Source organism: Eucyclogobius newberryi, unplaced genomic scaffold (genome assembly GCF_026437365.1).
Source record: "Eucyclogobius newberryi isolate DKJ021-1_F unplaced genomic scaffold, fEucNew1.0.hap1 SCAF_7, whole genome shotgun sequence".
In the NCBI taxonomy this organism is placed as follows: Eukaryota; Metazoa; Chordata; class Actinopteri; order Gobiiformes; family Gobiidae; genus Eucyclogobius; species Eucyclogobius newberryi.
In genome coordinates this window covers 8835022-8906434 of record NW_027316389.1, presented here as the reverse complement: position 1 = coordinate 8906434, position 71413 = coordinate 8835022, and the positions used below count along the sequence as shown (strand labels likewise).

The 71413-nt window shown below is 43.7% G+C and overlaps 3 protein-coding genes across 6 annotated transcripts in view; 1 reads left to right on the top strand and 2 right to left on the bottom strand.

The window, feature by feature from the left end:
- The window catches only part of znf423 (zinc finger protein 423), a 126422-nt gene extending 122225 nt beyond the window's left edge, over nucleotides 1-4197 (bottom strand). For all 3 annotated transcript variants that reach the window (XM_072434407.1, XM_072434409.1, XM_072434408.1), the window contains exon 1: nucleotides 4144-4197. In XM_072434407.1, coding sequence (XP_072290508.1) covers nucleotides 4144-4183 — 40 coding nt within the window. In that variant the 5' untranslated portion in view covers nucleotides 4184-4197. The remainder of the gene's footprint in view (nucleotides 1-4143) is intronic.
- Nucleotides 4198-14550: 10353 nt separating this feature from the next.
- Nucleotides 14551-30161, bottom strand: LOC140349326 (nuclear receptor coactivator 5). Its single transcript, XM_072435620.1, has 9 exons — nucleotides 30054-30161; nucleotides 29793-29879; nucleotides 29641-29711; nucleotides 29268-29424; nucleotides 19225-19424; nucleotides 16932-17207; nucleotides 16741-16860; nucleotides 14751-14930; nucleotides 14551-14663 (listed from the first exon to the last, which is right to left on the bottom strand). Exons 1-9 carry the CDS (start codon nucleotides 30104-30106, stop codon nucleotides 14623-14625), a joined length of 1185 nt encoding a protein of 394 aa, XP_072291721.1. The 5' UTR covers nucleotides 30107-30161; the 3' UTR covers nucleotides 14551-14622.
- A 619-nt stretch (nucleotides 30162-30780) lies between these two features.
- cnot1 (CCR4-NOT transcription complex, subunit 1) lies at nucleotides 30781-48266 on the top strand. Of its 2 annotated transcripts, none has more exons than XM_072435945.1 (49): nucleotides 30781-30925; nucleotides 32028-32318; nucleotides 32392-32499; nucleotides 32676-32768; nucleotides 32882-32950; nucleotides 33026-33080; nucleotides 33668-33871; nucleotides 33958-34126; nucleotides 34213-34339; nucleotides 34435-34545; nucleotides 36584-36754; nucleotides 36835-36962; nucleotides 37034-37274; nucleotides 37930-38049; nucleotides 38124-38246; nucleotides 38330-38481; nucleotides 38568-38718; nucleotides 38783-38996; nucleotides 39092-39217; nucleotides 39512-39636; nucleotides 39706-39992; nucleotides 40058-40136; nucleotides 40251-40496; nucleotides 40572-40712; nucleotides 40790-40969; nucleotides 41047-41163; nucleotides 41238-41348; nucleotides 41437-41514; nucleotides 41584-41761; nucleotides 41842-41996; nucleotides 42074-42370; nucleotides 42446-42586; nucleotides 42703-42807; nucleotides 42884-43003; nucleotides 43682-43876; nucleotides 43958-44100; nucleotides 44173-44281; nucleotides 44359-44528; nucleotides 44594-44825; nucleotides 44906-45154; nucleotides 45221-45384; nucleotides 45453-45570; nucleotides 45639-45740; nucleotides 45827-46000; nucleotides 46075-46224; nucleotides 46659-46839; nucleotides 46961-47093; nucleotides 47161-47295; nucleotides 47372-48266. In XM_072435945.1, the coding sequence occupies exons 2-49, from the start codon at nucleotides 32217-32219 to the stop codon at nucleotides 47448-47450; spliced, it is 7158 nt and encodes a 2385-aa protein (XP_072292046.1). In that variant the 5' UTR covers nucleotides 30781-30925; nucleotides 32028-32216; the 3' UTR covers nucleotides 47451-48266. The 2 variants fall into 2 exon arrangements, with proteins under 2 accessions (XP_072292046.1, XP_072292045.1); XM_072435944.1 differs by having other exon boundaries at nucleotides 32670-32768.
- The last annotated feature ends 23147 nt before the right edge of the window (nucleotides 48267-71413 follow it).

Genomic DNA, 71413 nt, shown 5'->3' with positions numbered 1-71413 from the left:
CATAAATGTCTCAAATCAGGTCGTTGTGTTATTCTGTTCTGGCAAGCAGCCTTCAGAGCATAACATCGAGCAGCTCTATAAATCTGGAAATCATTAGCTTCTTTGTGCCATTACTAAACAATGAACAAGAATTCAAATCCACCACCTGCTGAACAGTCAATTGCACTTGCGGCAACACGCTCTCAAGGCCATTTAATGGTTCAGCAAGTCTTAATGCAAAGCCAAACGCCGTCGTCGTGGCACCTCACGTACAGCAGAACATATAACCAAAACTTGCCTGAACAGAATGGGCTCAGTTATTATTTATAATAGCACAAATGTATAGAGCGCTTTGAATGGCTGCCACTTTTGAATCCACCTGCTAAGACACAAATTGTTTCCTTGATTTAATCCAAGGCACGAGTGTGTTTTACAAAAGTTAAGTTGCCTGATGAACGACTCCATACAGGGTGAGGTAAAAATGAAAAAAAAAACGTGTTCTAACGTGAACAACACATGAGCAGACTGAAAGAAAAATAGAATTGCAAGTGGTGGTGGAGTGGTTAAGGCACGGCACACATATGCCAGGCACCGCAGTGTCGTCAGTTCGAATCCCGACTCCCGACAATTTACAGCATGTCTTCCATTCTCTCTCATCACGCCTACCTTTCCTGTCTAATAAAGCCTTCGGGCCACAAAATTCTAAAAAAAAATAATAAAAAATGAAACCCCAGAAGCGCACACTGGTGCCGGCGACAAGGGCGACAGATTATGGCTCAAAGCTTGTTCTTTGCCTGAACAGGAAAATCATAATTAGATTCACCAACCCACATATTGGTGTGGAACATAATGGCATTTCCTGTCACAATTAATCTTTACCCACATTTGGCGAGTTGGAGGTTGTTAATTTTGAGTCCTGAGCAGTTAATTGACAATAACTTTAACACCAGGCAAGGAATAATTACTATCCCAAAGTCTCGTATTATATTTAAAGCATGCATACTTACATGAAGAATGGTGGGGCAGAGGTTGGTTCATAATATAAGATTGATAACGAGACACACAGGCCCTTGACTCCACTTAATGAGCGTACACAACTCAATTGATCTGCTTTTAGACCGACTTTGTTCTTATTGTGTAACCTGGCTATATTATGACTATTCTATCAGTCTGCAAGAATTCTCACCACAGAGTCATGACGAACAGAAACGCACACGGCAATGAAGAAAAAAAACTCCCTCACACCGCTAACCTTCTTATGGTCATATGGCTCATTTATGCTCCACTGTACACAAACTGTGTTTAAAACCAAACCAAAAAATAACTAAAAGCCAACATCTCCCGGTGTCCTGCTGCTGTACACTCCGCACTGCTCTGCTCCGTCTCCCTGTCACATGCGCTCAAGTCCCGTTTAATGTCCTGCAAATGAAGCGGATTTATTAATGTGTAATTAAGTAGTAATCATCACTACATAATGCATGAGAGACTCGAGGGGCTGAGAGCTGAGCGAGGCAGAGGAGAAAGATAGCGTATAGCCGGGCGGTTGGAGCAGACAGCCGAGTAGATTTCTGCCGCCGTGCCTCGCTAAAGACACACATTAAAAAGGGATTAATCCGCTGAAATAATATTTTGATAAGAAGAGGAGCTGACGCGCTCTGGTTAGGTCCTGCGGCTCAGCTCTCCCCTCTCTTCCCCCTCCGTGCAGCTAGTTTCATGGCCCATCACAGCACTATTAGTCTGTGTTCAATTAACAGACTGCAATTAGTCAAGTCCCCCCCACTGTTAACAAGGCCCAATCAGTGCAAACGCCAAACTGGTCAGGAAAATCCATACCGTAAGAAGAACTTTGCAGAGGGGCCTAACCTCAAAGGAGGAACGACTTAATACAGCAATTTCACACTGGCTTTGATAAGCCTTAAAAGTAGATGAACGAACATGCTCAAATCTGATAGTTTTACAGTATATTTTCACCAAGGGGTGGGCAATATTGACAGAAATGAATATCTCTGTTTGTGTTTGCATTATCTCAATAACAATATACAGACATTTTTTTAATAATACATCAGAAATCTGCCCAATTGTGCCTGTAAATGTCTTAGTTGAGATTCATGTATTGTACAAAACGTGAATGGATCATAAAATGAACCATGGAAGGGCAGAAATGTCACTTTATACCCCTCTGTTTGAGAGATTATACTAGACATTTATGTCTCTTTTTGAAATCAATTCAAATATATTGTATTATAGGCAATATACTCAATATTCTAATAGCGCACGTCACCAAAGCAAAGATTGAAGAGAAAACAAAAACTATGCAGCGGTTCATTTCAATCACTAAACAAAAAGCCTGGATGTGAACCGCTTTGGCTCGCCCTGACCATTTCTAGTTCCTTCTACATTCAATAACTAAAAGTGAAATCATATGCCAGAACATACCTTTCTGCTCAAATAGCACTTTCCAAACACACTGACAAGAACATTGCCAAAAACAAACTACACTTTCCTTCACGATTCCAGATGCTCTCCTCTCTAGCATGGCCACTTTTGTCATTTCAGTTCGGGCGTCCATGCTGGGACGTTGGGGCTTTTTTGTTATTGTTTGAGCATGCCTGAGTGGTCTTAAGTCCGTAAGCCTGGCAGCCCTGATGGTCAGAGTTGGTTGAGCAGGTGAAAGACGGAGGGACGTGAAAAACAGGAGATAATCCCCTGGCGCTGCTCACCTCTCTGCCTCCCGCTGCCCACTCACCTGCCGCGTGCCACTGCGCCGCCCGCCGCCCGCCACCCCCCCCCCCCCCAATCCAGGCCTCGCCAAGCTGTCTGCGGAGCAAGGTGTGTCAGGGAGATAGTGCCCAGATGCATGAGTACACAAACATAAAACACATGGTGGCACACAACAAGGGATACCTTCACAAACACACACACAAACAAGACGCAGTGGCCGCTCGCATCAGCTTTGCCTCGCTCGGCTTCACTTGGCTGCCTGGCTCAAGCTAAGCCCTGGTTATCCCGGCTGCAGAGAGCAGAAAGGCAAATGCAGTGCTCGTGATGCATACAAACAGAAGGCATGGGTGCATTATGGGTACACAGACTTGTGGCGACGGCGCGACAGATTCACTCCGCTCGCACTGAAATGACCACTGTGTGAAAATGAAACACAACATATCACAGAATATGGCGGTAATATGGTCCTAAGTTTATTTGTTTTCGGTCAACTTTCCCTCTTCAATGTTACTTTTCTGAGAATTGATCGTGTCAGACTGTGTTTCATTCACAGAAAGAGAGAGCATTTTAACACAACCTTTGGGGCAGATGTGGAATGGTTGACTTGCAATTCATTAAATTGTCAAAACTAACTTAAATCAAACATGAATCAACCAATTACTTGATCAAGACGTAGTACAGGCTTTCCCAAATGAAACCTCCTTCTATCTTTCTTTCTTTTTACAGCTAATGACAGTTCAAAACACTTTCTAATTGTTACAACTTTAAATCAAAAAGCTATCAAAAGGTGCTCTCAACTCTGGAATGAGATGCCTGGTGTAACGTGGGGGTGGTTGGGGTGTTGTTGGGGGTACACGATTAGCCCGTCCCGTTGCCCATCTGGGTCCCATAAAGGAAACATGGAGGCCAGAGACACCACATGCCCTCATGCATTGATGCCCGTTCACCCATGTGCTCCAATGAATACTAGTTTAAAGCAATGAGGCAACAGTCCTGGGCCAGACTTTAGAATGCAAAAATTGTCTCTGCAATGTATTCAAAAAGGCAAGATCAAGACGAAATCCCTTTGAATTTAAACTAACTAATGTTCTTGTCCTGCCTGACTGTGGCAACACAGAGAGAGGGACTACTGCAGGGGTCAAAGTCACATCAACTTGCCTAATACTGTGGTGAACTTGGACTTTTAGCAAATCAAAAGCGCCATAAAACTAATAAACTATGTGAATTAACGTCAAGTTCATCCCGAGACGACCATCACCTCTCATCTGCAGACAATGTGGACGCTCATTGAACAATTACCCACGCGTGCTGGTCAATGAGACACTGTCCAAAGTGACGCTAAACGAGCAGACACGCGAATGCATCAGAAAATGACAAATGTGCACGTTTTGTTCTTTTGTTTTTGTGCAATTTTTGTGTCAGGCTCGCGGGGAAGTTTCTTACCTTTAACCGCGCGTGGCTTGGCTTGTTTTCGCCTCGACATCGCTGCAGCGGCTTCTTCTTCTGCTGCTTCTGCTTCTGCTGCTGCTTCTTCTTGTCCGGTAGTTCTTGCTCCGCTCCGCGTTTTGAGCTCAGCATACAGCAGCCCTCCAGGTGCTCTGTCCCCGTCCTCTGTCCCCGTCCTGTCCCCGTCCTGTCCCCGTCCTCGCCTCGGCTGCTCCTCTCCGCCTGTTGCAATGCGGCAGCTCGCGTCTGGAGAAGCGGGGAATACGGCGGCGTTTAGTCCCCCCCCCCCCCCCCCGCGGCACCGGAGGGATGAGGCGCCCGGCTTTTCCGCTACTGGCCCCCGGAGCACAACCTGTGGAGCCGGGGAGCAACTTTCCGCGTGCAGTCGTCGACAACGGGGTCTTTTTCCTCCGGCTCGGCTGTCTCTCGCTGTCTCTCGCGCGGTTGTGGCGAGGGGAGCACCGGGGAGCACCGGGGTCCCGCGCGCGCGGTCCTAGCACGAAGCAGCCCTGCGCCGCGGTCAGGTGATGGTGATGATGCCCGGCGTCGGCGGCGGGATGTGGCGGAAACTGTGGCGAGACTGTGGCGTTTTAAGTCAAATAAGACGCGTCTTCTCGGCAGTCCTCGCGTCTTCGTCGCGGACTTTTAAGTGCGACAAATAACTATTTCTCGCTTGTTTTTATTGTGTTGTTTTCCCCTCCAAGACCCGCGGCGGCGACTCCAAAGAACCGAGGAGTCTTCCCGTGTTCCGCTCCGCGTCTCTACACTAGAGGAGTCCGGATGGCGCCGCGCTGCTGCCTCGCATGTCCGCCCGAAGGGGACACCGCTCAAGCTTGTCTTTTTGTTAATATTGCCCCCGCGCCTTAGTCGGTGCAAGGTGTGAATGTGAAGCGGATATTTCAGCACTATCACCCTCCGCTAGCCTCTGTCTCCCTGCTTTTTCTTTGTCCTGACTCTGGCTACCGGTCTCCCTCCTCCTCTGCCTGCCTCTGCTGGCGGGGCTGCGGCGCAGACACACATAATAAAGCCAAGGCAGGCACTGCTTGGCTGGAAATGTAGCCGCGTCCCAGCAGGGGGATGTGAGAGAAGGGTCCCGGCGGGGGAGCGCTCTGATCCCGCAGGGAGCAGCTCGGCGCAGCCCGGGTTGGCTGAGGCAGAGAGGCAGGAGTGAGGCGGGATGCGCGAGCGGAGAGAGAGCGGGGCCAGGGGCACGGCAAGGCAACAGCGCCCATGCGCGGCGGACACGCGCAACTGCAGGAGCAAACACACAGGGAGGAGAGGGGAAAATGTGGAGCTGGATCAAGACTGAAAGTGGAGTTTATTATGATGTGTAAAGTTTGAGAGACTAGAGCAGCCTCTGGGCTACAGAATACAAGATGCAATGGTATTTGGAAATGTTTTAGCACAATTTTACATTTTACATACGTGAACAATTTAGGTGATTAAAAAAGATCATTCCGACCGTACAACTTTAGAATTGTCTATAGCCTTATTCTAGGCTGGAGAGTTACAGGATCCATGTTTCAGTGTTTTAGGTTTTATTGGTTCTCGTTCCTATTTGCTTCACCTGCCCTGGCTAAAGGTTGTTGACGGTACACCTGACCTACACACATACTGTCATAAAATCAATGGTACAAACACACGTTTTACACTCTGTAACACTGTGTACATTTCTGTTACTGTGCAATCAAAGCTTCTTTTATGCAGACAAAAGCAATGATGTTATGGACAACGTGGAGCAGACAAAGAGAGGGAAAAATGAAAATCAGTGGGTGCTTTGTTCTTGGCTCCCTGCTCCAGCCGAGCACTTTCTGACCACAGCTGAGCTTTTCCATACACCCCCCCCCCCACACACACACACACACACACACACACACACAGTCTCCATGTCTCTCTGGTTGTCATGGATAACTGGGTAACGTGCTCCCTGCATGGAGCAGCAGGACTGCTGCTCCCTAACCCAGAAGACTTTAAGACTGACCCCTTGCTGTGGCCGACGGGGGTGGGGGGGTTCATGTGCCCCTGACTCACTGTCCAACCTCCCAGTCCCCCACAAGTGTGTGTGTGCGTGCTCATGCTACACTCCCCAGTGTGACTGCCGTGAACATAGAGGGGCAGAAGCCCCTTCTCAGCGGTTGATCCCCCCTGTACCCCTGTCCCCCACCTCATTTCTGAGGGTAAATACAAAGAGTGAAAAAAAGCCCACATTACAAGCTCCTTAAGGGTCAAGGACAGGCCCCAGTCTGAATAGCTTCTAAGAGCTGTATTGTTGAATCACATAGCTTGCGATTACACCCTGTGTCTTCTTGGCATGGATTTGGGTTTTTTAGACACAACAAGCGAACATCAAGAACTTACCAATATGACATGAGGTAGAAATTGATATTGACAGGAATATGAACATCGACAGAGTTAACCATGTACTAGAACAATTGCTGGTCTAAAATGAGGATTGTATATTCATGGAAACACTCACTGAACCTGATGGCCTTTTGAAAGTATTACCTTTAGATGTATGATCGTATTAGGCATACTGTGGGGTGGCTCATATTTGATTTGGTTTCTTTGTTTTCTTTTAAATACCATGAATGGCTCTGCAACATGACTAAGATATAGGCTACAACTGTTGACTGGAAATATCACAGTAGGTGTGGCCAAAATATAGGCCCATACTTTCTCCCTTATTAAAATACATTATGTGGAGCACAAATAAAGCATCCGCTACAGCCAAGAGCGGACTGCAGGCTCTTCGTGTGAAACATGCAGTACTGAACTCTCAATCATTCTCAGGTTTTTGTCTCCATAGAATCAAAGTTAGGTTTCACTGAGGCAGAGTGCTGGAGCGATCTGTCGTTCAAGCCCTCACAAAGCGCCTCTGAACAACTGCCCGTTGTGCTAGCAGCTCGCTGGTGGGCCACAAGCGGACCAGGTTCATGTTATATTTATGTGGCCTAAAGCACACTCTCTCCATCTCTGTCCATCCCTCCTTGCCTCCTCATCCCTCACTCCTTCTTTCTTCTGCTGCATTGAACTGTAGCCTGCATCCGCCAGGTTTCCCCTCTCCAGAAAACAATGTTCCAAATCATTTCTTTTGCCCCAGATATTGTCTATTTCAGTGTGGACCTGAGACCCACAACTGATACTGCAAAGACTGGTTTTCTAATTATTCATCTGTTTGGTGAGATAGGACTTGCGGTAAATATTTATCATAGTTTCACATGAATCAAGTGGAAGTTTTGGGAAGAAAAATTGAAATCAAGTTATGAATATTATGAATACAGGAAGCAGCTCTGAGTTCTAAAATGACAAGATTCCACCCAAAAAGCAGAGACAATTTACAGCATGAAGAGACATATTTTTCTTACAGTTTAAACATTTATTTTATGAAATAATAGTGTTGTTGTCAAGTATTTTTAGTTACCAAATAAAAACTTTTACAGCATGGTTGCTAGTTAACGGTCATAGAATTACTTCACATCTGCTGCTCATTTCTAACCCATAGACTGTATATAACCAGAAAATACAATATCACATTTGATTAAAATGGTGAAATTTGGGGGGAAATGTATAATCTGTACATTTAAGATTATGCCAATGATGTTCTATGCCAGGGATGTCAAACCTTCTCCGCATAAACAGACCTGAGGGCCACAGATGACATGATAATGACAGACAACAGGAACTTTCGGCCTGTAAAATAAAAAAAATGTTATATAGGTTATGGTAGCAGATTCTTACAGTAAAGCAGTAAAGTAAAGCAGTACTTTTGGCTATTTGGACCAATTTAGCAGAAAGCCTGAGGGCCAAAAACAGTCGGGACGCCCCACTACATTTGAGTGAATTGTGTTATCTCTGATCCTATAGAGATCATCATATAACTGGATAGTTCAAGTAGCCACATTGTCCCAAAACAAAGCATACACTTGTGAACATTAATGTGACAGTAAGTTGTATCTTCGCTGAAAGAACCAACTGAACCTCACTGACCTAATTAAAGCATGCCAAAAAGACTTCAAAATGTAGGAATCTTTCATTGTTATTGTACCCTTGCGTGTTTGGTTTTGAAAGCTTACAGGTGTTTCTTTGTTGGTCTGGATTCTTGTCCATATGTTTTCTAAAACATTTTATTCATTGAAGCAAAACCAAATTGACTTTCTTTCATTTTTCTTTCCTTTTCTGCATTCTCAGCTCTTAATGCATAACGGTTTGTGTCTAACAATGCCATGTTTCCCTCAGTGATTGGTCCCAACAGTGATCCCGGCCCCCTCTTCCTAATTTCCCTCCACCTATAAAGAAAAGAGCTCAGTTAAAGAACATCATTAGTGCCAGACGATTTTTGTTTCCTTACTCTCTGAAGAGGGAGGAAATGTTATCTGTGACGGACAAACTTAACCCAATTAAGATCTGGTGGGGTGTAGGGGCTTGGCTTGGGACACAGCTGGGACTGCCAGCTCAGCAAGTAGGCAAAGAGCCAGAGAGTCAGACAAGCAGCCGGGCAAGAGGCCAGACGCACACTCAGTCAGGCAGCTAGTCAAGGAACAACAAACTACCTTTTACTGTTGTCTACCTGCAGTGGGCTATGTGTTCTGTAAGAGACAACACACTACATCATTCTGCCAAAGGTTATCTTTTGGGGCTTGGTTTGTTATGATAATTGTATTCATATGAAAGTGCACAAAATATACATAGTTAATAGCTATTCTAGAAGTTGTAAAGGGGGAAAAAGGCTTCATAGAGTAAATCAAATACTATGTTGTCTTCTTATAGGGCAAGGGTGGGCAATTATGTTCCTCCGAGGGCCATATTCAAATCCAGGCAAGTAGTGGAGGGCCGGCCCGCCACCATTGGTGTGAAAGAAATACAGTAAAAATAACAAAATATCAAATAAAATACCACTTTTCTGTCAAATATAGGCTATTGAATCTATTATTTAATTCATTCCATGTCATCTCCATTAAGGATACAAGTGCAGACAGATGTTACAGACAGTTAAATGGAAACTAAAATCTTTCTAGGGGCCGGATTGAAACATGCCGAGGGCCACATTTTACCCCTGGGGCCACAAATGCCCAGGTCTGTTCTGGGGTAAAGTGACATTCTTAGAGCTTGGTTCTAATTGTTCTCTTTGCCAAACAGAACATCTGTATCAAATAAAAGACTTACCACAGAATAGTATAAATATCTGAGTTCCCGGCCTAAATTCGCTTATTGGCCACTGTCCAGGATGTACCCCGCCTAAGGCCCGAAGTCACTGGGATAGGCTCCAATCACCCGCGAACCTGAAAGGGAACAAGCGGTAGAAAATGGATGGATGGATGGACAATGACTCTTGGATGAGAGTCGAAACATCTAGTTTTTTCTAAACTGAGTCCAGATGAAACAACTGAACCTTTTTCTACAATGGAAGACTCCTGGACGAATGAGGGATTACACCGATGTATCAAATAAAGGACAAGCAACCCTTTCCATGTGCTGCAATGGACTGACTGAGCCTTCCTCGCATCAGCACCACTGCATAACTGTATAACCTGCTCTTGCACATGACGCACAGGACACGTCTCCCCTGACGCCACACCTCACGCACGCGCCCCATGCTCCGTACACAAGTGCCAGATACACACTTCGACAACCAAACATGTTCATAATTAGAGCCTTGTTATGGGAAGGTGTCATCACAACAATTAACACCCTAATGTGTGCACGTGAGGCCGGGTGACTCGCGCGCACATTCATTTGGAGCGCGGTCCGCGTGCCGCCGCACACACAGATGCGCACGCGCTCACCCAGCGAGGATTCCGTGTCACAATGAAACAGTTTCCCATTTGATGAAGTTCCTGTGAATTCTGACACAACGGCAGCAGGAATAGTCAGAGTGAGAGATTCTGATTGATATCCAGCAGGGGTTTGTGGACCTGGAGGTACAAAGTTGGATAACAACAGGGAACACGGGGATATGCAAAGACAGAAAGGGGCCTGGGCCTGAGCTGAAGCCTCTGAAATATGAGCATCCTGTCTATTCTTATTGAGTTATTATTATTATTATTAAGAAGACAAAAAAGAGATGATATGGGGGCAAGAGCGCTGAAGGCCTGAGAGATGCGGTGCAGAGGCTGATAATCAGATGAAGTTGATGTTGCAAGAGGAGGAATACTAGTAATGAGTTGGTTCATAACCGTTATGTTGTGAAATATTGGAAGCTAATTATATAGGCTATTTATTTCAATTGGTATGGGAATTAGACCCTGCCTACATTTTTGTTGAATATAGACCTAGGCGTGGTATCTATAGATTGAGAAGCACTGAACCAAGCTGAGGCTCATGTGTGGGTGAAAAGGCTTTCTTCTTGAAGTTTATCACACACAACGCTCAATCAGTGGTCTTGAAGCTGGTGTAATGAGGTGAAGGCGTTTGTTCATTACTCCCCGAGCTGAAGGGCTCCTCACAGTGGTCCGTCCACAGTTGGAAAGGCACAAACAAGACTCTTACTCATGCACTTACAATAACCAAATTGGAACAAAAGCGGATATGTTCATATTCTATTTAATACAGCTCAAATAGTGCAACGTTTGACACAATTTACACCTTCTATTATTCAAAGATAGATTTGAAAACTGTCTGAAGTAAAAGTTTACATTTCTGAGGTATAAACCCTAAATTGGGCATTAAGTGTGTTCCTCAAGGTTCAGTTTCAGGGCCACTTATTTTTTGCTGTGGGTTCCTGTCCAGGCTTTACTGCAGATGACGAGTCATTTACACTGCAGACCTCAGACACGACACGGACAGCTGTGTCCTGCTGAAGTTCTCTGACGACTCTGCCATCATCGGACTCATCATGGATGACGATGACGTGGAGTACAGAGGACTGGCGCAGGACTTTGTGGACTGGTGTCAGCGGAACCACCTCCTCATCAACACGGGGAAGACCAAGGAGATGGTGGTGGATTTCCGCAGACGCCACCCCACTGCCCCCTCACCAGTGAACATCCAGGGACGGGACATTGAGAGAGTGGACTCATACAAGTACCTGGGTGTTCATCTGAACCACAAACTGGACTGGACTCATAACACAGACGCACTGTACAGGAAGAGCCAGAGTCGGCTCTACCTCCTGAGGAGACTCAGGTCTTTTGGAGTGACAGGGCCACTCCTGAAGACCTTCTACGACTCTGTGGTGGCATCAGCTCCTGTAGGTGTGGCCTGCTGGAGCAGCAGCATCACAGAGAGGGAGAGGAAGAAGCTGGACTCAGGTCTTTTGGAGTGACAGGGCCACTCCTGAAGACCTTCTACGACTCTGTGGTGGCATCAGCTCCTGTAGGTGTGGCCTGCTGGAGCAGCAGCATCACAGAGAGGGAGAGGAAGAAGCTGGACAAAGCTCCGTCCTGGGCTGTGCTCTGGACTCGGTGCAGGAGGTGGGGGACAGGAGGGTCCTGGCTAGATTCACATCTATGCTTGACCATGAGTGTCGCCCCCTGCAGGACACTCTGTCCGCTCTGGACAGCAGCTTCAGTGACAGACTGATCCACCCTCGCTGTGTGAAGGAAAGGTTTCGCAGGTCTTTCCTTCTGCTGCTGTCAGACTTTATAACAAACACTGTTAGTCCTGAACACTCGCAATACTGACCTAACCTAATACTGATGTGCAATTCTGTCATATGTGCAATTGCTGTTGGAATTCATGTGCAATTACTGTGAAATTCATCTGCAATCCATGTGCCGTCGTGACACATATTCATGTGCAATTACTGTCGTGATCACATGCAATGGTATTTATGTATTTATGTATTTATTTATTTATTTATTTATTTGTCTATGGGAGTTTTTATTTATAGGAGATCTTCTACTGAAAGTGTTTTTCAGACTTCCTATAAGTGATCTGTTCTTCTGTATCTGCCTCTGTATCTTCCTGCGTTGCACCAATGAAATTTTCCCATGTGGGACAATAAAGGAATATCTTATCTTATCTTATTTGGAGGAAGTTAAGAATCTTTGGGTAAAGTCTGTACTTGCAACATGGAAGGAGCTGATCCAAACATACAAAGTAAACAGAGATGTTAAAATCTTAATCTGGTTGATTTATGACCAAGGTTTTGTACCAAACAGCACTGACCTGAGATTCAAGGTCTGGATTACAAAAGATATACAAGTATTTCACCAGATTGTAAAAGATAATCACATGAAAAGCTTTGCTATGTTGGCTTGGAGAAACAGGACTTTAATAGATATTTACAAATGAGGAGCATAACCTAACCCTGACCAGTATAATCTGCTAACCGAAAATGTTATTGAGCCTTATAAATCTGAACTTTCAAAGGGATAATATCTAAATAATATCAATGCATTAATAATCAAGACAGTTACTCCACTAAATACATCAAAAACAAATGGAAGAGAGAAGGTAAGATGCTTTGATGGATGAAGAGTGGGAAAATGTATGTACATGTCTGTGGAGGACCACACATCATCATTTTTCTTGGAAAAAAGATTTTAATCATTTTTCATAACACCGTGTCAAAGTGCCCATTATTCAATGCCAACTGCTGGAACTGTGGAAGCCAGAAGGTAAAAAACTATGTTTATGGACGGTCCTGTTGCTCCTGCAGCAGGAACAAAGAACATCACAAAGAAATACAAACACAAACCACAAACCAACGATCAAAGACTGGACTGGCAGAGTAACAGACATTGACAAATTGATGGACTTTTGGACCAAATGGGACTCTTATTCCCATTTAAATGTTTAGTGCTACTTGTGTTTTTTGTTTTTATTATTATTTTGGTTTTTGCTCTTTCTTTCGTGTTCAGTATTGTTCCCAAAATGTGTCTAGAGAGCAGCATGTCATGCCTTTAAGAAAATAGTATATGTTATATAAGCAATTACCACCCACAATTGCTGAAGCAATTATGTATCATTTGAAGGAACCCAGGTTCAGAAAGTCAGATGCTTTCAAATGTAATCTTGCTCAGTGTCCTGATAGTAAATACAAGCCTGTTTAGTTAGTTATTATAATTATAGTCCTGTTATAAGTGGTTGAACATTCACAGACAAGCTTGAATGGCTTTCCCATTGAAAATCACAGAGCTGTGCTACTCTGTGGTGGAGTGGATAGCACACGTGCCGCCACGGTCATGAGTATGAATCTGGCTCTGACAATTTCCTGCATGTCCCTCCCACTCTCATCCCCATTTGACACTTCAGTGCCCTTTCACTTATGAAAATCAACCCTAACTATACTTTTTTGTATAAAAACTAAAAATAACATTGTTAAAAAATAAATGTTGATGCTTGTTTTTTGTCAATACAGTATTTTTATTTTATTCTTCTGCAACTTATAGTAGCCCAGTCAAATGGCCACATAGTAGGCCTAATATGCACATAAAAATAATACATTCAAGACAAAAAAAATTCCCTTCAGTCAGCTGGCTCAACACTGCCACCATGTGGTCACAAGCAGCAACGCAATCTTATCATGGAAAATATATGCCAAAGGTGCAAGTCTACATCATACCAGCCATGTGACTATTTTCATATTCCAGAAACACAAAGCTATGGATGATATTTAATCATTACAATCAAGAACAAGTAAGAAATATTCAAATAAAATGTCTTAGAAATATAGTGTCCCCTTTCAGACATCAGTTATGTAGCGTACTGATAATTACTATATTGACTTACCGTTCAATGAGATGGAAAAATTTGATGTGCTGCTAATGTTTATTATTTATAGAAAGGGTGTTTATGTGTAAACCTTCATTCGCGTGGTCAGAGGTAGAGGAATGTTAATCTGAAGGCACTTTAGGGCAGAGCTCATCTAGCTCAGAGCATACATTGTAATTTTTTAAGATGGTGCCATCATCTTAAAAATGACATCTGGATTAGATTTGAAAAAGATGACCTTCGAAAGCATTTCTAAACTTAGAAAATCATTTATTGTGATGATCCTGCTTTAGTGTTTGCGCGTCTGAAGGTCGGTGGGTTGACTCCGCCCTCTCCTGGTAGAGCGCTGATCCAGATTAGTGATGCGGTCGCAGCTGCCTCAGGTGAATACTGCCGTTGTGTCCTCGGGCAAGACACTTGACTTGACTCACCCCGTGTTAGCGCACATCTGGTGTGAATGGGTGACTGGTTCCTTGATGTAAAGTGTTTCGAGGGCCTTGATGGTAGAAATGCGCTGTATAAATGTGACCATTTACCATAAAGTTTCATATTATCGTTCATTCCTAAACAACTACAGTAAAGACAATGAGACATCTGTTCAGTGAATTCATTTTATTTAAAATGATGAAAAAACAAATGGGTCGTAACATTTTCCCCACTAAATCCACAATTTCTACATCACTAATCACTACCTGTATGAAAGCAACTATAGCTACAAGAAAGTATTAAAAAAAAAAAAATGAAAGCAACTAGAGAGGTTTCATTTGACTTACTTAAAATACAAATACGTTCATTATAAAGTGGAGTTTGTTATTTTTTCTTTTACAGAAGCGGGCCCCATGGTCGAGGTAAAAGCGGTCCACCTGAATCACGAAAACAGGCAATTGTTATTTGATTGGTAATCTACAGTACGTTCTTCTAAATTCACCAAAAGCTCTGTGGAGAATAACCTGGCCGAGGAAGAAGAGCTGGTCGAGATCCTGGCATGGGGGGAGGGCCTAATCTGCGTGGGGGTCCTCGGGGGTATCGGGGTGTGTCTAGCAGAGGGGCACGGGTCCCAGAGCTATGGATAGGCAGGGATCCAAATGAAGATTTGGACATCAGTGGAGGAGGGTTGCAGAGGACTGAACCTGAGGGGGAAAAAAAAGAATCAGACCCTTTTCTTAGTGTATTGTAGTCTCTATCAAAGTTAATACTACAAGCCTTTACAGCAGGGGCTCTCAACACAGGGTGGCACCCAAAAGGGGATTGCCGGACCTCGTTCCAGAAGCCCGTATGGGCGCCGCCATTCTACAGAATCCTTCTTCCGGTTATATTGGCTAACACAGGGCTGCCGAGCTTGAGAGAAAAGTTCTACATGGACTAAAAAGCCGTTTTCAGGCCGCCCAGAGAAACGGTGCATTATTGACTTGTTGGTCACATGAACATTGGATATTTTATACAAATCAATCTACTTAATTGCATATTTTAGCAGCAAGACTTTTCCCTCATTCTATATTTAAACCAACTGAGTTACCACTGGACCGGAAGTGCGATCACAACGAAATTGGCGATGGACGTAGTGAAGAAGCATTGCAGGCAGCGCCAAACTGACTAAAAACTTATAATCATTGCAATTATTTTTGTCGGTAGAAGTCAGTCATCTTTTAGGTGTTCACAAAGCGCAATATTTGGTGAAAGTTAAGATTGTTAGCTTATAAACTGACCCGTACCTTCTCCCTCTGTCCATATTCACCAATTTAATCAAATCGCCAACTTTACCCAAATTCACCCTCACGATATGAACCATTATGTTAAAAACAGTGTGTCCCATTACACCGGAGCAGACTTAAAAGCGCACAAGAGTCTGGACGCCTCCCAGTTTTCCACTGCCTGCTGTGTCACTGGGACTCAGTCCGACTGTTGCAGTGGAGGGACGAGATGCCTCCAAATGGCAAAGGTAAGACGTTTGGAATCAAAGTAATTTCATGTACAATTGATCAGTATAATTATACTACTATAGTTCCATAGTTCAGAGTGATGAAAAGTTACCACTACAGTCATTGCAATTCATAATATTTTCAGTGTGCTAAAGTGCTTAACTGGGACTCATCCACAGGTATACGATAAAAAGCTACATTAGGTTTACAGCCAACCGTACCACATGATATCACCATTTTACAAGTAAAATCAATGAAATTTAGCTTGACAAGGGACAGGTTTTCGGAAGGATTTCTATTCCTGTACCGCGCACAGGAAGTACTACTGCCGTCCGTCATGGCAGAGTGGAAGCTCCTCTGACCACACGAGCAAACGGTCAATACTCAAAATAATGATAGTCATTTATTGTGATGGACTTCTGGACAATACGGGGAGGCGTATTACAGAGTTTAAAATACCTGCTCTCTACTGCATTAAAGCTTAATTGATAGAGATGAAAAAGTGAGTTATTCATAAATCATTATGTTCTGACATAAGGGCACTGTGGACATTATATTACAGTAGAATGTTTTTAAGGGATAGGCAAGTGTCAGGATACACATCTACCAAATATTAATTCATGAAATAATCATTGTAAACCATTCCATAGAATGCCATTTAAACAGTTTTTGATAGAAAACAATCTTAAAGCATACAAATATTAATTTAACATTTTCATTTTGGGGACGTGGGTTATGCATTGATTGAAATATGAGCAGGAGGAGCGTGACCTGCTTTCCATGACTGGTATTGTCCTGAAGGACAGAGTCCTATTAGGAGAAGATCAGACCAGTCTTTCTGCTATTTTATATTCTATTTTATGATGGGAAACCTCAAAAAGAGTTGGCCTGTAAAGTGGAGCTCTCCAGTTCACAGACACCAGGGAAAACCGTCCCCTCTGTGTGTGCATGTGTCCTGAAGCCAGACAGATTCTGACTCAGACCAGTTGAGAACCAGTTTGTTATAGGATTTAATAGTAACCTGGTAAATAGCGAGAAGGGTGGCCCAGTTTAGGATGACAGTGGATTGGAGTGGGCAGCAAAGGAGGCGGTTTACCCAAACCAGCCGGTGGAGCAGCGACTACCTCACCGTCAACTTTACCTAAAGACAGAAGAAAAGATCAAATAAGAAAAATAAAAAGAGTTTTAACAGCTTGTAGCATCATGTCTTACCCGCCTGCTCCTGCCTGGACAGGACATACTCTGAGAGGGTGTCTAGCTCGTCTGGGAAGAGATGGACCCCTTCTGCCAAAAACACGAGGAGGTGCCGCACATCAGAGGGAACATAGTGGTGCATACGCTTTTCTCTGTCCAAATAATCGTCTAGCATTTGGGAGGTCTGTGCGGCGCCGTCTGCAGGGTCCTTCAAGTGGCGCTTCTCCGCAACATCTTGATTGTATTGTGCTACAACAAATTCCAAAGCCTGATCTTGGGGCATGTTGCGATGGACTGTAAGGGGAAATGGGAGAGTTATTTGATTGTGGGTTATAGTCTCAGATCTTGGTGTGTAATAAATAAGTGATATTTATGAGTAATGCTTAAATGTTTTATCTGGCACTGCCTTTTGGCATTTAGGGTCGCCAGTGTGATTCAGAGGAAGTTTTATTTTTTAACTGGGGGTGGGATACAAACTAAGATGCTTAACCAACTGCCCATACCTCCTTTAATTAGCATGTTAAAAAAGTGCCATTGGAAAAGTATGGTCCATATGCACTGGAACAAATTCAGCAAAGATATACTTTGTTCTATAAAACAAAAACTTAACACTTTATACCTAAAACAGGACATTACAACACGCAAGCTTGCATAAAATGAAGAGGAATCGGATTATAGATTTTAATCCATTATTACATGCATTTCCAATGAAGTCATGTGACACTGAATCATTGTCTTTTGGTTTAGCCCATTTTCTGAGCAGGAGCAGGTTTGAAACAAACATACAAAGTTCTGCTTCAAGTTTGAAGGCACAATTGATAATATTGATTATGAATGTTAAAATAGAAATTATATTAAAAGAAAGAAACCCTCTTATTCAAATTTAGCCAAGTCTAAAGTGTCTTTTTTGTGGCTTTGCCGTTTTAAGTTGTTTTATTTTGTATAAGGGTACTTGACGTTTGGGGGTGTAAAATGATTGCAAACAGGTTTTAACAATTAGAATTGTAATTTTTTAAAAATGTGTATCTTAAAAGAACAAAAAACCTCCAGCCCTGGGCTGCGCCTGGAATTCTGTCCATAAAAACCATGGCCAGAGCAGGCGACAAAGGACAGACCTGGTGGAGTTAATTATGAACTGAAAACAGGTCTGACTAAAGAGGCGTATGCGTCACACGCAAAATTTCCTTATATTTGCACATGATGCAAATGAACATGGTGTTCGTTATGGACAAAGTGTAACTAACACAAACGTCCAATAGAAGAAAACCACTCAGGTTCAGATTGGGAAGGCCATTCTTGCCTATCACCCCTCTCCAATTGTCACTGGCGTTGCCCACGTGGGTGTTGAAGTCCCCCAGTAGAACGGAGTCCCCGGACGGTGCACTGTCCAGCAGCCCTCCCAGGGACTCCAAGAGCACCAGGTACTCTGCACTACTGTTTGAACCGTAGGTCAACAGAACATCGAGACTCATCCCTGACTGGAAGGCACAGGGATGCAACCCTCTGGTTCACTGGGGTAAACTCCAACACGTGGCAGCCCGTCGCCTCACCCCGGGGTCCACGTTGCCACAGCTGCCGTGTGTGCGGACCAGGTCATCGAGGCGTCCACCGTTGACTGCCACGTAGTCCACTGAACACCCGTCCCCCCTCTGTGGGTAATGAGGGCCACACAGACACCAACCCGATGGCAAAGGGGCCTCTGCTACGCCGATACTGGGCAACGTCACAATCCTTAAGATTTCCCCAACAATAGGGAAGTAATGAATAAAGTGGAGCAAATTGTGTAATTTGATTAAAGAATGTTTTCCTAAATACATTTATAAGTCTCTGACACAAGTAACTCCAGAAATTCAAGAAACTTTTTAAGAAAAGTGTTTTGTGCTTTTTGTTTAAAATTCTAAGAAATAAAAAAAAAAAAAATTGGAAAAATGGACGTCAAGTACCCGTATAGGTTTTAATGTGTGAAGTTATGTCAAATTGCTGCAAAGCAATTTCTCAAAGGGGGCAAAAAAAGTGAATTCAATTTTGTGATTATGCATTTTCTTACATTATTGAAATATGTTGCATAAATGTTTAATGATGAAATTCTATTTTAGTCTGATGCATGTTCAGTTGCCTCAACCACACCTCGAGTAAAACTGGGAGAAGGTAGAGCTTCACCAGCCCATTACTGTACAGATTCATATTATTATTACTTTTATTTGATTTGTTTATGCCAAAGCTGGTCTTTTTGGTGAAGAAAAATGTACATTTTAGTTTAAAAAAAAAAAGAATAAGAATAATAATTGCAGACCCTTGATGGGGCACTTACTTTTGAGAGATTGTGCAAATATGATAACAGTGCAGGAGCACAGTGCTATGTTTCTCTGCTCCACCAGAATACAAAAGGGAGAGCCATCAGCTCGGATGTCCTGTAAGGCACGGGTCAGACCCGACTCCGCATGAAGGTAGAGCATTTCCACGTACAGGCCACGCTCCTGCAAGCTCTGACCTAGTGATATGGAGTATTCCCTTTGAGAGGAAGAGAAACATTTCGTTAACATCTTTTTAAATGGAACAGTTGAGAGAATGAACGCTTGTGTTTTGTTTGATGCCATGTATTAGTATTTTTTGCTCTTGTTTGTCTTCATGAGGCTACAGGGGAGGTTCATGACGACTTGAAATACCACTGGAGTTCTAGTCTTCCTTTTTTATCTTTTGGAACAGAATAGTTCCGTTTTTCATCAATAATGGCAATTATCAATTAATTTCTAATGAAAATAAGATGTGTGTGATAGTAGAATGCATTGGGATGAATACTGAAAAACAACAATATTTTACAGGTAAAGGCTCTTTTTTTCCTTTAAAAGAGGGTTAGGTTTGCACTTGTGTGGCATTAACTCGTTCAGTGTGAGGCAGTATTGATGCAGGTTGAACAGGTGAGTTTCACCCGAGGGAATAAGATACTTTAAAGTGTGAGAACACATGGCAATGCAAATAGTACAGTAAATCCAGGTAACTTTTAAGGCCGAGTGATGGGAATAAGTCTACTCAGCATCAAATAAGCAGTCACTGAGACAGGCCTCAAGGTGAACCTGGAACTGCCCATTTCCTGGAGGAAATGTTGGAACCATTATTGAGTTCAGTAGACGTCTACATTTTTTTTTAACAGTGGCTTCAGAAAGAGGTGCCATTATTCATCCCCAATGACGTGATGGTTATCAGTTATAAGGAGTTAAAGACATAAGGTTAATATGGCATGTTTTGGAGTCAATCCCTGAACCACAAGCCGTTGAATGCTTGTGAATTATTGATTTGAAAAAAAAAAAAAATTCCACCTCAACCAATTCACCTTATTCCACACGCCCACTTATTGTTAGTCGAGCGGGAATTCTATTGACTTTAGTGGAAAAGAGGGGAAATTCTCAGTTAAATATGATATAAAGTAAGTTGATGTGTAAAATGTTTAATGTACATGTGCATCATTAAGTCAACGATGCATAGTTCCTCTATGCATGGCCTGAAAACAGTTTTGTAGTTTGTTATATTCTGTAAAGCTGACAGCTCTATGTCAAACTGACAGCTCTATGTAAAACAATGCAAGCGGAAGGAGGGATATAATTCATTGTGGAGCCTGTGGCAGCTTCTGGAATAAGGTGGATATATCGACTCAATAATTCCTATTGATAAAGAAGAGAGTGGTCCCTCATCATTTACATTTCTACCCTACAGTCAAATGCTTTGTGCATGGATCCTGACAAATAAATGAAACAATCTAGACTAAAATGACATTAAACTCTCACTGTGTGGCTCATTTATTTATATATATATTTTTTATTTTTTTTTAAACCCATGGATATTGCAACAAAAAAAAAATAGGTTTGAATTTGAATAAAAGCAGAGAGTGAAAGTTATAATCCATACATAAAAACTAGTTTCCATTTATTTCCTCCATTATTTCTTCCTTGGTAAGTCCCTCTGCTGCCAGTAGATAGAGCGCTGTCAACTCCTGAAGGATTGGCTCAAATCGGCAAAAACTCCTCTATTATTCCTTAATGTGCTTTCAGTAGATACATAATCTTTGATTCTAAAACCTAAGATGCTAAAGCAAAGGAACTCAAGACAAGAGCATGTTTAAAAGGTCAATACCAATACAAATAATGCACATGTGTCCATTGATTATTCTGTCATATTCCCCAGCCCTGCCGACTCCCATGCTCATCTCACCAAAATCCAAAACTCTGGAACATTACATTTAAAATGCAGTGGGGGGCTGTCAGGGCCAGAAAGGACTTCTCTGCTAGCCTAAACATAATCAGAATATAATTTTTAAATATATATTATTTCCCACAAATATATATTACATTATTCCCCAGAGTAAGACTTATACTCTTCATGTCATGGTTTTCCTCTTGTTGCACTGCTTCTGCCCCAGGTTCAGATTTGGAGGGCTGGTCTTTATGTTAGATCTTTCTCCAATCATATTCAGCCATCATGTGTTGCCAGGATCTAAAATCTGCCCTCAGGCCTTCAGACTCAACAGGTCCTATGGGCGGGTCTATGCAAAACCTCAGAATGAGGAAACTGAATTTGATAAACAAATTAATCTGTATACTACTGAGCTGTAGAGCAAAGTCTGTCACAGGCGGCTTTGTTCACCCCTTTCAAAGTTCCAACTATGAGCACCATCAATGGCTCACAGGCTCCGAGAAGCACTGCAAACTGTACTGCTGGAAATGCCTTTAGCAAGTGATCCATTTGGTCCACGAGACTCTAAAAGTACGGCTGGGCACTTACAAGCAATGGTGCTTTGGAAAACTTCTGGGGTCGAGAGGATCTACAGCTCAACAAACATGCGCGCAGGGCAACGGCGCGGGCAACGGAGCGGGCAACAACGCGGGGGCACCGCAACGGAGCGAGAAACAGAGCGGGCAACGGCGCGCAGCGCAAGGAAGCTGCACAATGAAAAGGTAAAGAAAAATAGGGACATATTGAACTTAGCTGAACTGTACTGTATTGTACTCTTCTCCTGCAATTCAAGGCGACGCAACGCCTGGTTAAACTGTCTAAATGTAGTATCTGGCGCCATGGCATCATAATAATGGTAATATGATGGTAATAAGAGGTGGATTGATTCAGATGGGATTGTGTGGGACCTCACTGAAGGCCCAGGCCCCAAACCCACGGCCCGCCACTGTTGAAATGGCACCGGAAGAGGTGGTTTAGTCACGCACTGGACTTGGAAGTACGGTATTTTCCGCACTATAAAGGCGGACGTAAAAGTCTTTAACGTCCTCAAAAGCCGTCCGTGCGCTTAATATATGGTTTATTTCTGGTTGTGCTTACTGACCGCGAAGATATTTTGTGTGGTACACGGTGTATAAAGAAGATTTGGGACACGAGACGCCGATGCGCAACTAGATTTACAGTATTCCGGAACCGGAAGTCCTAACAACATGTGTGCAAACCATTCTGGGAACAGTAGTCTACTGCTACACGCGGCACACTTTGTCAAAACGTAAACAACATTTTCAGTCAGGCACAACGCAGACACCTACAGGTAAATAAAGGACCCCAAGAAACTTGGCCCAAGATGGCTCCTGCCAAGAGACCATTGGATCTGTTATATTATCGCGTGAAATGCGCTTACGGGCTAAACTATCAGTCAACTGTGGAAATCAAAAGGCCGGAATCATCACTGAACTGCCGCGTGGGTCCGAGATGCGGGATCACATGACCAAAGAGGTTTTAGCACGGCGCACTATCGGCGTTTTGGCTGCTTTTACCATTATGCGCCCCAGCAGACATTAAACCGGGACACATGGGACGAAGTCTGTGCAAAACCAGGACAAATGCACCTGGACACGGGACGTAAACAATCGGGGCTGTCCCAGGTAAATCAGGACGTCTGGTCATAGCTATGCGGGATGTACACGGCAGCATTTGAAGGATTTGACGATGAGGAATGAACTGAAAAAGTGAGTTTATTGTGTTGTATTGTACGTGTTGCAACTGAACGAGGCTGGTAGTTGTTGTGAATACGCTAACGTGTCTGTTAGCGGTAGCAGAGTGTGTTTTGATGTTGAACAATGTTGATCTGAATGAGTTGAACGCGTTTAACAAAGCTCAACTGACTCCGACTTATCCGTCTGTTTTGTTTATCTTATGCGCTTTATCGTCCGGTGCGCTTTATGTATGGACCAGTACACATGGGACACAGAGGGCTGATGGTGCGCTTAATAATCCGGTGCGCAAAATACGGTATACCCTTAAATAAGCCGGTGGTCTCAGCAGAAACCTCAATATAGAAACGTTTGATTGTAAACATAGTAATCTTTTTAATGCTCAAAAAAGGAACAATATTGCGGTGTATTAGAGCTCGATTGATACAGATATTATGTAGAGATTCTGATTGTCGATAAGTTCTGTCAGTATTTTGAGGCCACTGGGATTCTAAAGAGGAATTTGGCTTTTTTTGTGAGTGCGATTGATTATGTGCCTAAGTTATTATTCTTTTAATGCATGAATATTGTGCAAAATCACCTTGCAAGCTTTTAACCTTCCATTAGCACTTCCACAGTATGTTTTTTTTTCATTTGTGCATTTAGTAGATGTAATAATTTAAAAATGTGGAGAGAGATTTTCAGAGAGCCAATGACAGCACCCACAGCTCTGACATATTTGACACGTCGCTGTGCTACTCCAGGAAGTGTTCATGTCGCTGCTCAGTCTGTATAAGCAAGATATGTAAGGTATGTATGTAATTAATCAACAAAAGAAAGGCCCCCGCCATCTTTTTTTGCTGATACCACAGCCATTTACATTGTACTTAGAGATGTGGACTGCTCACGGTGTGGGGAAAGATTTTGCCACAAGAAATAAGTGCATTTGATAGAGTTCGTGTGATGCAATGTTGAACAGTGCAGTATAGCAAAATATGGGGCCTTAAATAACAGACTTGCAAATTTGTATTACTTTTTGATGTCGTCACTAGAGATGCACCGATCAATTGGCCGCCGATTTAAAAAGCCGGTTTTATGCTGAATCGGCCAGAATCGGTGACCGGCCGGTCCATGTCGTAATTGCCGGTTTTCGCCCGATCCAAACTGACCCGCTGCGTAGCAGCTCAACGCGCCCAGAGCAAAATAGCTCAAAACTACAAGAGTCTTTCAGAGCGCGGCGGCCAAAGTGTCCAGTTTACATTCAAGTCTATGTAAACGCGATTCCTGCTTTTTCGCCGAGGAGCGCGGCGCGGAGGGTGCGTTTTGCCGTGTTCCGCTCTAGACGCTTTGACAGGCGCATAAGCTTCAAGGCGTTAAAATTGTTCGTCGCAGAAAAGTTCAGATTTGTTCAACTTTGGTGGAACACAAGAAGGACCGAGCCTGGAGGAGGATCAGAGGAGACTGGACTGTGGGGTAAGTTATTATAACTTTGAGACGATTAAAATCTACGTGTTGATAGTTGATGCGGTCAAAATAATTTGCGCTGGTTTGTGTTTGACGAGTTCATGTGTTTATTCAGAGTTATCTGCAGAAGAGTAGGGACACATGAAGGGGCCAGAAGAAGCAGCAGCAGGGCTGTCAGAAGAGTTAGTTGTTGTTGTTGTTGTTGTTCTGCTCAACTAGCAGAGAGCTAAGCTACGAGCTAATGCTAACAAGAGATCTCATCCACCTGAAATGAGACCTTTAAAAATACTTTGATGCATTTGAGATCACATTACGTAGATATAAAACTTAAATTACTGACTCGAACAGCGAAATGAGTGACTACAATCTAATGTCAGGCCTATTTAATTGTCCCACAGCCCAAATGTTTACACAATCATCTGTGCTCTAGAATCTATAGTGCTCTAGAATCTATAGTGCACAGCTGTTTGTGCTTCTAGTGAGTGTGTGAAGTTATCAAAGAGCTGATGAAACTGGAAAATGATATTGGCAACATAAATGTGCCTCATTTAATATACTGTATTATAATAGTAAAAGTTTGAATAATATTGCTGTAAATGTACTGGGCTCAAATATAACTGCTGTACAATGTTCTTTAAGATCGGGATTTGCCTTCAGACCTCCCTGTTGCCCCTGCTTCTGTTGCCCCTGCTGCCCCTGCCCCCGTTGCCCCTGCCCCCGTTGCCCCTGCCCCCGTTGCCCCTGCCCCCGTTGCCCCTGCCCCCGTTGCCCCTGCCCCCGTTGCCCCTGCCCCCGTTGCCCCTGCCCCCATTGCCCCTGCCCCCGTTGCCCTGCTCCCGTTGCCCCTGCTGCTCCTGCCCCTGTTGCTCCTGCCCCTGTTGCTCCTGCCCCTGTTGGTCCTGCCCCTGCTGCTCCTGCCCCTGCTGCTCCTGCCCCTGCTGCTCCTGCCCCTGTTGCCCCTGCCCCCGTTGCTCCTGCCCCCGTTGCTCCTGCCCCCGTTGCTCCTGCTCCTGTTGCCCCTGCTGCTCCTGCCCCTGTTGCTCCTGCCCCTGTTGCTCCTGCCCCTGTTGCTCCTGCCCCTGTTGCTCCTGCCCCTGTTGCTCCTGCCCCTGTTGCTCCTGCCCCTGCTCCCGTTGCTCCTGCCCCTGTTGCTCCTGCAGGGGATGCTGGCCCTTCTGCTGCACCCACAGGTGTGTAAAAGCATTTGGTTGGATTAAAATTTGTTTTTAGCCTGTGTCATCTAAATTGCAAAGTGTTTTTTTTTTTTGTAGAACCACGAGGAAGAGGACCTGGAGCCAGAGTCCTCCAGCTTTGAGAGGGAGGTGCTGGAGCCAGAGTCTTCCAGCTTTGAGAGGGAGGTGCTGGCAGCGCTCTGGGACTGACCCTCCTCATGTTCCACCTGTTCCTCTCCAGCAGAGGGTTCCAGCTCATTCAAAAGAATGTGTAAAATTACAAATGTATAAATTACTATATGAAAATAGTTCATTTGATTTCAATCTGGAACCATTGGAGCTGCATCTTCTGCAGGAGAAATGGACTCCTTTTTCCTCTGTGTCCCCCACTCTTCTCTAGGCCATATTAGTTAGTAGTATATAGTTCTGTATTTATATATATTGTTATTTATTTTTCTATTTTTCCACAAAATAAATTACATTGTATATTATAAACCGTGTGTCCTGTATATATGCAACTTTTTCATAAAATACTGGGTAGTTTGTGGGAAAAATCAGTGGCTAGATAGAAAATCGGTATCGGAAAAATCGGTTTTGGCAGGTCAGACCTCCTTAAAAACCGGAAATCGGTATCGGCCAAGAATTTTGGAATCGGTGCATCTCTAGTCGTCACTAATTGAAATGAATCAATCGGATTAGTTGTAGACATTTAAGATTGTGTTTGAATTGCCATAACTAAATATTTTCCATTCCATTTGCATAACTTTTAAATACAAACACTTAAGTAGGCATATTACATTTTATTCTATGGCAAAGTGTCAAGATGTACAACAAAAATTTGGAAATTGTGCTCTACGTCAACAATAGATGGCCATTTTCTATTCATGGTATAATAAATGAGCCCGTATTACAATTGTCAGGTTAGTCATTTTACTTCTGTACAGCACATCGGGGCAGAAAAAGCCCTTTCATGAAGAATAGAAAGGAGCTTGAGTGACATCGTTGAAAAAGGTTTAAATCCAAACTGGATCTATGCATATTCATTTGTTGACTAATAATTGTGTGCCGTGCAAGATTGTCCACAACTAGTGGGCGGTGCGCCGAAGGGGTCTATCGGCTTTTGTAAATGAAAACAAAAGGTCTCCATCAAGGGAGGACACAAAATCCAACATGGAGGTAGAATATATTTTTATCTGTTTGAGCAGCTTTGTCACCACTCCAGATTCTCGCATTTATCTATTTTTTCTTACCGATTTTTGGCCCGTAGACTTTATTAGACAGGAGAGTGTGAAATGTTGGATATGAGAGACGGGAGGACATACAGTTACAGCTGCACTTAGAGCCTGGCATACGTGTGCTGTGCCTTGACCACTCCACCACCAGGCAGCACACTCTTTCACATTCTCACAAAAAAACTCAACTTTTCAGGCAAACGCCACAGACACGAGCCAATAGTACGCCTTGGATTTTGACATCGATCAGCAAGCAGCAGTACACAGGTGATCAATACCAACACAGAAGCCTGATCACCATCTTGTCACCCTTTCACTCTGATGATATGAAGACATTCTGCAGCCGCTGTGAACATTTTTTCAATGTAATGTACAAACAACAAAGCCGTAATCTTCAGTCTCCACATGGCTGGTCATATTCAGAAAGGTCTCCTTATTGACACTTTTGTAGAAACAGTCTTACAACATGAAACATCCACACACGAGCAAACAATTATTCTGTTGGATTTTTCTTTCATATTTCCTGATGCGCTATTGGCTGAGAGCAAGGAGAAACTGAGTTTGATGTAGGCGAGGGCGGTGAATGCCAATAAACACTCAAAGAAATTTCAGGGGTGAAGATTTATGAATTATTGTCATTATTAATAGTAGTGAGCCTAGTATTAAGATCAGTAATAATCTTTCATTTTCATGTAGACTGTTGCTACAGGTCTGTGAGTTTGTAGGGCTTTTATTCAAAACGCATCCACAGTATGATTTTGTTTCAGAGTTTTGAAACACAGGGTCCATTTCCTGCTCACACAAACTCACTGCCCTTTAGTTTAGAGACAGAGCAGGACCAGAGCACATGGAGCGCACTGACCACTGACGCCCGGCGCACGCAAACTGGACCCAGATCCACTATTTGGACCCGTTTTGCTGCGTCGTGTTTGTAAAAGCTGCTCCTTGTGCAGGGAACAACCTTCAGCCTCAGAGGAGACAAAGGAGGCAGAGGGCACTAGTGATGAGCGGGTGGTCTTTTTTCCCGTTGGGTCAAGAAATGGAGAGGCGAGTTATCAAATACTGACTGCAATATTGCATGTCTGTGATCCACGTGCATCTTTGCATTTAGACCCGTCTAAATACAGTTCCTCATTAGACTAATTTCTCAGAAAATAACAGTCGGATTGTGGTAATATAACACGCTACATTTTGAAGGTTAACATACAAAGATCGCATCTGTACCCTCTGTCCTTGATTTCTCTGTGTGAGCCGATTTACCTGCACCTGGCTCTGCTCCTGGGCTTGCACTGATGTGAGTGAGCCAGAGAGTGAAAAAGGGAGTGTGAGAAAGACCAATAAAAGGCACGAACTACAAGTTTCCTTTTAAATGATTACCGGGATTAGTCGTGCTGATGACTTTGCAGATCCTCTGTGTTAACAGCTTAGAGCTTCTAGGGGGGTTCTTGGCCCAACCTTCTAGGGGTGTAACAGTACACAAAAATTATACTCTGTTTGGTTTTGGAATTGGGAAGGATCAATACAGTATATTTCGGTATATAAGGAATTGGAAAAGGCCGTGGCTGGAGAGCCGCAGCGCGGTCAAATGGCTGCGCAGTTTCAGGGACCGCGGCATTTCCCTTATAGCCCGTTATAGCCTCATGGCTAACCCTAACCTTAACACGGCGCGGTCTAAAACGGCGCTAAAACACGGTCAAATAACGGCGCAGTTTCAGGAGCCACGGCGCGCGGCCGGCACAAAAATAACATGGCTTTTTCGGCCGCGCGCCGCGGCACTGCAGACACTCCCATTGGAAAAATACCGCAAGTTTCTAAAAGGTATTAAGATCCATTATACACATTCATTAATTTTCTACCGCTTGTTCCCTTTCGTGGTCGCAGGTGACTGGAGCCTAGGCGGGGCACACCCTGGACAGGGGCCAACTCGTCACAGGGCCAATTATACACAACAGATACAGAATTATCAAAAATCAAGCCAAGACTGAATAATTATGGACTAAACCAACTTAGAGGGAAAAAATATTTTTAAAAAAACAGTGGCGTGAATGGGAAGGGGCGTGTCCTGGCGCTGTGGTTGCCATGAAGCCCGGACTCAGATTTCTAAATATAGAATTTCATGTTGAGTGTTTAACAGCCAGTTTAGTTTAACAGTCAATTATCGACCCGTAATCCTACCAATCATAACAATGTAGCATCGTAAATCGTTAAAGAGGGCTGTAAATGTTAACAGTAATTAAAGCTCCACAATATGGCTTATTAAGTGTCCCTGATGGAACGTGTGAGCATTTGTTCCGCCACAAGTACATTTAATGCGCACGCGCACGCGCACGCACACGCGCGCACACGCGCGCACACGCGCGCACACGCACACGCACACGCACGCACACGCACGCACGCACACGCACACACACAGTGTTGCTGTGAATTTATCAATATGAACATGTGCGAGTAACTGTAGGGCTAGATATATACTCTTTTTGCAGTATAACCTTTAAAAATGTGAATTGAAATCTTCATACATTAATTCAACAAACATTGAATATGAACGCTGATAAAGTCACTCACGGGCTTTCGTTGGTGACAGACAGGACCACACAATCTGCTGGTTTCTTCTCTTGTACCTGTCGATAGAATTTCTGGTACAAAGCTTTACGCCGGTCTGATGAGGCGCCGTCCACGTTACCAGAAGGTACGACAATTGTTGCTGCTGGGTACGCCCATAAAGTAAATAGATTAGAGATAGGTAAAACAAACATTAAAATTAAAAATCAAAATAAAATAAAAAATATAATATATAGAAATATAATATAGAAAATATATATACACTATAATATATATACACACACTATAATACACACATACACACACAATATACTACATAATATATTACAAAATATTTATAATGTATTAAATATAAATTTATATTTTAAAGACTTGCCTTTTTCTTGACTTGAAAACCCTTTGAAATTTACAGTTGCGTAAATTTGTGACTTCTCAAGTTCTTCATATCTTGAAAAGATAAAAGCAAAGTAAGAGATACATCCACTTTAGTTGTGGAGTTAGATGATTATATTTTGGCAGTATTCTCACTTGTCCAGTGCATGTCTGTTATCATCGCCACGGTCCTCTTTGCTGTTATATGGAGCTGTTCGTCTGAGGGATCGACTTGCGTGGAAACTATACACAAAATAAAATCAGCACGTTCAATGTGGAAGACAAAGGAGTGGAACTTTGACTGCCTGTGTCGCCTGCATAAGCATCTTTAGTTCAACCTTTATGTCAGTGGTTCTCATTCAAGCATAGCTTAGCTAACATCGCTGCTATTTGTTCAGATGATAATGTTGCACTTACCTGCCTGGTAATCGCCGAGGAAGCGGGTGCGACCATGTTTTAGACATTTTCATAAAGGAAACAATATCCCTAGCAGTGGCAGAAAAACGTTTTAGTCTGATTTAAAACTGAATTATTGTTGCATGTCAATAGCACTCGTGCACAAGAAAATGAGCGTTTTCTCCTTCTTCCTGGTTTCCGGCAGATCAGTTTTATTGCTGCCCTCTAGTGGTGAGACGTTTCAAACACACAGAAACCATTACATGTTTTATTTGATTGGTATTTCTGCTTCTGCTCCCCAGGGAGGCACAAGCAAGCATTTAAAATAACATCGACCCAGCCCACGTGAGACGATCAAAAAGTATTAATAAAAAATAAAAACGAGCGTAAAATATGATCTTCTTCTCGCAGTTCCGTATTTGCGTTTCCCGGCAGCGCCTCTGACTGGACGTCATCAAAGTCACAAGTGGAGTCTGCGGCGGAGCTTCAACTCAACTCTTTTCATTTGTTCATAGGACGAAGCTTCTGGTGAAAGGCTTCCGTAGTTTCAGCTTGTTATGGCAACATGATGATTGTGCTTCATGTAGCCCTCCGCATCGGTCTGGGTTATGTGAAGAAACACGGTCCAATGACAGTTATCGGCCTTATAATAACGTCCAGTAAAAATAGTAAGGCCTATGTTAAATAAAACCCGTTTTGCCGTGGGGTGCGCGTGATTTCAGCTCCAGCACGCGTGCACACGGTCGTGAACGCGCACCGGGGACGCGCTGGAGCCAGTCGCCATTTTATTTTGAAAATCATTTTGAGCCCTAGCACAGCCGTCGTTCATTTTATGAAGTTGGTTCATTGAAACAAGAAGAAATGACTGTTTAACTAACTTCATCATATGCACGGTGAGACTTTCAACACGTTGGCTAGTTCATATCTGGCGTTGTAACGTTTTTACATTCCATGACGCCATCACCGTGTAGATTTGAAACCAAAGCAGCCGCGTTAGCCCGCAAATCGCGACTCTGGCTAATTGCTGAAAAGCAGCTGTCATTCTGGCCACATCAAGAATAAGTAACTTTAATATTTGGATTCTACGTGGGGCGCGGTGTGGGTAATGTTCTCTATGGGGTCTTATGATTTCAATATCCTGCTGCTGGAACGGAGTGGATTAGCTGCCTGCTTTGACGCGAACGGTTCCATAAACTAGTCGGTGTTCATAGAAAAGAGCTAACGCTAACGAGCTTCATGCTAACACATCGCGCTGGTAGCTTTAGCAAACCTCGGTGTGGTTAGCTTATTGCGTTGGGCCGCCACATGAGCGTAGTTTGCGTGCGGAATAACTACAAATACCACCTAAACACATTTTCTATAAGTATTATATCAAGAACCAGTTAAACGTTTTGTTTTGTATGCTACATCAGTTTGATAGTATATCATGTGGCTAAGCTATATTAGCTTTAGCCCTCGCAACAATTGAGCTTTTTTCATGATGATCGATTCTTGCTTAAAGCAATATGTTTAGGAGGACCAAAACATCGTGTATGTTTATTAAAATATTACACTTGCAAAACCAATAAACGGTGTTGTGTGCTTATGGTGTCAATTGATACTGTCCTGGGCCACAGATGCACCATTTTGGAACTGACAATAAGTGTGGTGTTTAATGTTTGAATAATAAATACAATTGGTCATATCTTTTAAGATGCTAGTTTATATGTAAAGCTATAAGCACAGGAATGTGTATTAAATTAATAGTATTTTGATTCCGGAATGTCAGCAAGGCATCATATGCCCAAATATTTTATTATTGCTGAATGGTTACCACTAGTATAATATTGTGATTCATGTTTGGCTTGTGTCAATAATTGGCCTTCAAAGCTCACTTTTAGGCCCTTACAGATACTCAAGTTGCATAATGCCTTGTTCCAGATGTAGCTGTATTAGTGCTATTATTATGTATTGAATCATTATATAATAAATTGATATTCTGCTCATTCCATCCAGATGCAGAACCTGGTATTAAACTGAAGAACTTGAAGAACTGGCCAACTGATCGAAGAGACCATTTGGAAGCCACATATTTTTCAAACCTTTGGGGGGGGGGAGCAGAATTAACCTATCACTGAAGTGACCAAAGGGGAATAATGGTGATTTTGCGCCGTGCTCGGCCGCCTGCTTCCGCCCCAACCAGCAATGAATCTTGATTCGCTCTCGCTGGCTTTGTCTCAAATCAGCTACCTGGTGGACAATTTAACAAAGAAAAACTACAAAGCCAGCCAGCAGGAAATACAGCACGTCAGTGAAATATGTCTGTCTATCTTGGGTTATTAATGTTGATATTCTTGACACTAACTTAATACATTTTTAGATTGTGAATCGTCACGGCCCCGAGGCAGACAGGCATCTCTTACGCTGTCTCTTCTCACATGTGGATTTCAGTGGCGATGGTAAAAGCAGTGGCAAGGACTTTCACCAGGTAATGACTACGTCTAATACAGTGGGTTTACTATACATTTTTTTTTTGTACTCCCAACAAGTGTACCAGAACAAAATTCGCATAATTTCAAAACCACATTTACTGGCACTGTTCTTCACCTGCTTCTATTTTTTCTCCCTCGTCTTTCTTTGATTTTGAATTTGCCCAAGACACAGTTTCTGATCCAGGAGTGCGTGTCACTGATCTCAAAGCCGAACTTTATCTCAACCTTGTGTTACGCCATTGATAATCCCCTACACTACCAGAAGGTCAGTAGTAGTATCACAATTTTGTGGTTCTGTTGGAATAGATTTTCCTTCTGTTTACTGTGTATTTTTAATTCAATTTTGTCAATTCCCTACCTTTTGAATTCCCCCCGCAGAGTTTGAAGCCATCGGCCCATTTATTTACTCAACTGAGTAAAGTTCTCAAACTCAGCAAGGTTCAAGAGGTACTGTTGTTAAAAACTATACTAACTAAATTCATTTATGTAATGAATTATGGTTATAATTTTTCTTTTTCTCAGGTTATTTTTGGGCTTGCTTTACTTAGCTCCAGTAACACAGATCTTCGAGGTTTTGGTAAGTTTTATTTACCTTTTTTATTTTGAACACTTGAATAGGTGTATATCTTGCAAGCATAAGCATTATTCAACATGTTACATTTCAAAATAATAAACTGCATAGTTTGCGAATTAGATCGTATGTATGTGTAGCACCTTTCTTGAGCAATAGATACATTTTTTAATATACTTTATATGTAATGGCGAGGAATGGTACAATGGATTCTGATTCCTTTGCTGGCTGATAACTGAAAATAACAATATTTTTAAATCCATTGCAAGACCAGAATTTGAAGTAAAGTTGCAGTGAAGTTCACATATTTAACTTTTCCCTTTTTGTTAACATGATCACATTAATTTAATTGTGTTGCCTGTTATATTGTGTTGTATGTTATCGCAGATGACTACTGCTTTAGCTTCTTTGCCCTTCTGCTTCCATTAGATGTAGAAAATACGGTAAATCTAGAAGAAGAAGAAATAAATCGGCAAATTTCACAACCTATGAATCACACACATACAATATATCACACATGACAAGGCATATGCTTCATGGGGGAGAAAAAAAGGGGATCACCTTTCTAATATTCTATTTATCTCCATTCTTAGCTGCACAATTCATCAAGCAGAAACTTCCCGACCTTCTACGATCATACGTTGACTCAGATCTAGGAGGAAACCAGGAAGGTGGCTTCCAAGACATTGCTATAGAGGTCCTGCACCTACTGCTCTCCCATCTGCTGTTTGGCCAGAAGGGAGCCAGTGGAGTAGGGCAAGAGCAAATTGACGCCTTCCTCAAAACTCTTTGCCGAGGTATACTTGCAGGTTGCAGTTACTCTACGTTTAATAAAAAGGCCTGGAAAAGCCTTTTATTTATTTGATATTGATTGTCGTTTTAGATTTTCCCCAGGAGCGCTGTCCTGTGGTGCTCGCACCACTGTTATACCCTGAAAAACGGGACATTCTCATGGACAGAATCTTGCCAGACTCGGGGGAGTTAGCCAAGACCATGATGGAAAGTTCGCTTGCAGAATTTATGCAAGAAGTGGGCTATGTCTTTTGTGCCAGGTGGGTTATTTGAGAAATCATCTTTTTATGTCTGCCTGTTTTAATGTCTAAAAAACTGCAATATCCTGCTTTGCGTTGTCTTCCAGTGTGGATGATTGCAGAAACATAATCCTCCAGTATGGGGTAAGAGAAGTGACTGCAAGTCAGGTGGCCAGGGTTTTGGGCATGATGGCCCGTACCCATTCTGGTCTTACTGATGGAATTCCATTACAGGTGAGTTACTGGCTTTTTAATTTTATTTACTGTACATGTATTTTCCCAAAAAAAAAAAAAATGTTAAATGAGGTTAAATGTACACTTTTTTGCAGTCAATCTCTGCTCCAGGAGGCGGTATCTGGAGTGATGGGAAAGACAAGAGCGATAGCTCTCAGTCCAACACATGGAATGTTGAGGTTCTCATTGACGTTGTCAAAGAAGTGGTATGTGGTTTTAAATTTGTGCCACTTCAGGTTATGCACTTGTGAAACAAAAGCCTAATGTCCCTGATTGCATTTGCACATTTGTTATGCCAGTGCCATTAAAACTAATAACATGTTTTCATTTGGTCTTTAGCTGAAGCACGATAAAGCCATAGCTTGGCTTATTTGGCAATCTCATTTGGCTCATCAAATCCTTATTTCCATTTCGTTCAGTTGGCAGAGTTGTCGCGGTAACAAGCACCCAAACCTGTTCAGGATCTGGCTAACTGTCAAGATTACTTCAATTTTGGCTCCAAGAATGTCTGAAAACACTCAAGTTTCATAATGTGCACTCTCACACTGGTGTTAAATTGTCCGTCTGAAAATACTTTTAAACAGAAATGTACACCACAGCCTAAAAATGCGACTTTAGAACTTATTGGGCTTTTCACTAACATTACTAGTATAAAACAGGTTGATTTTGTGACGTTTTGAATGATATTGGCTGAATATCTTAAAGGAGTATTTTATTTGCGCTACTCAAATGTCTTAGCTGGAGCTATAAAGAGGTTAAAACACGACAGGTGCAGAGAAGTGAAGTAAATGCCGTGTTCTCGCTGAGGTTGAAGGATGGCAGTGGGACAAACCGTGCTGCAGATCACCGTGTGAGCGCCACTGTGCCTTTTGCTCACGCGCCCGTGGCGCTCGCACGGTTATCTAATACCTGGCAGTATCTTTTGAGCATGGCGGTGACCAGCCGCAGCATGGCGGCCCGCCATGTCAAAACCCCTCAGCGAGAACACTGAAATGCAGAAATGGAAATTGTTTACTCTAGCTTCAGCCATGTCTCAGCACCACAAATTATTAAGTCTTTTTGTGAATCACCAAGATCATGAAGAAACATTAACACAGAATGCGTTCTGATGATCAATAAAGAGAAAAGTTGGTGAGAAGGAAACTCGATCATAGTAAGTAAAGCAAGTAAACAGCCTATTGTACATTAAAGTAGGCTGTAATATAAGAAGTTACTCAAAATTAATGGAAAAATGATAGTGAAATATAGCGCTTGCAGAGTTTATTCTTTTGAAAGATCACAATTATCACTCAGAGGAACCAGCAAATGTTTATCACCAATGAACTACAAAATAGACTGCGACAGACTGGAGCCTTGCGCTGCAGCTTCAGCAGCGCTTCTGACATAAGCAATAGTAAATGACACAGTAGACGTGTTGATAACATGACTTAAAGTGACACGGCTCGACACAGGTCCCTTTTAGAGCTCAACATGTGTCGCTTCAACTCGTTTGGCCTATCGCTACTCCATGGTAACTCTGTGGTGGGGATTGAGACTTTGACAAAGTCCCTTTCCTTTGGCTCATATCAACAACAAACGGCTTTGTGAAGAATAAAACGTTTTTGGGAAGGATTACGCTCTGGCACAACCTGTCCTCCTTGCGCTTTTATTTTTTTCTCGTTACCTTTTACCTCCCTCTTTCTCTCCCTCTCCTCTTTCGATCTTGTGCGTTCTGTGGCCTCACTTTTGTCTTGCACTGAGCAGTCACTTTGCCCCAAGCCGTCAGCAGGTCTGTCCCTCGCTCTTCCCAGTGTAAACGCATGAAACTGACATAAAACAACTACTGTCAACTGTACTCTGCCTAATTATTATCATCCTCTGTCTAGGTAAAAGTGTAACCTAAAGTACTACTGGTACAGTACTCTGTCCTACTCTCCATTGATGCCCGAGTAGTATTTGAATCTTTCATATACAATTAAAAGTTTAGGCGTCATGTGCATAACCTCTAGATTTTTAGCATTGTCATACTAAAATGTTAAAACTTTTCTTGATGGACAATAGCATTAATTTTTCAAAGAATGTTTCTTTAATAGTACCATGTGATCTCAAGATCATTCTAAAATTATTCAGGAGAGGTCCCATTTTAAGTTAATCTATTGATACTTCAAATGTGTGTTTTGGTTTTGATAGTTTTAGTATCAGTTATTGTTTGGGTATAAATACTTTAGACAAGCCTAATACATACTTCTTGTTTTCCCTCTTAAGAATCCCAACCTAAACTTCAAAGAGGTGACATACGAACTGGACCACCCAGGTTTTGCAATCCGTGATAGTAAAGGCCTCCATATTGTGGTGTATGGCATTCAGAGGGGATTGGGCCTTGAGGTCTTCCCTGTTGATCTCATCTATCGGCCATGGAAACATGCCGAGGGACAGGTAAATGCTGCTTTTTTATATATAGAGCAACAGGTTTCCAAAAGCTGTTTACTTACCCAGCATCAAATGTATTCCTACAGTTGTCCTTCATACAACACTCCCTGATGAGCCCTGAAGTGTTCTGCTTTGCGGATTACCCCTGCCACACAGTGGCCATTGACATCCTTAAGGCACCACCAGAAGATGACAATAGGGAAATAGCTACCTGGTATATATCGTACTTAATAACATTTGTTCTATTCAATGGAACAGTATGTACAAATGTCATATTTTTTGCAGGAAAAGTCTTGACCTTGTAGAAAGTCTTCTCAGACTCTCTGAAGTGGGTCACTATGAGCAGGTGAAGCAGCTGTTTACCTTCCCAATCAAGCACTGTCCAGACATGCTGGTGCTGGCGCTGCTGCAGATCTCTACGTCTTGGCATCAACTGCGGCATGAGCTCATCTCAACACTGATGCCCATCTTTTTAGGCAATCACCCCAACTCTGCCATAATTCTACATTATGCCTGGCACGGACAAGTAAGTGTTAACATCAGTGTGTTATGAATTTATATTTTTCAGGTGATTAGCATTCCTTCTGATGTTGCAGAAAAGGAATCGTGAATATACTCCGATGGCTAGAGAAAAAAAAAAAAGGCAAATAAGGACATTGATGACAGAATCTTAATACAAACGTTCAACTATTAACATGTTACTCAAGTTAGACTTAAAGGCGGTATGGACGATTTTTCGGCGATTTGAGAACGCAGGCGGACTGATACGACACACACGTGCGTTTGTTTATTAGCGCAACGGAGCGCATCTCTCGTCTCCCGTAGATTTCTGTCCACTTCTGCGTCAACTCGAACCGTCTTTCTCAGTCTTCATTTTGCCTCGTACACTGAGGGATCTATATTATGATAGATCCATGCGCTTGGGCACGCGGAAACGTGGGGACGAGCCTGACGCGGCTGCAGGTGAGCGATAGGTGCGTTTTATGATTGATACGTGGCAGGACAAATGATTTATCCACGACACGAGGAAATATGATAAAAAAATTTGCTGAAAAAAAACGTCCATACCACCTTTAACGCTGTATTGATCACTTGAAAATGTGTTTACCGGTAAATTTTGTTTTCTTTAGTGGGTGATCTCACTACAAAAGTGAGTGCAATTAAACATAATTTTTTTCCAGGGACAGTCTCCTTCCATCCGACAGCTCATCATGCATTCAATGGCAGAGTGGTACATGAGAGGGGAGCAGTATGACCAGGCAAAGCTGTCCCGTATCCTGGATGTGGCTCAAGACTTGAAGGTTTAGTACAAACTGTTGTATTGTGAACTTTTAAAAAAATACAATCTTTGCATAATGGTCTTGTTTCCCCCCAGTCTCTATCAATGCTGCTGAATGGTACTCCATTTGCCTTTGTTATTGACCTGGCTGCACTTGCCTCTCGCCGTGAATACCTCAAACTTGATAAATGGTTGACAGACAAGATCAGAGAACATGGGGTAAATGCTACTATTGATTAAATTGCATTGCTGTCCGTTTTGTTGTTTTCATATTTTCATTTAATTATTGATTTATGTTTCAGGAACCTTTTATCCAGGCATGTGTTACATTCCTTAAAAGGCGTTGCCCTTCCATTATGGGTGGTCTTGCTCCAGATAAGGATCAACCAAAAAGCGCCCAGTTACCCCCTGAGACATTGGCTACCATGTTGGCATGTCTACAGTCCTGTGCAGGGTAAAATCCCTCTTTTTTATTTAAACTGTTTTGAAGCACTTAAATTGTTGGCATCTGCAGGGTAACATTTTATTTTTAATTTTCAGGAATGTGTCTCAAGAATTATCTGAGACGATACTGACCATGGTTGCAAATTGTAGCAATGTCATGAATAAACCCAGACAGCCGCCTCCTGGGGTAATGCCCAAAGGCCGTGCCCCAAGCACCAGCAGTCTCGATGCCATCTCTCCTGTTCAGGTAGTTATACATTCATAATATTACTACATATACATCCTTTTTGTAACACTGTTCCTTTACGTAGGTGGATCCTTTGTCTGGGATGGGATCCCTCAACTTGGGTGGCACAGCCCCATCTCACACTCAGAGCATGCAAGGTTTCCCCACCTCATTAAGTTCAGCATTTAGTAACCCCCAGTCTCCTGCAAAGGCGTTCCCACCACTGTCCAGTGCCAACCCAAGTACCCCATTTGGTGGTATTGGCAGTCTGTCATCACAGCTTCCTGGCATGGATTCTGGTACAATGCTTTTTATTTTTAAACCTTTCCAAAACTTTCACCTTCTTGGCCATTAAAAATATGTATATACATTGAATCTTACTTTCCTTTGCTAGGTCCTCTGGGCTCAGGCATTGGCTCTGGCATAGGCTCCAGTTTGGGGATGCCAACTGTTGGCACTGATCCCTTCAGTACCAGAAAGATGAGCACACCAGGCCTGAATCCACCAACGTTTCAGCAGAGTACGGTCAAGGCCTGTAAGTGGAGGTAGTCGTGGTGTGACTGAGAGCCTGCCCAGCGCTGCTCACGATTGCATTTTCTCACAAATTAAATCTTTTCATGAAAAATGACAAATCAGGTTCTCAAGAAATCTCAGTAGTTGTAGATTTTGTGAGGAAATGCAGGTCAGTCTTCCATTCACGTCTGCTTTTGCTGACAACCTCACTTAACTTTGTGCACATGCAATGCATGATAATGTTAAATTTGTTGATACTTTTTGATCACGGCGGTCTGATTTTGTTTTGTGTTCTGTTCAGCTGACCTTTCTCAGGTGTGGCCTGAGGCAAACCAGCACTTTAGTAAGGAAATAGACGATGAAGCAAATAGCTACTTCCAGCGCATCTACAACCACCCACCTCACCCTACTATGTCTGTGGATGAGGTATGTATATATTTATTTTTTTATATAAGAAGAAAAAATAGTTGACATTCATGAGTTATGTCTTAACAGGTGTTGGAGATGTTGCAAAGATTCAAAGATTCAACCGTCAAACGAGAACGAGAAGTGTTCAATTGTATGCTACGTAATTTGTTTGAGGAATACCGCTTCTTCCCGCAGTACCCAGACAAGGAATTACACATAACTGCTTGTCTTTTTGGTGGCATTATTGAGAAGGGGCTGGTCACTTACATGGCCCTGGGGTTGGCACTGCGATATGTTCTTGAAGCCTTAAGGAAACCTTTTGGATCAAAAATGTATTATTTTGGAATTGCAGCTTTAGATCGGTTCAAAAACAGGTAAGAATATTACTTCAGATGTAACTTTGAACTGGATTTTCATACTAATGAGAGAACATTTGCAGATTAAAGGACTATCCTCAATATTGTCAACATCTAGCATCTATTGCACACTTCTTGCAATTCCCCCATCATTTACAAGAGGTATCAAATTTTCAGTTTATTGATTTGACACATAATTAGTCTCAAGTTATTTACATGATTTACTTATACAATTAGTAATTATGCTTTTGTCTTTTTCATATCCTGTGTGTGCAGTATATCGAGTATGGTCAACAGTCACGGGACCCTCCAGTGAAGATGCAGGGCTCCATCACGACTCCTGGCAGTTTGGCCCTCGCCCAGGTGCAAGCGCAGACTCAGCCCCAACCACCTGGGGCCCCCAAAGTTCCTCAACCTGGCCAAACTAGCACACTGGTTACTACTACCACCACTACCACCACAGTAGCCAAGACCACAACCATCACAAGACCAACGCCTAGCAGCTTCAAAAAAGATGTTCCTGTAAGTTCTGCACACACTTGACATGCATGTTCTATGTGTTCTTGCTTGGCTTATAGCGTATTCTTTTCTTTTCAGCCCTCCATAAACACTACAAACATTGACACCCTCCTTGTGGCCACTGACCAGAATGAAAGGATTGTAGAACCTCCAGAGAATATACAGGAAAAGATTGCATTTATTTTCAACAACCTTTCACAGTCGAACATGACCCAAAAGGTGAGCACTAAACATATGGAAACAGAATTCTGCTCAATAAACACTGAAGTGACTTATTTCAATTCTGCGCATTTCAGGTTGAGGAGTTAAAGGAGACGGTAAAGGAAGAGTTTATGCCCTGGGTTTCACAGTATCTGGTGATGAAGCGGGTCAGTATTGAGCCCAATTTTCACAGCCTTTACTCAAACTTTCTTGACACACTGAAGAACCCAGAGTTTGTGAAGATGGTTCTTACTGAAACCTATCGGAATATAAAGGTAAAGATCGCCATTTCTGTAATTCGTCTTATAAAACATACAATGCCATACATCATCACTTTTTCTATTTTTGTCAGGTTCTTTTGACTTCTGATAAGGCAGCGGCCAATTTTTCAGACCGCTCACTGCTCAAGAACTTGGGTCACTGGCTAGGAATGATTACGTTGGCCAAAAACAAACCCATACTCTATACTGTAAGTAGTCTTTTTTTTTTTTTGTCTTTTCCCCCCCTGTTGTTTCCTCCCTTGAAATATTCCTTCCACTCCAGGATTTGGAACTAAAATCTCTTCTACTGGAAGCCTATGTGAAAGGCCAACAGGAGTTGCTTTATGTGGTTCCATTTGTGGCTAAAGTTTTGGAATCCAGTCTTAGAAGTATGGTAAGCAGGATGAATACATTTTAATACAACTTTTGGGCTGAGTAAAAGCACCATCTAAATGTCAAGTGTAAATGTTTGTGTATTGTAGGTTTTTAGGCCCCAAAATCCCTGGACCATGGCCATCATGAATGTGCTTGCTGAGCTGCACCAGGAACATGATCTCAAGGTTGGTTTATATTAGAACTGTTTTCTTGTTTCGCATTGATTTGTCAACACTTTTTTCCCTAATCTGCAGCTAAACCTCAAATTTGAAATTGAAGTTCTGTGTAAGAATCTGTCATTAGACATCAATGATCTAAAGCCAGGAAACTTGCTGAAAGATAAAGACAAACTAAAGAATTTGGAGGAACAACTTTCTGCACCAAAGAAGGAGGCAAAACCTCCAGAGGAGCTGCTCCCTGTATCAAGCACAGGTGAGTCAACTTAAAATGTTTTTATTAGTAAAAACTAGTAAACTAGTCCTAATAATTGTATCAAATTTTGTGATCCACAGGGGACTTTGTTCCATTTGCAGCGCCACCCTCAACCCCAGCTGCCACCACCACACCCTGCACAACCACGGGGCCTCCAACACCGCAGTTCAGTTACCATGACATCAATGTGTATGCTTTGGCTGGCTTGTCCCCACACATAAACATAAATGCCAATGTAAGTGGAATACCTCCTAATATGTTAATGCATGGCATTAAAGTATTGATGTATTTATTGTTGTTATACATGTCCAGATTCCCCTCTTACAAGCCCACCCTCAGCTCAAGCAGTGTGTTCGTCAGTCAGTCGAACGCGCTGTCCAGGAGTTGGTTCATCCCGTGGTTGATAGGTCCATCAAAATAGCCATGACAACCTGTGAGCAGATCATCAGGAAGGATTTTGCCTTGGATTCTGAGGAGTCCCGCATGCGTGTAGCCGCTCACCACATGATGAGAAACCTGACTGCAGGCATGGCCATGATAACCTGCCGCGAGCCTTTGCTCATGAGCATTGCAACCAACCTAAAGAACAACTTTGCTGCTGGACTCAGGGCAAGTAGAAAAAAATCTGCAAAAAGCAGGACTACACTAAAGACTGCTACTTATCATTAAGTCTCTATTTTTCAGGCACCAACCCCTCAACAGAGAGAAATGATGGAAGAAGCTGCTGCAAGGATTGCTCAGGACAACTGTGAACTAGCCTGTTGCTTCATTCAAAAAACCGCTGTGGAGAAAGCTGGCCCTGAGATGGACAAGAGACTAGCCACGGTAGGAAATAAATGAAAACATCACTTCTTGAACGTAGAATTGCATCCAAACTTTTTACTTGTACCCAAACATTTCTACGGTTGTAAGCAACGCTAACATTTGTGGCGGCTTTTCAGGAGTTTGAGCTAAGGAAACATGCGCGCCAAGAAGGGCGGCGCTACTGTGATCCTGTTGTTTTAACCTACCAGGCTGAACGCATGCCTGAACAGATCAGACTCAAGGTAGTTAGTTATCACACCATTATTTCATCGTGATTGCAAGTAATTTGATAAATAAACAGAACTTTGTCTTATGTAGGTTGGTGGAGTGGATCCCAAACAACTGGCTGTTTATGAAGAGTTTGCCAGGAATGTTCCAGGTTTCTTACCCAGTAATGATCTCTCTCAGCCCACTGGCTTCTTGGCTCAGCCAATGAAGGTTTGTGTTTAATTATTCTAGTTCATACTCTACATAGGGGATATTCCTTTCTAAGCAAGATTTTTTTCCAACAAACTGGGCTTTCAAATGCCTAATTCAATTACACCAAGTGTCTAATCAGAATTGGCACTGTTTTGGGGTGTTCATGGTTTAAGCAGTATTAACCCACTCAAAGTTGTATTTAGAGTGATTCATGCAGTCATCTTTATTCTACTGCATTCCTCTCCAAAAATGCCTCCCATTTCCCCTACACTCTATATACTTCATTCTCAGATCTTTAAATGGTGACACACATAGGAGCAGGATATATTTTTTAAAATTCTTATGTAAATTTGAGAACAATATGTTACACAAATACTTTTAAAAAAACACAATTTTGTTGGTGTGAATCTAAAAAAAATCTTTCAATTTAACAATCTCCGATAAGCACTATTAGTGATGCTGATATATTCACCTTAGTATGTATCCTCTAATCATTTCACTCAAAAGCGTGCCTCATGCACTAGTTTCCTCCATCAAACCAAAACATGCACAGAATCCTCCAGCTCTTCTATTCTAAGCTGGATTTTGGGATAAGCCTGGACTTGTTAAGCGACGAATAGAATACCTCCATAGTATTTGCATCGCTGTACCTTTTATACTGCATTATAAAGTTTGTGTGTTTTTTGTTTTTTTCAGCAACAGGCATGGGCTACAGACGATGTTGCTCAAATCTATGATAAGTGCATGGCAGATTTGGAGCAGCATCTTCATGCCATCCCTCCAGCACTCGCTATGAACCCATTAACTCAGGCACTGCGCAGCTTGCTTGAGGCTGTAGCGTTGGCAAGAAACTCAAGAGATGGCATTGCTGCACTTGGCCTCCTTCAGAAGGTATACCTTTGACTTTTTCTGTAAAGATCATAAACAATTTATCATGTGAAGCATTGGGACTTATCCAATTCCATGCTGCAGGCTGTGGAGGGACTTTTAGACGCTACCAGTGGTGCAGACGCTGATTTATTGCTGCGCTACAGAGAGTGCCACCTGCTCGTGCTTAAGGCCCTGCAGGACGGACGTGCTTATGGACCACAGTGGTGCAACAAGCAGATCACCAGGTAACAAAGGCTCAGTGCTTTATGCCACTCCCTTATATGAAGCCTTTAAACCTGTCTGGCTTCTGTTCACAGGTGTCTTATTGAATGCAGAGATGAGTACAAGTACAATGTAGAAGCAGTTGAACTTCTGATAAGAAACCATCTTGTGAATATGCAACAGTATGACTTACATCTGGCACAGGTGCCATCTCTTTTTCATCTATCACCCTTTTTCCTTTGTTGTTTATCACCAAATATTGACAAATGCCCCTTTTTCAGTCAATGGAGAATGGAATGCACTACATGGCAGTTGCTTTTGCAATGCAGTTGGTGAAGCTGCTGCTGGTAGATGAACGTAGTGTGAGCCATGTCACAGAGGCTGACCTCTTCCACACCATCGAGACTTTAATGAGGATTTGTGCGCACTCACGGGCCAATGCACCTGAAGGGTAAAGAGTGACTTTTTTGGGGGGTTTAGCAAACGTCTTATCTATTATCATATTTTCTTTGTCAGACTTCCACAGCTGATGGATGTCGTTCGATCTAACTATGAAGCAATGATTGATCGAGCCCACGGTGGACCAAACTTCATGATGCACTCTGGGATTTCCCAGGCTTCAGAGTACGATGATCCCCCAGGCCTGAGGGAGAAAGCAGAGTACCTACTGAGAGAGTGGGTTAATTTGTACCACTCAGCTGCTGCTGGGCGGGACAGTACCAAAGCCTTTTCTGCATTTGTTGGCCAGGTAGCTAATCTAACCCTTTTTTTTTTTTTTAATAGAAGCTGAATAGTGAAAACTTTAGTAAGCATTTTGTCTTTTTACAGATGCACCAGCAGGGTATCCTGAAGACTGATGACTTGATCACAAGGTTCTTCCGGCTGTGTACCGAAATGTGTGTTGAGATAAGCTACCGGGCACAGGCTGAACAGCAGCACAACCCAGCAGCCAGTGCAGCAATCATCCGTGCAAAGTGTTACCATAACCTGGATGCATTTGTGCGGCTCATAGCTCTTCTGGTCAAACACTCTGGAGAAGCAACAAACACCGTTACTAAAATCAACCTCCTCAACAAGGTATGGAAATGGAATTAAAGGGTAACTGGGAAAAATACATGCACTAACTGCTTATTATGTCTCCAGGTGCTAGGAATTGTCGTTGGAGTGTTGATCCAGGACCATGATGTGCGTCAGACTGAATTCCAGCAGCTGCCATACCACCGCATTTTCATCATGCTGCTGCTGGAGCTCAATGCTCCTGAACATGTGTTAGAGACCATCAACTTTCAAACACTGACTGCCTTCTGGTAAGTATTCTTTGGCGTCTGCTGGGCTACTGTGTTAGATTTCCACTAATGTTCACTGTTCTTTGCAGCAATACTTTCCACATCTTGAGACCTACCAAAGCTCCAGGCTTTGTGTATGCCTGGCTGGAACTCATCTCCCATCGCATTTTTATTGCACGGATGCTTGCGCATACACCACAGCAGAAGGTATGTCAAACTGTGCAATGCATCGCTCTCCTCAGCTCATTTTAACATTTGCTTTGTGTGTGTTGCAGGGCTGGCCGATGTATGCACAGTTGCTGATTGATCTCTTCAAGTATTTGGCCCCATTCTTGAGAAATGTTGAGCTCAACAAACCTATGCAAATCCTGTACAAGGTGTGTTGGGCTTTAAAGACACTGGTGCTCTAATAGCATTCAGCGCTATTGTTCAAATCATGATGATGTACAATTGTCTTGTTTAGGGAACCCTTCGAGTCCTTCTGGTCCTGCTGCATGACTTCCCAGAGTTTCTGTGCGACTACCATTATGGCTTCTGTGATGTCATCCCACCCAACTGCATTCAACTCCGCAACCTCATACTCAGTGCCTTTCCACGCAACATGAGGCTCCCTGATCCTTTCACACCCAATCTCAAGGTCAGTACACACTCTTCAGATCGCCCTTTTTTGGTCTAGTAAGAAGTAAACTAAACTGTACTTTTCTGTGGCAGGTGGATATGCTGAGTGAGATCAATATTGCTCCTCGAATCCTCACCAACTTCACAGGCGTCATGCCTTCGCAGTTCAAGAAGGATTTGGATTCGTATTTGAAAACACGCTCACCAGTCACTTTCTTGTCTGAGCTGCGCAGCAACCTGCAGGTTAGTTAAGTTGATGGATATATCTTCCTCACGCATCTTAAAAAATAAGGTGCACAAAGTAGACCTGTCTACCTGTACACCAGATTTGTATTTTAACTGCAAATCACGGTGGCACGAGTTAATACTCCAGAAGTGAACACCGCTTCGTGCAGGTGTCCTATCGATGTGTGCGACCCCACATGAATGATTTCTCAAATTCATACTAGATGGTAGAATAATCGAGAGTGCATCATTTATTTGTATGTGGCACAATAGTGCATATCAGGAAAGGACTGCAAATTGGTGGCAGCACTCTCCCCTCACAGCAAGAAGGTCATGGTTTGACTCCCGAGCCAGGGATGGGCCTGGGCCTTAGCAACATAAAAGAATAGGTCAAATGCAAAAGACGCTTTGCCTATAGGGATAATGAGTATACCTTACTTTTTATTTTCCAGGTGTCCAATGAGCCAGGAAACCGCTACAACATCCAGTTGATAAATGCGTTGGTGTTGTATGTGGGCACTCAGGCGATTGCTCACATCCACAACAAGGGCAGCACTCCCTCCATGAGCACAATCACTCACTCTGCACACATGGACATCTTTCAGAACCTGGCTGTGGACCTGGATACAGAGGGTGAGATGGCATAATTTGCACAATAAAACAATTTAAACAAATCCCATCTTTTACTTATAATTGTAGTTTGGATTGTTAGTAAAACACCACCTTTTAACCAGAACCTTTTTCTTTTTTGCAGGCCGATACTTGTTCCTGAATGCAATTGCTAATCAGCTGCGCTACCCCAACAGCCACACTCACTATTTCAGCTGCACCATGCTTTATCTCTTCGCTGAAGCAAATACCGAAGCAATTCAGGAGCAAATTACCAGGTGCGACACTCTTTCGCGCTTTGTTGGTATAAAAAGCATTTGTTGAACAATGTGATTTTGTTCCTAGGGTTCTGCTTGAGAGGCTGATTGTGAACAGACCCCATCCATGGGGTCTTCTCATCACCTTCATTGAACTGATCAAGAACCCTGCCTTCAAGTTCTGGAGCCACGACTTTGTGCACTGTGCCCCTGAGATTGAAAAGTATGTGCTTCAACCGCACAAAGATTATTGACTGAAATAAATGAACATCTCCTAAAACACTGTCTGGATCTTTCAGGCTGTTCCAGTCAGTAGCCCAGTGCTGCATGGGACAGAAGCAGGCTCAGCAAGTGATGGAGGGAACTGGTGCCAGCTAGCCTGCGCCCCAGCCCGACTGTAGCCCTCGGGAGAGATGCAGCAGCCTTGGCCTATTCCTTACCACACACGTACACACCTGCCTCTTTACTGTTGGCATTGGATAAACTGCTCACCAGTCATTCAAACGGGGATGAGAGGACTACTGCGTGCCGATCTGAAGTTTTTTGTTTTTTTTCCTCGTGTATTCTGGGGCTGCTTGACATGTAGCACATTTGGACATGGTGTTTAATATACTTTTGATGCTTTGATGTAAATATTGGAAAAAGGGAGAACTGGAGAGTAGATCTGTGGAGACCATTAAACACGTTGACTACATGCAACCTGACATTCACTACCAAAGTCCTTGGTTTGCTCCCCTCCCACAAAGATCTTCTGACTTTTTGTTTGCATTCAGAGGCTGAACAGTAGATGATTGAAGTTTAAAAAGCTGCCTGCTACTTTTTATTTAAATCTTTTTTTTTTTTATCCCTGATTGAGACAGGAAGATGTGCTAGTCTCCTAAGAGGGTGGGGACTATTCCAGGTGTGTCATGTGTCGGTGAAGCATTTACTGCTGGGATGGCCTTTGAAAACGGCTCTAACCATCTCTTCCCTGGCATTGTAAAATTGTGCAAAAGTGAAAATGGTGGCATCGTATCTTGACAATTTGTACAAATATCCAAATTGAAGAACAATAGGACCAATACAGCCCATTTTGTAACATTTTGAATGTTTTGTAAATGTATTGGTCAATGTGTTGTATTTTGTAGTCCTTTCTAGTTTGCCTTTAGTTCTTGCTACTTAATTGCAGTATGCGTACATACAGGAAATAAAGCACTGCAAAACACAATGCAGTTTGATTAACTCTTATGACTCATCTGTGTAGTGTAACACCATCCAGTGCCTTTTGTTGAATAAGTGTTAACGTTTAAAAACTACAAGAACTACAATCACAACTGAACTTGTGATGCCAGAGTCTTAACCTGCAGATGGAAGCCATGTCTCATGTTTCGCTCAGAACCTCCAGAATTTGCCCCGAGCTGCAGAGGCTGCACTAGCACTGATTCATGATTGGTGCAGGAGCTGGGCTTTAGGTCGTGACCACTCGGAGCTGAGACCGTGCAAAGGTTTAAGTCGCCTGGATTTCAGCATTGAAACTCGTGAGGCTTGTTCTGTTTTTTTTGTTGCAATAATGGTGGAGAATCAAAACATGTAATTACAGCAACAACTTTCCAATGTTTTTGTTATTCTGGATTATAGTGATGCAGCAGGTTTTTTTTTTTTCAAAGTCTGATCTGAACACTTTTCTCATACCTGGGGCCACAGTTAGAATATGGAATTTACATATGGTTTCTTAAAGAGTACATTGTTGTTGCATTGGTTTTACAAATGTTTTATTTTTTAACAAAACTATTGCATTACACTGGAATGACACACTTGGCTGTGTTTATCCTCATGATTTATAACTCTTGACTTGCAGTTGAATTATTTGAATGTGGTAAAGTTTGAATATTATAAGCTACAGACGTAACAGCCGAACGTGGAACCTGAGGTCTTTAATGTCCTGTGTGGCAGACTGAACTAGTTAAGGATGGTTGTCTTGTCATTGATCATTTTACACATGTATGAATAATACAATTTCAGGTGCAAGTTTTTAAAATGTCATAAATGCAGGTATTTTAGTTGGGTATGAAAAGATAAAATATACTGAAAGATGGTAATAACGGTAACAAAAACGTACATGTGCCAGGTAAACTTTGACCATATGTAATTTTATTTGGATTTGTAGGTAGTTGGTGATTTACCGTGCTTCCAATCAGTTGGTGAGTTTACCGGTTTTCTGGTAAAATATACCTTTGGCCAGCATTGAAACCTTCCAATGGGGTGCTTTGCTGCTGGTGCTGTGGTTAATAGCATTACCATTTAAATGTTTACATTAGAGGCGTGACTATAGGTCCTCCCATGTGGCGGTTTATGGCAGCCCATCTTTCTTTAGTTTGGAATTGTGAATATTTGTGTTAAACCATTAACAATATTACAGAAGGCTAATGGCATTTTACATCAAAATAATAGTTTTCGTCAGCCAAAGATGGGAAACCAAAGTTACATGGCCAGTGTTTCCAAACCGGGGGTAAAGGGCAATCTTCGGGTCGAGCACTTAATAGTATTTGCAAATAACATGTTCTTGTAGTAAAAATACATTTTAAAGGACTTGGGGCATGTGGTACTTAACAAAGGTTGTGAATTGAGAGTTATGTATGTAAGGTTCTATGAATTACGGATGACCGCCAGTGGACGGTGCTTAGCACCTGGATATCTACATGTGTGCACAGCACATAGGTCGAGATTAAATACCAACAAATCATGTGGACGTGACCTGGGTGACGTCAGTACCACCCCATATATACCCGACGCACCCAGAGCTTCTTTCTTTCAAAATGCACTCGCAAAAAACTCGAGTGACAGGAAACTGGCGGTCATCCGGAATTCATAGAACCTTAGTTACATACGTAACTCTCGTTCTATTTCAAATAGGACGGTGCTTAGCACCTGGATGACTTAATACCAACAAGGTCACGAAGAGTCTGCTCTTACCTAGATTAATTGGAGCCGCAGGGAGCCACAGGGTGAGGAGCCGCCACATTTACTCTGTAGAAGCGGACGAAGGTACAGGAGGAAGCCCATGTAGCTGCAGCACAGATGTTATTCAGTGGAACACCCTTCAGCTCAGCCCAGAAGGTGGACACTCCTCTGGTAGAATGGCAAGTATCTTTGGGAGGCTGAAAAGCTCTAGATCGATACGTCTGAAGGATGGCGTCCACAACCCAATGTGAAAGCCTCTGGAGACAACAGCCTTTTTTGTGACCCCCATAACAAACACACAGGGCGTCCGTCTTGCGAAGCCCATTAATCACATTAATGTAATACCGCAGCATACGGACAGGACACAAAGGACTAACATCAGAGTCCCCAAGTTCAGACTCTGGAGGATAAACAGCTAGTGAAAGTGGCTGATTAACGTGAAAAGCAGAGACTCTTTTTGGTAAAAAAAAAAGATGGGTTAGGCCACAAGGTAACACCAGACAAATCAATTCCAGTGAATGCAATTGTCAGCGATTGACAAAGCATAGAGCTCTTGCCTTGCAGAGAAGATTGCAAGTAGAAACACTGCCTTCACTGACACCCATCTCAACTGAACCCTATCCAATGGTTCAAACGGTGGGGAACACAATCCTTCTAGGACTAATGGAAGATCCCAAGAAGGCACTTGAGTAAGCCTTGGAGGCCGCAGGCGAAGGGCACCCTTTAAAAACCGGCACACTAAGGAATGCGATCCCGCTGAACAATCATCAACCAAGGAATGGCGGTCTGAAATGGCCGCGACATAAACCATAATAGTCGAAACCGAAAGATTTTTCTCAAGAAATGTCTGAAGGTAGGTTAGTAGCACTGGGACAGACCACGAGTCCCACACCAACCAACAAACGTTTCCATCTGTTCTCATACAGCGCTCTCGTCAAGGCGGCACAAGCATTCAGGATTGTTTGGATAACTGCCTGGTCACAAGAAGTCAACACAGAGTCCTGCCCTTCAGTGGCCACAGGTACAGTTGAAGGCGCTCTGGGTGAGGATGCCATATGCTCCCTCCCAGCTGTGATAAGAGATCCTTCCTCTGAGGGAGAGACCACAGTTTCCCATTGAGAAGTTGCAGAAGCACAGGAAACCACAGTCGACAATGCGTTGTCGCACTCGAGGCAAATAGATCTACCTCCGCCATGCTGTGCATCCCCCAGATCCTGTACCACCACCGGGTTCAACCTCCACTCTCCCGGTTGTGGTTTCTGCCTCGAGAGAAACTCTGCAGTGCAATTCTGCATGCCTGGCAGATGAACTGCAAATGAGGCAGCGCCCACAGTGCCTCCACTAGTGAGTGAACGGATCAATAAAATATATTATAATATAAAAATATTTATTTTTGTAAGGCCCAAAATCACAACAACAGTTGCCTCTGAGGGCCACAGGGAGAAATTAATCAACAATGTCTGTGGTGGCGATGAAGTCAGACAACGTCTGTGGTGGTGATGGAGTCAGACAATGTCTGTGGCGGCGATGGAGTCAGACAATGTCTGTGGTGGCGAGGGACGATGTCCCAGGGTCCTCTGTCCTTAGACTCTCCTTCTCGGCCAGGAAAAACTACAAAAAAAACCTCTGGGAAAAAAAGCGTAGAAACCTGGAGGAGTTCCAGTGAAGGAGAGATCCGACTCTCACAGACGGACAGACGGACACGAGGGAGACTGGAGCTGGACCCACTGGAGCCACTCTTCAAGCAGATGAGGGACCGACTGAGTCGAGCTGGACCCTCTCTTCAGGCAGATGAGGGACCGACTGAGTCGAGCTGGACCCACTCTTCAGGCAGATGAGGGGCCGTCGGAGTCGAACTGGACCCACTCTTCAGGCAGATGAGGGACCGTCGGAGTCGAGCTGGACCCACTCTTCAGGATTCTATGGATCTTGTGCCCCCTTGATGATTTATAAGATAAGATAAGATATTCCTTTATTGTCCAACATGGGGAAATTTCATTGGTGCAACGCAGGAAGATACAGAGGCAGATACAGAAGAAAAGAACAGATCACTTATAGGAAGTCTGAAAAACACTTTCAGTAGAAGATCTCCAGCATGTTTATGTGTTGAAGCCTCTCCCGAGGACTCCAAACACCTCTGACCATCCTGTGGTTCCAAACAGTCCCCCAGCTTGTAAGTGAGGCGTCTGTGACTACTACCTCTCGACGACACGGGGAAGAGCCCAGAGGAACGCCACTGTAAAGGAACTCCCCTTTTCCCCGAGGCCAGAGATGCTGAAGACACCGAAAGCTGCACAGATCTGTGCTGGTGCAGCCATGGATATAGGCCCAGATTGTTGAGCCAAATCTGTAAGGGGTGCAAGTACATAAGCCCCAGAGGTATCAATGTTGACACGGACGTAAGCTTGCCCAACTTAAGAAGCAGACCGAATGACACTCTGATTCCGCTGAACACGAGAAACGAGATTGAGCACATCTATCACTCTTTGAGGGGACGGAAAAGCCTTCATTGTGCCTTTTGGCTGGGAGTCAATGAGCTCTTTGTAACGTTCACTGAAAGTCCCAATTGTGACACATGGTCCAGTAGAATGGAAGTGTCTCTGAGTGCTTGGTCCCGACTCCGAGCACACACAAGCCAGTCGTCCAAGTACTGCAGAATTCTCATTCCGCAGGCTTGAAGAGGCGCAAGAATTGCCGCCACACACCTGGTGAATGTATGGGGCGCTAGAGAGAGACAGAAGGGGAGCACTCTGAACTGGTATGCTTGATCTTTGAAAGCAAAGCGAAGTTACTGTCTGTGGTGTGGCACCACAAGTACGTGGAAATAAGCATCCTTTAAGTCGACACTTGTGAACCAATCCCCTTCCCTGACCGAGTGCATTTCTTGGGGCCCTGCCCCTTGGTGGCCGAAATGTGGGCTGGAGAGAGGATCGACTGGCCTGACCTTGGCCATCAGAAGCACGTCTGGATCCTGGCAAGGTTGAGACTCTTGCCGCTGGACAAAAAAAGCTAGCACCTCTGGGCTGGGGGCTGGGGGCACGATGCAGTTCAGCAAAGTGTCTGCAAGATTAATTTGCCTCAACAGCCCGTGCCAAAGTCTAATGGGAAGCGGATCCAAACACATGATCTGGCATCCGCTGGCGCTACAACCAGGCCCGCAATAGTGCTATCAACGGAGGGCATGCGATCCGATCCGTACTTAGTTGCATCTTGCATAGCACTCAAACTCCTGCATTCCCTTGGGAAATTAGTAAAAATTTGGGATCTGCCCAACATCGTTAGAGCTCCTCAATATATGGCAAAGAGGCCGGAACACTGAATACAGGCTTCTGGGAGACTTTGAGAAAAGGCACTTTTAGGAACAACCGACACAGGTGTATCTACTCAAAGTCTCAATATGGCCAACTGAATAGGCTGGTGAACAGAGGAAAACTCAGGCTCTGTCTCCAAGGGCTCCAGGTCTGAGGAGCGGGAGCTCACAACAGAGGGGTTAGGAGAGTGACAGCCTTCTACCCCCATGTGGGACAATAAAGGATTATCTTATCTTATCTTATCTTATACCCCAGAAAATCTGCACCATCTGCTCTGAACAAAGTATCTGAAGTGAAGCAGCAATGGATATAGCATCTTCCTGAGGGTGATCAGCCTTGGAGTCTGTCTGGTCTTCCTCATCGTCCAGAGTGGGGCTAGGCACAGTGGGAGGACCACTAGGTTTCAGACCAAGGAGCAAGGACTTAATCTGAGGAAATTCAGAAGCCAAAGTGTTTGGCAGACAATGCCTGATCAGGATGACTTCTCTTGGCCACAGGGGCCTCCATGTGAGGACGCTTGCGGCGTTTATGGTCCTTAACAGGACTAGAAGCAAGAGTCAGTTTAGGCATCGTACTCTCAACCGCTGCCAGTCTAGCGATCCTGTCTGCCAGTGGAATGGAGATACAATTGAAACAGGCGTCTTCTGTGAGAGCTTATTTCATATGTCCAATCCCTAGACAATGTGGACATAGAGTATGGCCATCTTCTGGGCTTAGCGGAGCCAAGCAACTGTTGCAACCATGCAACAAAGATGCTTTCCGGAGCGAATAAACTCACAAGTCACTGGCTCATGTACAGCACTTAATCAGAAGGCGCAGGTGAACACGCACAGGCTACCGTCGCCACAAACTGAAACAGTAACAACGGGTTAGTAAGCGGGAGAAACACTCACGAGTCCCAGACTTGCGGTGTCACAGGAGCGGAGAGCACTCACGGAACACCGGTTGAGATTGAGAATAGTCAGTAACGACGGTGCCGTTGGAGCCTCACGAGGCACCGGGTCACGCAGGTTGTAAAAAATGAAATAAAATCGAAGCATAGGATAAGCCAATAAAGTCGAGCCACAGGAGCGGAGTCACTCATGAGGCGTAGGTTATGAGAGCTCACAACGCGGACGTTAAAAAACACTCACAAAATGAAATGCGAGGAATGTAGAAAGAAAAGAGCACTGGGTGCATCAAGTATAATGTGGTGGTACTGACGTCACCCACCTGACCTTGTTGGTATTTAATCTCGACCTATGTGCTGCGCACACATGTAGATATCCAGGTGCTAAGCCCCATCCTCTGGCGGTCAGGAGGAATGAAATAGAAGTCGATCCAAAGGCTGCTTTCACTACAGAGTATTGCATTGACTCAGTTTTGGAAGGCCAAAATTTGTGTTTTATGTTTTGTAAATATAAATGAATTGCAAACAAAAGAGATTGAGTTGTTACAGAGCCATGAGGTGAAAAAATATATATATTCGTTTTATTCATTTGAAATACTGTATTTTCAACATTCCAAACAGTAGCATGAGACCCATGTTTGAGCTTATTTTTGTGCAAGAAACAAAAGACATTTTATCGTTATAGTGGTAAAAAAGGTTTTTTAAAAAAATAGAGGCGTTTTTGACAATGTTAATTTATCATTTGGTTAGTTCCAAGAGGTTATACAGAATGCTCTTCTGTCCGTATCGCACATGTAAAGCCCTCTGCCGCCTGCTGCTCAACTTTGCAAAGGCTTCTTTGTCCTCCATCAACATCTTATCAGGGTCCTCTTTTCTCCCCACCACCCCATTGCTCTCTGTAAAACAGCATAATGTCAGTCTGGTTGCTCCATGAATAAGCTTTTTCCATACGGTCTTTAACTTCTGTAGTCCCTCATTAGAAAAAGCCAAAGAAATCTCATCTTCATTGTCATCGTCATCTTCCCATCCTTCATTTTCTTTAAAATCCAAGAACTCCTCTTGTGACATGCAAAACACCTGAGGACACAGCTAGAGTAAGTGTTTCTTCAGACACAATGTGCCAACTTATCAAACCAGATCAGTTCTCACCTTCAAAATAGAATTAAGTGTGGCGTCTGTGAGACATCCCTGGTTTCCAAATATGATGACATCATTCCCTTCCATTTGATTCAGCATTCTTCACTTCTCATCCAAAAGTGATGGCTCAAAATCAGATTTACCTTATTTTCCAGACTATAAGTCACACCTTTTATCATAGTCTTGGCCAGGCTGCGACTTATACTTATATTTATACTTATTTACTTATATTTATGAAGTGAAGTGCAGTGTAGTGGTAGTTTTGGAGGCCAGGGGTTACGGAGTTAGAAGCGCGGATCCGCTGTTTAGAGGAGCTAAAGTCCAGTTATAGTTCGGTTTTAGCGCGAGGGCTACCGGACCGCGCTCCAGGGCGTAGCATTAGCATTAGCATTAGCAGTAGCAGTAAGGCCGAGCTCAGCCCCTCAGCGCCTCCCGTGCAGCCGGGACTAGACCAGGAACAGAATAGGGACCAATTTGTGACAGTTCGGAGGGGACAAGGCGCTAAACGCCGAACCTCAGAGCGCCGTGAGCTTCACGTCTATAATAGGTTTTCTCCCCTCAGCGATCACACGCCCGCTGAACACACTAGAGAAACTCTTGTAATCGGAAGTTCTATTGTTAGAGACGTGAAGCTGCCAGCTGCTAGCGTTAGGTGTTACCCGGGGGCCAGAATGGCTGACATCGAAGGAAACCATAGGATCGTAAAGCAGAGTAGGACCCGTTTCTGGCGAGTCGTGATTCACGCAGGCGGTAACGACGCCCGGCGGAGACAATCAGAGCCCGGGCTCATACGTAGGGATGGCATCCATCCGACTTCGGAGGGTACAGCCCTATTAGTTCGGAATTTGACAGATAGTCTTAGTCGTGTTAAGTGACCATCTAGGGATGAGCCCCGGGCGCAGAGCAGCAGTTTAAGACGCTCCTCTGTCGCTGAACTCTTGCCCGTTCTGTTACATGTGAAGTGTTCAGATTCAAGACAGATAGAGACTGTGTGTGTCCCTCGTGTCCCTCGTACAAATAATGCCAAAAAGTCACATCTCAGAAAAAATATTTCAGGCGTCAGACCAAATGACTTAAGGAAAATAACAATCACAAATGACACAAATATACAAATGAATAAACACGTAAAATGTGGACTGCTAAACATTAGAGCAATTTCCTCCAAATCGCTCTTAGTTAATGAATTAATTAGTGACTATAACATAGATCTTCTAGCTCTAACTGAAACGTGGCTTCAACAAGACGACTACGTCAGACTAAATGAGTCCACCCCACCCACCCATGTTAACTTTCAGACCTCCAGGAGCACAGGCCGAGGTGGTGGTGTGGCAGTGATCTCACACTCAAGCCTACTCATGAGCCCTAAAACTAACTAACAATGCATCTCACTCATTTGAAAGCCTTATGCTGTCAATCACATGTCCAAATATGAAAAACCAAAAAGGAGTTTTGTTCATAGTTATCTACCGACCTCCTGGTCCCTATTCAGAGTTTTTAACAGAGTTTTCTGACTTTATATCAAACGTAGTGTTAGCCTGGGATAAAATAGTTATAGCTGGAGACTTTAATATCCACGTGAACATGAGTGATGACGCTCGCAGTAATGCCTTCAGCGCCTTGTTAGACAGCATTGGTTTCACTCAGAATGTAAATAAACCGACTCACACTCACAAGAACACTCTGGATCTTGTCCTAACGTATGGAACAGAGATTAGTGACCTCATTGTCTTCCCTCAAAACCTTATATTGTCAGATCATTTCCTAATTACCTTTCAGTTTATTCTTAAAGATCATCCAGTCCCACAAAATAAAGTTATAATGAAAAGGACAATATCTGAAAAATCTATCTCAAAATTCAAAGAAATAATAGAGCCAATATTCAGTGACATGTCATGTGATCCTGCTGAGAACAGCTTTAGTCCCAGTTTAAGTGATCAATTTGTCGACTTGACCATGAATTCTCTGAAGTCTGCTCTTGACGTTGTAGCGCCGTTAAAACAGAAGGTCATTAGGCCAAAGCGCGCCTCCCCATGGTACAACCAAGAACTGCGTTCACATAAACAAAGAGTTAGAAAGTTAGAGGGATTATTTCGTCGCTCTCACACAGAAGAATCCCTAAAAGCATGGAAAAGTTGCCTGCTGTCCTATAAGCAGGCTCTGCGTAAGGCCCAAACCAGATATGATTCAAATCTAATAGAAGTCAACAAAAGTAACACTAAATTCCTTTTCAGCACTGTAGCTAGGCTAACAAACTGTTACAGCGCAGTAGAGCCCTCAATCCCAGCTACACTCAGCTCTGATGATTTCCTCCTATTTTTTAACAATAAAATAAAAACAATCAGAGATAAATTAGATGAAATTACCCCCGCTATTAGCCCTGAACTAGCCCAAGCTGTAAATCTAACGTCCCATATAAATCCACCTGTAAACTTAGAAAGGTTCACAGCTGTTGATCAAGCAGAGATAACTTCAGCCATTATGTCCTCTAAAAGCTCAACTTGTGTCCTAGACCCCATTCCAAGCAGACTCCTCAAAGACATTCTCCCCCTAATTATAGACCCTATTCTTAATATAATAAATACTTCACTCGAAAGTGGCTATGTTCCACAGTCCTTCAAACATGCAGTCATTAAACCTCTTCTGAAAAAGCCTAATCTAGATCCCGACCTATTGGTAAACTACAGACCTATTTCAAATCTTCCCTTCGTCTCTAAAATCCTTGAAAAAGTTGTAGTAAAACAGCTTTGTCGCCACCTGCAGGACAATAACTTATTTGAAGTTTTCCAGTCAGGGTTCAGAGCCCACCACAGCACTGAAACTGCACTAGTTAAAGTCACAAATGATTTGTTATTAGCCGCTGACGATGGACTGGTCTCAATCCTGGTTCTGTTGGACCTCAGCACAGCGTTTGACACCATTGACCACAACATTCTACTGCAGAGGTTAGAATGTGATGTAGGTGTTGGAGGAACAGCCCTCAGCTGGTTTAAATCCTATTTATCTGATAGGTACCAATTTGTTAATGTAAACAAGAGCTCCTCACCTTGCTCTAAAGTAATTTACGATGTGCCACAGGGTTCGGTACTCGGTCCAATTCTATTTACTCTTTATATGCTGCCATTAGGCAACATTATCAGAAAGCATGGCATTTACTTCCACTGCTATGCAGATGACACTCAGCTGTATTTATCAATGAAACCTGATCAGAGCGATCAAGTAGACAGACTTAGTGCTTGTGTGAAGGAGATAAAAACCTGGATGACACTAAACTACCTGCTTCTCAACCCTGAAAAAACCGAGGTCATTGTGCTTGGCCCTAAGCATCTACGAGACGGTCTATCTGAGCAGATAGCCACACTGGACAATGTCAGTGTAGCCTCCAGTTCTACTGTAAGAAATCTTGGAGTCTTATTTGACCAGGAGCTCTCATTTAAAGCTCATATAAATCAAGCTTGTAAAACAGCCTATTTCCATTTGCGCAACATAGCCAAAATCTGAAGAATCCAGCCTAAAAGCGATGCTGAAAAACTTATCCATGCATTTGTAACGACTAGATTGGACTACTGTAACTCCCTGCTTGCAGCGTGTCCTAAAAGCTCCATAAAAAGCTTTCAACTGGTTCAAAATGCAGCAGCAAGATTACTAACAGGAACAAAAAGAAGAGAGCACATTACGCCAGTGCTGAAGTCTCTTCACTGGCTCCCCGTCGAGTCCAGAATCAAATTCAAAATTCTACTCTTGACCTACAAAGCCATAAATGACATGGCCCCATCCTACCTCAAAGATGCTATAGAACAATATCATCCAAACAGAGCTCTTCGCTCTCAGAATGCTGGCCTTCTGGTGGTCCCAAGAGTCTCTAAAAGTACTGTAGGAGGTAGAGCGTTTAGCTACCAAGCTCCTGTGTTATTGAATCAGCTCCCGACCCATGTTAAATATGGTGACACAGTCTCTTCATTTAAGTCCAGGCTTAAAACGTTCCTCTTCGAAATCGCTTATGGTCAGACTAGTTAGGAACAGAAACATAAACCCACAGCTTTAGCTACGCTGCCCTAGGAGTAACCATGCTGGGAGAAGTATGACAGCTTGAGCACTATCCTCTTCTTCTGACTACTTATGCTATCAAACAATATTTATTTTTTAATTCCACTTGCAAACTGTTCACCGCCTTCTTTTTCTTTCTCTCACTCCTGAGGACCTGTGGACCCAGATGTCCCTCTCTGGTCTGGTGAAGTGGTCCCTGCCCTGTGTGGACGGTCCCTCATCTGCCTGAAGAGTGGGTCCAGCTCGCCTCCGACGGTCCCTCATCTGCCTGAGGAGTGGGTCCAGTTCGCCTCCGACGGTCCCTCATCTGCCTGAAGAGTGGGTCCAGCTCGCCTCCGACGGTCCCTCATCTGCCTGAAGAGTGGGTCCAGCTCGACTCAGTCGGTCCCTCATCTGCCTGAAGAGTGGGTCCAGTTCGCCTCAGTCGGTCCCTCATCTGCCTGAAGAGTGGGTCCAGTTCGCCTCAGTCGGTCCCTCATCTGCCTGAAGAGTGGCTCCAGTTCGCCTCCGACGGTCCCTCATCTGCCTGAAGAGTGGGTCCAGTTCGCCTCAGTCGGTCCCTCATCTGCCTGAAGAGTGGGTCCAGCTCCAGTCTCCCTCGTGTCCGTCTGTCCGTCTGTGAGAGTCGGATCTCTCCTTCACTGGAACTCCTCCAGGTTTCTACGCTTTTTTCCCAAAGAGGTTTTTTTTTGTAGTTTTTCCTGGCCGAGAAGGAGAGTCTAAGGACAGAGGACCCTGGGACATTGTCCCTCGCCACCACAGACATTGTCTGACACCCTCGCCACCACAGACATTGTCTGACTTCATCGCCACCACAGACATTGTTGATTCATTTCTCCCTGTGGCCCTCAGAGGCAACTGTTGTTGTGATTTTGGGCCTTACAAAAATAAATTGATTTGATTTGATCTGTAAAAGACAAGTGCCTTGATGTGAAGCTGACTAATGAGAATGTGTAACGTCGTGAGACCAAGCAGGGTCGCCAGGCTACTTACGCCAGCCTGGCGACCCGGCCCGGCGGTTTCTCCGATGCATGCTACACAAAAGTCTGACTTTTCTGTATCGTTTCATTTTCTAAGTTGAATTGTGTTCTCTGTGTGTTAAGGAATAGCATTAGGTTATGTCTAATTCCATGACATTTTCTGGTCCTTCGAGCCGGATGACAAGCTGCCCTTCGCGGAGATTGAGCAGTGAATTGGTGAAAGTCTGTGTGCACAGCAGAAGGAAGTCCACTTTTCCCATGGCCGCCCATCGCACCTCATTCTCCGCGAGGAGAGCGCATCGTGTCGAGGCAGCAGGAGAACACAGGCGACAAAGAAGGTCAGACGAAACTTTGTGTGTGAAAAAGAGATAGCCATAAAACGTTTTATGCATTAGTTTAATATTACTGAAAAATATTGTTGGTGGATGCCCAGTTTAATATTACTGTGAAATATTGTCGGTGGATGCCCAGTTTAATATTACTGTGAAATATTGTCGGTGGATGCCCAGTTTAATATTACTGTGAAATATTGTCGGTGGATGCCCAGTTTAATATTACTGTGAAATATTGTCGGTGGATGTCCAGTTTAATATTACTGTGAAATATTGTTGGTGAATGCGCAGTTTAATATTATTGTGAAATATTGTCGGTGGATGCCCAGTTTAATATTACTGTGAAATATTGTTAGTGGATGCCCAGTTTAATATTACTGTGAAATATTGTCGGTGGACGCCCAGTTTAATATTACTGTGAAATATTGTCGGTGGATGCCCAGTTTAGTATTACTGAGAAATATTGTAGGCTTATGCACGAGACATAAGCGGAAGTTTGATATTGCTGGAAAAATATTGGTTGGCTTTATGTAGATAAGTTTCTCACATAAAGGAGTTAAATTGCTCACCATGAGTTTAAGTTTCTCACCGAAAGAAAGTTATAATGCCTTATGTACGAGTTGTGTGAATGTAAGCGCTGTGCACGAGCGAAGTAAGTAAGAAAGAAGTGTTAATGTGTGAATGAGGATTAATAAGTGATTATCTAACAAGTGTGAATCACAATTAATCATACAAGGGTCACAAGGCGTTATTCTGAGAGATCTAAAATTTGCAGACATGGGTGAATCTTAAACACCACGTTTATGTCCGGTGAAAAAAACAATAAGGGATTTCATAAGAAGATTGACATTGACAGTGTCTGTAAAGCAAGTAGCATTTCTCTCAGACGACCGAGACCATAGAGGATGTTAGATGGAGACTTCCAGTGTGCTCAGAGACGTGGCAGAGAGGGGGAGATAAGGGGGGTCAAGAACACAGGAGAAGGGAAGAGAAAGCAGTTCAGAGGACGCTCTGAAGGTTAATGAATTAGTAACTAAACCCAGCTGGTTTAAATTTTAGTATTGAGAGCTCTGTAGAACAAATTTTAAGGGTTTTTGTTTGGATTGACAACAATCAATTATAAAGATTTGATCAAACTTGATAAGAGATGAAGATTAATTCAGATTTTCATAGATGGCCAATATTTGGGGAATGTGATCACAGACAGGACACTTTATGTCCCCGACAGTTACAAAAGTTGTGTTTTTACGGTATCGTGTTTTTTGTGTGTGCACAGAACAAACCTACGTTTTGTTTTGTTTTATTTTTGGACTTGACAAAATGATCTTTTTGGACTTAATGCATGACTATGTGGCATTACGAGCGGTCGTGCCGTCTTCGCACCCACAGTATCTGCTTCACATGTACAACAACGCCACCCTGTTTTTAGAGTAAGGGACAGGGAACCCTCTAATTAGTTGATCCTGCGTCATAAAAGGTCACACAGGTAAGTTGGGACTGTAATGATTGAACAGAGACAAAGATACAAAAAGAGTGTACATTTATTAAGCTCTATGATATTAGATAAGTTAGTTCAATAAATTAACACATATTCGTCACATGTCACATTTCAGATTTACATTTTACTCGAATAGAAGAGAAGAAGAGGAGGACCGCATGATGTTGTTAGCCTATGCCCGAAGCACGTTTGGAGATGCCACCGAGGCCGGCTTCCCGGAAGGACCCCAAATGCTGATGAAAGGCATGTTAGGCTCCTGAGTTAAGGACCAGAGCGACGCAAAACAAGCCGACATCAGAGCCAGGTGTGAGCTAAACTACCTTGAGGCCACGACGCTTTACGCTGAAAGTAGCACTAGTTTGCCACTATCCTTCAGCTGGCCAGTCTGCGGCTCTGCGAGCTGCCATCTTGGTTTGACGTCAGAGGTGAGAGGTCGGGCAATGTAACAGACCCTCCTTTTATAGGGCGCCCTCACCTCAGTCATTACCTGCAGGTGGACAATAGACCGTCCTGCTACAAAAATGTGGCAATCGGGTGGTACTACAGTAATAAAAGTTAAATTAACCAACAACGCCACCTGGGCATTAATGGGCCCAGGACCATGTAGAAAAGATTAAAAGGCGCACAGGTAAGGTCATTGATGAGGCAGTGCTGAATAAGTTACATTGTTTATTTAGTTAGCAGTTTAACAATATTGTATACGTGTTCAAATTGTAAAAGTAAACAGACAGAATAGTAAACGGAAAACAGAAAACGATGACCAACAGGGCGATTAAAATACTAGTAAATAAAAAGGTATAAGGGCGAGTAAAAGGCCAGTAAAGGAAAAACAAAAAGGGCCAGTGCCGTTGGATATTCATAGTCCCAGACGCACCACGTTAGGCCCCCCACGATGAGCCATTACATTCCTGCCCGACCCGCCCGGTACCAGCTACACCGAGGGCCCCAGCTGGGGACATGACGACCTCGCAGCCGGCTACACGGAGGACCCCGGTACCGCCAGCCGGTCCACACTTTGAATGGGGCGCCATGGAGGGTGGCGACATGCGGCGTGCAGGGTCCAGCATCTAACGGCACTAAAATACATAAATCGCTAGTCTTAAAAAGTACATACACAGATTTAGCGGGACATGGAGAGAGAGGTTTACCTGGCCCTTCTGAGGCAAACCCTCGCGACCCACCGGAATGCGGAAGTGGCGGACATGGGAAGCAAGAGCTACGGAGTTTTTATAGCGCAGATGTGCGCCATCTGCCGGCGTGATGGGCACACTGCTACACTCACCCCCAAAGTTCAATCCGCGTCCTCTGCGATTAAAAAAAACAACACTCATCCATGGTAGCGCTACACTCATTTACACAACTTGGACGGCCTTTACACACATATCACATTAAAAATTACTTGGGCTTGACGAGGCTTGGATCAACATTGGCACCCAGCATGGTCTGGTGGGTTTGAGCCACCAACTCTGCGATTCAGCAGAGTAATGCATTAAAACCAAACATGAACAGCTGTTCCAGCTGGTCCAGGTACAAACTTACCCCATGTCCACCCGCTGGGACAAAATGGGGGTGCCCTGAAGGCTCAAACGATGCACATTTTCCTGAGTGCAGTTACTTCAGTGAAACACTGGACGACACATGCACTGCACCGGGCCCTTACCCTCCGACCACATAGGTAACAGCCACGCCTTAAGCGCTTGATCGAGGCATCCCACATCTCAATATTCCACCACTGGAGGTCACCCGATGCAGTACATACATCCACCCAGATGTTGTACATTGCCCACTTGCGCCCAGTGGCTCCTATGCCCCTGGAACCCATCTCGAATCATTGTTTTCTTTACAAAAAAAAAACAAGAGGAACACGTTACTTTACAGTACAGTACAGATGTATGACACAATAGCTCAAAACAGTACTTAATATAGATGCTGTGCAAAATCCTGGACCATGTCCTTAATAACACAGCTTCATTTGGCAAAAAAGTACAAACAAAAGAAAACATGAAAGCAAAATACATGCAATATTCACACCAAACAAACCAAAATGAAACAAGGATAAGGCAGGTTTTTGGAAAAACACGCACAAAAATCAAATACTGTAGTGACTAACACAAAATAAGAGCACTAAAGCCTCTGAATCAATGATCCTGCCGATAATAAGCCAAAATGTGGCAATCGGGTGGTACAATAATGATAAAAGTAAAATTAACCAACAACGCCACCTGGGCATTAATGGGCCCAGGACCATGTAGAAAAGATTAAAAGGCGCACAGGTAAGGTCATTGATGAGGCAGTGCTGAATAAGTTACATTGTTTATTTAGTTAGCAGTTTAACAATATTGTATACATGTTCAAATTGTAAAAGTAAACAAACAGAATAGTAAACGGAAAACAGAACACAGAAAACGATGACCAACAGGGCGATTAAAATACTAGTAAATAAAAATGTATAAGGGCGAGTAAAAGGCCAGTAAAGGAAAAACAAAAAGGGCCAGTAAAAGGCCAGTAAAGGAAAAACAAAAAGGGCCAGTGCCGTTGGATATTCATAGTCCCAGACGCACCACGTTAGGCCCTCCACGACGAGCCATTACATTCCTGCCCGACCCGCCCGGTACCAGCTACACCGAGGGCCCCAGCTGGGGACATGACGACCTCGCAGCCGGCTACACGGAGGACCCCGGTACCGCCAGCCGGACCACACTTTGAATGGGGCGCCATGGAGGGTGGCGACATGCGGCGTGCAGGGTCCAGCATCCAACGGCACTAAAATACATAAATCGCTAGTCTTAAAAAGTACATACACAGATTTAGCGGGACATGGAGAGAGAGGTTTACCTGGCCCTTTTGAGGCAAACCCTTGCGACCCACCGAAATGCGGAAGTGGCGGACATGAGACGCAAGAGCTGCGGAGTTTTTATAGATAGCCGGCAGATGTGCGCCATCTGCTACAACTAGATGAAAGTACAGGACGAAAAAGAGACAGAAGTGTTTTTAAATTTAGGATCAAATGCAGGCATGGGCCTGGAGTGATAATATGGGTAAATGGGTGACAACTGATGTTTTTGGACATAAGAGTAGAATGGGCAGTAAGTAAAGTGAAGGATAATATCAGTAACTTATTCATTCATTACTATCATGGGGAAACCTAATAAGTTAAATAGTGACGTGCTAATGCCCTCCCAAGGACATGACTGTGTCATTAACTAAGGCAATTGACGCAGAAGTGTGGGGACATGGGACATGGGTCATAAAAGATAGTCAGAGATAACAAGGGCTATTGACTGGCAAAGAATCTGGAGGACTCAGGATGGAGCAGATGTCCTTATCTTTACATATCACAGTGACACCAACAGCAACGCCAACGTGTAAAGTAAATGTACACATTGGACTGATAGTCTTAGTGAATTAGAACTCATTATAGCACAGTATAGACTGGATGACGCAGAAATACAACAGGTTCTGATGCAGTATATCTTCATTAGATATAGTTAAAGGGAAAGTAGGACTGAGGACGGAGGCAAGAGGAATGGTTAGACTACAGGAAGGGCCTGGGGGAGGAGTGTAGAGGAGTGTAATGCAGGAGGAGAATACATTTTATGAGACCGGCAGATTACCAGAAGATAGTGAAAACTAAACAGGGGGATGGGGTAATCAATACATGGGTTTAGAAGCAGAATGACAGGGATATTTTAAAGATAACACTGGAATCCCAGGGGATGCAGCTCCTGATTATGAATATCAGCAGCAATGAGAAAGTAAAAGCAGGTTACAAGTGAGGGTAAAGAGTAAGTGAATAGAGAGAAAGAAAGAGCAGGTTTAGAAAGTTGGAGGGTGTTTCCTCCGTTACGGAGAGGAAGACAGAGAGGAAAGCAGAGGGGAAGACAGAGGGGAAGATGCATGAGACAAAGAAAAGACAGGAAAGTAGGGAACAAGGGGAAAAACAGGTTGATAAAAAAAGACATGCCTTATAACCAAGGGGAAGGTTTAGGATCATTGTGATTTTTTATATGCATATAGATTTGCTAGAACAGACTAATACACAATGTTATAAAGCATCACATGAGCAGGTGTGAGAGATTGAGTTTGGAACTCACCTGAAGCACATATAGAAGATTAGAACATATTACATTAGATGTGTGACCTTATTCAGGCCGCACCAACGAGAGGAGATGTGAAATTTGATGTTAATTATGTGTTGTATTGTACACACACACACACACACACACACACAGTTTGAAACAAATGGTGGTAAAACAGATAGGTTTAGCAAGTGTCAGATTACAGACACAGACTGGATTATTGAACTTCATGAAATGCAGAAATATTGATGGAAAGCATGATTACCAAAGTCATTGTTTAAAGGTTGTAGTTTGAGTCATGGGCGATTTGCCATGTCTCAAAAGGAGGGATGATGTACTAGTAAACAAACATTACGATTCAATAATTACAAAAACAAAATTTTGTAAACAAGAGAACTGTTTGAAATACATGAACTGTCGAAAAGACTTTGTTTATCACTGCAGCAAGAACGTGTTGGAGATGTGGTGTTTACAGAGACGAGCCAAGTGGAACAGCCAAAGTGGAAGGAGCCACACCGTGTCGTCCTCACCAGTGAAGGGACGAGAACATGGGTGCTCTCATGGGAAAGTGAGAGAGAGTCTGAACTGGCAGACAACACAGCGGCAGATCCATAAGAAAGACGATGGACGTCGTTTTGTATGCAGTGAACACAGATTCTACAATGCGCAAAGCATTATACTCTGCTAAAAGAAATCAACGAGTTATCATCATCACAGCAACGACGATAATATGGGTGCTGAACACCTGTATTATGCACCGGACAATCGGTAACATGTGAAAAAAGAGACAGCAAAGAGGCAAAGGTAATCTCGCCCAATTCATGTTCCAACAGATCAACATATATTGGTGTGTCACAACTGTGTATACCGGTAAATGAAACATACACAGACATGGAATATAGAGGGAAGAAAATAAGTGATCAACTTGATGAAAGGTTATGAAATTTATAATGTATAATATATAATGTATAATTGACATGACAGTAGCTGAAGAAACACAATGGCATATTATACAGCCACCGTTGTTAACACTACCTAAGAGAGCTTTTTTTTATCTGCTACAACATAACTACATGCAATGTTAATGAGATTATGAATTGAGATGGGAAGTGTACCAGTTCATATGTGTCAAAGGTGTGACCGAAGCAAGCAGCGGAAGGGAAGGAAATCTCTTTAGAACCCAAGCGAGGACGTATGGTGATGTGGGCACACAGTGCTGAGGGGGCACTTGGAAGCCAAAGGGACTAGGACATTATTCCTATGTATCTCTTTTGTGGCCAGCCATGGTCATTACAAAGACCAGCATCACCCAGAACCATACCGCAAGGTCAAGTTCGAGAGGTTAGTGGACAGTCTGGTCCCAGTAGCACCTGATACAACGTATTTGACTTTATTGGGGTGTCCAGAGGTCCCTAACGAGTAGAAACTAACTGACCAGAGAGCAGCGGGTTTAAGGGCTTTCCGCTTGTACTTCTATATTTCCAATCACACCGCACAAAATTTCAGACAGAATAAATTGTCTGTCTGTCAAATTACAGAGATTGACCAATCTGACTCAAAATTTAGGACAGTAATGCAGTAGAAATGTTGTTGGCCGAGAGAAAAGGAGTTTGTTCAATGTTTGAGAACTGTGCATAACCTTTTGAGTGTAAAAGTGTCCTTTTAACAACAAAATGAAAGACATGTTGAAAACTGAAAAGAGTATTGTGTTTGGCATATGAGACAGTAGACTAATGCTTTGATAAACAGGAGGGAAATGTGATAAACTGTAAATATATGATTATTTTGATGTATTTTATCTGCATAATAGTGATATGACGATATTTGTAATTTATCTGCATCATTAGTCTAAGAGAAAAACGGCATGTGAAAAACTGCATTTGTTTGTGTGTCGTAAAGATGGAGCAAAGTAATGTTTACTCTCCAGGGAAGGGGGTAACACCCCAGGGGAGTTTGGGTAAACATTACCCATGCTTTATCTCTGAGGAAAAATAGCAACTGCTGTAAAAGACAAGTGCCTTGATGTGAAGCTGACGAGAATGTGACCCATCTATTCCATAATATCTAATAAAACCAACCTGCATGAGAAAAAACGTCGTGAGACCACGCAGGGTCGCCAGGCTATTTACGCCAGCCTGGCGACCCGGCCCGGCGGTTTCTCCCATGCATGCTAGTCTGACGTTTCTGTATCATTTCATATTCTAAGTTGAATTGTGTTCTCTGTGTGTTAATAATAATAATAATAACTTTTATTTATATAGCGCTTTTCAGTGACCCAAAGACGCTGAACATAATAAAAAAGGGGGGGGTATTTACAGACAGGGGGGACAACACGTACAGAACACATTAATATACAGATAAAATGAACAAGACAGAAGAAGTAGAGAGAAAAAGATGGGGATGTAACAGGGGGTAGAAGTGTAGGCAATGGGGTAGAATAGGCTAGGGGTAGGGGAGGTCATAAGCTTGGGTGAAGAGGTATGTTTTTAGGCGGGATTTGAATGTTGTGAGTGAGGGAGAGTGGCGGACAGGTTGGGGGAGGGAGTTCCAGAGTCGGGGTGCTGTTCGGGAGAATGCTCTGTCGCCAAAAGTTTTGAGTCGGGATGTTGGTGCAGTCAGGGTGAGAGAGGAGGAGGATCGGAGAGCTCGGGAGGGGCGGTGGGGGATGAGGAGGTCAGACAGGTAGGGGGGGGCAAGGTGGTGAAGAGCTTTGAAGGTGAGGAGGAGTATTTTAAAGTTTATGCGCTGCTTGATGGGGAGCCAGTGGAGAGAGCGGAGAACGGGAGTGATGTGATCACGGGACCGGGTGTGGGTGAGGAGGCGGGCAGCGGAGTTTTGGACCATTTGGAGTCTGTGGAGGGAATGGGAGGAGATGCCAGTGAGGAGGGAGTTGCAGTAGTCAAGGCGGGAGGAGATGAAGGCATGGATGAGGGATTCAGCAGCGGGGAGGGTGAGGCAGTGTCGGATTTTGGCGATGCGGCGGAGGTGGAAGTATGAGGTCTTGACAATGTGGCTGACATGGGGAGTGAAGGAGAGGGTGGGGTCCATGATGACACCGAGATTGCGTACCAGGGTAGAGGGGGTGATGGTCGAGGTGTCGATGCTGAGTGAGAAGGGACCAGTTTTATTGAGAGTGGATTTGGTGCCAATGAGGAGGAGCTCTGTTTTGTCACTGTTCAGTTTGAGGAAGTTGAGAGTGAGCCATGATTTTATTGTAGAGATGCAGGTTTCGATGTGGCTGAGGGGAGGGTTTTGGGTGGATTTGGTGGTGAGGTATATCTGGGTGTCGTCAGCGTAGCAGTGAAAGTCCAGGTTGAGTTGGCGGAGGATGTAACCAAGGGGGAAGATGTAGCAGATGAAGAGGAGGGGGCCGAGGACTGAGCCCTGGGGGACCCCCTGCGTTACTGGGGAGAGGGTGGATGAGTGACCGGAGAGGGAAATGAACTCTTGCCTGTTGGTAAGGTAGGATGTGAGCCAGTCAAGTGCAGAGCCCTCAACACCCAGTTGGCGCAGCCTTTGTAGGAGGATGGAATGGTTTATAGTGTCAAAGGCTGCGCTGAGGTCTAGTAGTAACAGGATGTTGAGGGCCCCGGAGTCTGCAGAGGTGAGGAGATCGTTGAGTACTTTGACCAGGGCTGTTTCAGTGCTGTGAAGTGGGCGGAAGCCAGATTGGAGGGGTTCATAGAGGTTGTTTGACTGGAGGTGGGTGTGAAGTTGGGCGGCGACGATGCGTTCCAGCGTTTTTGAAAGGAACGGCAGGTTGGAGATGGGGCGGTAGTTGGAGAGGTTGGCGGAGTCTAGGGTGGGTTTTTTGAGGATGGGGGTGATGGAGGCCAGTTTGTAGATGGAAGGAACATGGCCGAGGGATAAAGACTGGTTGAAGAGGGTGGTGAGATGGGGGATGAGAGCAGGGAGGCAGGCCTTGGTTAGATTCGTTGGGAGGGGGTCGAGAGAGCAGGTGGTGGTTTTGGAAGCGGTGATGAGGTCTATGATATGAGAGGAGTTAACAGAGGAGAAGGTGGTGAGGGAGCGGAGGGGGGGCAGGGGTGGGGGTGGTGATGGAGTTAATGGAGACGGCAGTCATGGAGCTGTTGATTTTGGAAATTTTGTCATTGAAGGCAAGGAGGAAAGAGTTGCAGAGGTCAGGGGAGGAGGGTGGAGTGATGTCCGGTGGCTGGAGCAGCTTGTTGACGGTGGAGAACAGGGTGCGAGGGCTCCGGTGGGAGCTGTTGATGAGGGTGGAGAGGTGGGCAGATTTGGCGGCTTGGAGAGCGTCACGGTAGGAGGAGATGTGTAATTTGTAATTAAAAGAAAGCTTCGGCGTGGACGGTGAGGCGGGTTCTTTTGAGGAGTCGTTCGAGTTGGCGGCCAGTCTGCTTCATGGTGCGGAGTTCAGGGGTGTACCAGGGGGCGGGGTTGATGTATGAGACGGAGGAGGTTTTCCAGGGGGCTAGGGAGTCAAGGGAGTCGGAGAGGGTAGTGTTGAGCATGACAGCATAGTCGTCGGGGGAAGAGGGGGGGGGAGTCAGGGGGGAAAGCAGAGGATATGAGCTGGGAGAGCGTGAGGGGGTTGACTGACTTGATATTGCGGTAGGTGATGGTGCGTTTTTTGGGGTTGTGGGGCGAGGGTAGGGGGGCAGAGAAAAGGATGCAGAGATGATCAGAGAGTGGGAAGGGGAGGGGGTGGGGCTTAGATATGGGTAGGAGAGAGGAACAGACTAAGTCCAGAGTGTGGCCTTTGGTATGGGTGGGGAAGTCAATATGTTGGGTGAGATGGAAGCAGTCCAGGAGAGAGAGGAAGTCGGATGTCAGTGGGGCGTTGGGGCAGTCAATGTGGATGTTGAAGTCACCAGTGAGTAGGAGGCGGGCAGAGAGAGAGGATGCGATTGTGAGGAGTTCAGACAATTCAGTGAGGAAAGAGGGGTGGGGCTTTGGGGGACGATAGATCAGGATAGCGGTGATAGAGTTGGGGAGGGAGAAGGCGAGGTATTCAAATGATGAGATGGATGGAAGGTTGAGGTTCAGTTCAGTGATGGATGTAGATTTTTTATGAATAACAGCAAGACCTCCCCCACGCCCGGAGAGGCGGGGTTTGGCAGTGTAAGTGTAGTTGGAGGGAGTGGCTTGGTTG

Bases quoted from the DNA above. Each gene is read 5' to 3' on its own strand.
- cnot1 (XM_072435944.1), top strand. From the start codon at position 32,217: ATGAATCTTGATTCGCTCTCGCTGGCTTTGTCTCAAATCAGCTACCTG. The intron at 43,004-43,681 runs GTTTGTGTTTAA...TGTTTTTTTCAG, and splicing joins TCTTGGCTCAGCCAATGAAG to CAACAGGCATGGGCTACAGA. The intron at 44,529-44,593 runs GTAAAGAGTGAC...TTTCTTTGTCAG, and splicing joins CGGGCCAATGCACCTGAAGG to ACTTCCACAGCTGATGGATG.
- LOC140349326 (XM_072435620.1), bottom strand. From the start codon at position 30,106: ATGAAAATGTCTAAAACATGGTCGCACCCGCTTCCTCGGCGATTACCA. The intron at 19,425-29,267 runs GTGAGTGACTTT...TTCCTCTCAAAG, and splicing joins TCTGTCACCAACGAAAGCCC to GGAATACTCCATATCACTAG. The intron at 17,208-19,224 runs GTAAGTGCCCCA...TTCCCCTTACAG, and splicing joins ATTTGCACAATCTCTCAAAA to TCCATCGCAACATGCCCCAA.